Here is a 60,948-nt window from a genome sequence, read left to right on the forward strand (position 1 = left end):
TGAATTACACAATTACAGAGAAACAGCCTCAGGTTATCAGACAGCAAACATTAATCTACCCAGTAACTTTACAGGAACTGTCAAATGCTAAAGGGTGTGCATGAGCTAAGTCGACTCTAGTGGAAATATTAGATTTAAGGAGATTTAAAGAAGCTATAGCATCATATGGCATGCATTCTCCATTGTAAAGCAGATGTAAAATTCATGGTCAACTTGTATGTGGTGATATTTTATTTTGTAATAAAATGTTATTTGTATGTTAATAAATAAAGTTGCCCAGGGGTCAGAACTATTAGCAAGCCATAGGAAAGCTGGGCGGTAGTGGCGCACACCTTTAATCCCAGCACTTGGTAGGCAGAGCCAGGTAGATCTCTGTGTGTTCAGGGATACAGCCAGCATTGGAGACACATGCCTTTAATCTCAATACCAACCATAGAAGACCTGGAGGTCTGTACAGACAGGCAGTGATGAGGCGGTCATGTGGTTGGGTTTACAACCAATGAGAAGGCAGAACTGAAAGTCTTTATAAAGACTTTAACACAGGAAGTAGCTCTCTTTCAGACAGGTAGGACCACTGCAGGAGGAAGGGTAAGGTTTTAGCTCTTAGCTCTGACCTCTTGGCTTTCTTCTTTGCATTGGTTCTGTGTTTCTTATTTAATAAGACAGTTGGTTACATCTACACTTGTAATAGAATTATCCCTCAAGAATGGAAGGAATTAGTTACAGTGGTGCTAGAGGCTGGATCACAATTACAGTGGAGAACATGGGGGAAAGAGGAGGCTAAAACTATAGAACAACAATGTAGGACTGGGAGTGTGGAAATTTCCCAGGATCAGCTTCTTGGAGAAAGCAATTACACTGACATACAAAGACAATGTTTCTATGATAACCAAACCCTAATTCTATGCCACATGGCAGCCATGAATGCATGGGACAGAATTGAGGAAGGAGGGAAGAATGTTGAATCATTTACAAAAGCTATACAGGGACCCAAAGAATCCTTTATGGATTTCTTACAAAGGCTGTCTTCAGCAGTAAATAGAATGGTAAAAAATTCAGAAGCTAGACAGATAATAATTGAATCTTTGGCTTTTGAGAACATGAATGCAGCATGAAAGACAGTAATCAGGCCATTAAAGGCCAGATCAGCACCATTGGAGGATTGGATCAGGGACACAATTAATATTGAGTCTCATGACCATGATGATATGTGGATAGGAAAAGTGATTTCAAAGGCTTTAAGGAAAAATAATAATTTCAGATGCTTTAATTGTCGTAAACAAGGTCACTAGAAAGGGACCACAAACGGCATTCCTACAAACAATGTTTCTTCAAGGAACAACGGCAAGAGAATGCCCCTCCCTTCTGGATTATGCAGAAGATGTGGTAAAGGTAAACATTGGACTAATGAATGTAGATCAACAAGGGACAGACAAGGTAATCCTTTGCTGCTGCCATCAGAAAATTCCCTGAGGGGCCATACGCAGACCCTCACGGTAAATTCAGTTCAGTCCTTTCCTGCCATTGTAGAAGAAACCCCTTCTCAGAGCAATTAAATAAACAAATGCCTATTGGAATAAAACATACTGCTTGGGGTAATAGGACAGCTATAGCAGAGAGAACAGAAAATTAAGGAGAAACCATAAAGCACACTTTTTGGCAAACTTCTATAAATGAACAAAGACCAAAATTAAAAATATGAATAAATGCCTGTCTCTTGGAAGATCTTGTAGACACAGGTGCGGACATCATGATAATTGCACCAGAATTTTGGCATCCAAACTGGCCTCTTCAGGAGGTAAATGTTCAGCTGTTAGGGACTGTAACATTCTGTCAAGTGAAACAGAGTGCAAGATGGGTCGAATGTACAAGGCCAGAAAGACAGAGAGGAAAATTCATAGCTATGAATTTATGGGGCCATGATCTATTACAACATGAAATACCCAAATTAGCATTCCTCCAACCTCAGAAACAAACCATAAGCTAACACATGTTTCTGAGATAAATATTAGGAGGTATTATAAAGAGCAGTCACTGGTCATCCAGATTGTACAAGAACAGGGCACAACAACTGCTGATCTTTCAAAGACACCAACAGCTCTACCTTTAAAATGATTAACAGACTAACCTGTATGGGTTCAGCAATGGCCTTTAACAATAGAGAAACTGCAGGCTTTACAAGAGCTGGTAGAAGAGCAGTTAAATGCTCAGCACATTGAAGAATCAATCAGCCCTTGTAATTCTCCTGTATTTGTTATTAAAAAGACATCTGGTAAATGGAGAATGATAATAGACCTAAGGGCAATTAACAAGGTAATTCAGCCAACTGGTTCTCTACAATCTGGAATTCCTTTGCCTACTTTGTTACCTAAAGGATGGCCTCTTATAATTATCTATTTATAAGACTGTTTCTTCTCAATACCCTTACCAAAAAAGGATAGAGAAAGATTTGCCTTCACGGTATCTACTTATAATAATTCTCAGCCATTTAAGAGATATCAATGGAGGGTTCTCCCACAGGGAATGTTCAATAATTTTTTGTGACAATATTTTGTATGACAGCCCTTAGATGTAATACATAAAATATTCCCTAAATCTATAATTTATCAATACATGGATGATATTTTACTAGCCGATTCAAATGCAGATAACTTAGAAAGAATGTTTGAAGAAGTAAAGAAAATTTTACCTTGTTGGGGATAACAAATTGCTCCCAAAAAGATACAAATATGAGATTCTATTAATTATTTAGGATATAAGATAGGTCTACAAACATTAGGCCCCAAAAGGTGCAAATTAAGAGAGCTCAATTAAGAACTCTTAATGACTTTCAAAGATTATTCGGAATCATTTCCCATCTATGAACTGTTGTTGGGGTAAAAAATGATGAACTGAGTAATTTGTTCAAAACTTTAGACCTGAGATAAGCCCTGCACTTTTGCGTTATGCAGAGACTGGACAACAAATGATACAGCTACCTCTCCCAGGACTAGACAATTAACTAAAAAATTTTCTTTTCAGGATCCCCTAAAGATGCCTTGTGGTGATATTTTATTTGTATGTTAATAAATAAAGTTTGCCTGGAGATCAGAGGACATAGCCAGCCATAAATGGAAGTCAGGTGGTGGTAGCACATGCCCTTAATCTGATCACATAGCAGGCAGAGTCAATGTGTGTTCAAGGACACAGCCAACCATGGTGACACACACCTTTAATCCCAGTACCAAACATAAAAATCTGGAGGTCTATATAGACAGGCAGTGATGAAGAAGTGATGTGGCTGGGCTTAGAGCCAATGAGAATGGAGAACAGCAAGGCAATAAAGGCTCGGGTTAGAAAGGAAGAAGCTGGTTTGGTTCTCTCTTGGGAAGCAACAGTGGTGTGGTGAACTATGGTTAGTTGGAGGCTATCACTATTGCTCTGATCTCTACAGCTTGCACCCCTGTATTTGGCTCTGTATTTCTTATTTAATAAGGCTGTTTAGAAATTCATCCACAATGCCTTCTCTGCAAAACAGCAGGAAGTAATTTTAAGAACATGATACCTACATTCCCAAGAGATGGGGCAGGTGGTGTTTGGTCATTCTATGGGTTTTGGATAATTGTCATTGTTTAGGATGGCTGGTTACAAGTTGTTGTTGTTAATGGTCAGGGAAAGGCTAAAGAAAGGAGACTATATTTAAGGTTCTTGAAAAAAAAGAAAAAGAAAAAAGAGGATAGAGATAAGAGATAGATAATTGAATCTACTCTGGAAAAAAGATATGGAAATGATAGAATAAAAGGTAGGTTATTGAATCTACTCTGAAAAGAAAAAAAAGAAGATATAGATATGATACAGATGAAAAGGTAGATTATTGAATCTACTTTTAAAAGGTAACTACTATTTTTAAATATTTTACATTGAATTGAATTTTTGTATATTATATACAAATTATGTATATTGCTACAAATTTGAGATTAATTTATATAGATTGATAAGATAAAAGGGTAAATTACTGAATCTACTTTTAATTTAAAAAATACTAGTTTTGTGTATTTTACATTGGATTTGATTTTTGTATATTGTATACAAATTTTATATATTAAAACAAATTTGAGATTGATTTTGTTAGAAAATACTGTATGTATATTTCTAATCTTATTCAATGTTTTCTACCTATACAGTTTATTTATCAATATAACACAATATGCTAATCCTTGAAAGTTATTATTACCAACTATTAGGATATAAAGAAATGAAAGTTAGTAGTTATTACAATCAAATTTGTAGTCATATTCGGTATGTTTTCAAGGTCAAGCAGAGATACATTTTAGATAGACAGATCATCTTCAAACTCTTCAGAGATCTACAGAATATGGCATTTAAGATGTTTTAATAACATAGATTTTTTTCTTTATTTTTTTATGACTATGAGACATGTCTGCTCCTAGCAGCACCAATCTACTTTAGAGAAGATATGAGCATTGAAGAACCTCCACATGGAGTCTACTTTCATTGTGGCAAAAGTTAGTCACTGGGCAAGAAAGTGCCCTCACATCAACTGCTGACAGTATGCTGTCCAAAATGGACAAGCAAGACACATGCACATACACAAAAAAAGACTGCCAATCCTTTCCAAGACAAGTGTGGTTGCAGCTTTGACAACAAGCATCCTCTGAGGCCAGGGCAATATGGCACCATCAACTAAAGTGGCTTTGTAATCAGGAAAAGGTACAGTGCCTCTTCCTTCAAAGGCAACTGAACAGGTAGTGGGCCAATGGCTCCTGGTATGCAGTGGAACAGTAGCTGGAACAGTTATTCTTGGAGGAGTAACTAGGCTAATGGAGTCTGGCCTCTCAATGGTAGACTGGCATTTAATAAAGGAGATGAAGCCACCCACAAGCAGAGAAGAATGGGAAACAAATTCCAAAAATACCAGCAATTTCCAGAGTTCAAAATCCTGAATCATGACAGGACACTGGTAGAATTCAAGTTTATCTGATACATGGAATACTTGCACCGAATGTGGGGTTGAGCTGTAGGTCTTGCATACATCCTGCTTCACAAATGAGTCTGTCAGATATGCTAAGCCTGTAGGCCGAAGATGATGCCCCAACATTGCAGAGAAACCTTGGGTGACTGTACAGGCAGCTGGCTGTTTCTGTCATAACTCACATTTTTTGGAAGTTCCTTGTTTGCACTTCCTGTTTTACTAGGTAATATTATTTCCTTCTTGGGTCTCTGAGGCAGTTGAAGATTAGATAGTTGTAGTTACAGTTTTTCTTGTTGACAATTTCAGAAAAGAAACTCACTAAGAGGTGTAAAGTGTATAAATTTGAAAGACATCATGTGGTCGTATTGTGTTCCCCAAAATATTGTGTACCCTAATAAACTTATCTGGGGTCAGAGAACAGAAAAGTCACTAGATAGTTAGGATAGGCAGTGGTAGCACACACCTTTAATCCTAGCATTCCAGAGGCAGAAATCCATGTGTTCAAGGATACAGCCAAGCATGGTGACTCATGCCTTTAATCCCAGAAAGCGAGTCTTTAATCCCAGGGAGAGGTGGTAGAAAGCAGAAAGGTATATAAGGCATGAAGACCAGAAACTAGAAGCCTCAGGTTTGATTTTATTAATAAGACTTTCTAAGATTCCTGCTAAAACATCATAAGATAGTTTTCTGTTAATAATGTAAGTTAGGATAGGAAGTGAATTAGGTACATTTTAGACTCACCAAAATAGAGTAGATAATGAAGATTTTCTCTGAATTTGTCAAATGCAAATGGACTAGACATTGTTGATGTATTTATTGTTCATATATATTGTATATAGTTATTGCACTTATTGTATATAGTTTTTCTTATATTAGTTAAATTTTTTTATTTTAGACAAAAAAGGGGAAATGTGGTGATGTATTGTGTCCCCCAATATACTGTGTCCCCCCAATAAAATTTATCTGAGGATCAGAGGAAAAAGCCAGCCACTATATTTAACATCAAACTCAGGCAATGGAAGCACACACCATTAATCCTATCACTTGGGAGGCAGGGATCTGTCTGGATCTCTGTAAGTTCAAGGCCACACTGGTGACACATGCCTTTAATCCCAGCACTAACTGTAGAGGTCTGTAGGTCTGTACAGACAGACAGTAAGTTACAGAGCTGAGCTTGAAGAAGAAATGATATAGCTGGGCTGAGAGAGCCAATGAGAGATGAGAACAGAAAGGCATATATGTGTGGATATAAAGGAAGTAGCTCTCTTTGGAGACTGAAGTGTCAGTGAGGTGTGGTTAGCTTATGGCTTTTCCTATTTCCCTGATCTCTCAGGTTTTCACCCCTATATCAGGCTCTATGATTTTTTTTTTTTTTTTGGTTTTTTGAGACAGGGTTTCTCTGTGTAGTTTTGCGCCTTTCCTGGATCTCACTCTGTAGCCCAGGCTGGCCTTGAACTCACAGAGATCCGCCTGGCTCTGCCTCCCGAGTGCTGGGATTAAAGGCGTGCGCTACCACTGCCCGGCTTATGATTTTTATTTAGTAAGACCATTTAACAGTTCTTCTACAGGCTACAGATCTAAACAGGGAATTCTCAACAGAAGAATCTCAAATAGCTGAAAGACATTTCAGTAATTATTCAACATCCTTAGTCATCAGGAAAATGCAAATCAAAATGACTCTGAGAGACCATCTTACACCTGTCAGAATGGCTAAGATCAAAAACACTGAGGACAGCTTACATTGGAGAGGATGTAGAGTAAGGGGAACACTCCTCCACAGTTGGTGGAAGTGCAAACTTGTACAGCCACTTTGGAAATCAGTATGGTGACTTCTCAGAAAATTGGGAATCAATCTGCTTTAAGACCCAGCTATATCAATCTTAGGTATATACCCAAGGGATGCTCAGTCATACCACAAGGACATTTGCTCAACTGTCTTCACAGCAACATTATTTGTGAAAGTCAGAACCTGGAAACAACCTAAATGCCCCTCAACTGAAGAATGAATAAAGAAAATGTGGTACATTTACACAATGGAGTATTACTCAGCTATAAAAATGTGACATCATGAAACTTGCAGGCAAATGGATGGAACTAGAAAATATCATCCTGAGTTAGTGACTCAGATTCAGAAAGACAAACATGGTAGGTACTCACTCATAAGTGGATACTAGATGTAAAGCAAAGGATAACCAGACTACAACCCACAGCTCCAGAGAAGCTAAGAAACAAGGAGAACGTTAAGAGGGATGCATGGATCAACCTGGGAAGGGGAAATAGATGAGATCTCCTGGGTAAACTTGAGGGAGGTGGGTTATAGAGGGGAGGAGACAGGTAATGAGAACAGAAGAGAATGGGATGGTAAAGCTGGGGGAGAGATGGAGTGGGAGAGCAATGAAAGAGATATCTTGATAGAGCGAGCCATTATGGGGTTAGGGATGCTAGGGAAATTCCCAGGAATCTACAAGTTTATCCAGTAATTGATAGAAGTAGATGCAGAGATCCACAGCTAAGCACCCAGCTGAGCTCTCAGAGTCCAGCTGAAGAGAGGGAAAAGTGATTATATGAGCAAGGGGGTGGTCAAGATCATGATGGGGAAATCTACAGAAACAACTGAAACAAGTTCGTCTGTACTGACAGCTGTGGAGTCTGCATGGGACCAAACTAGGCTCTCTGCCTGTGGGAGACAGTTGTGTTGCTTGGTCTGTTTTAGGGGCCCCTGGCAGTGGGACCAGGATCTATCCCCAGTGTATGAGCTGGCTTTTTAGAGTCCACTACCTATGGTGGGATGCCTTGCTCAGCCTTGATGCAGGGGAGCGGGACTTGGTCCTTTCTCAACTGAATGTTCCAGGCTTTGTTGACTCCCCATGGGAGGCTTTACCCTTTTGGAGGAGTGGATGGCAGGGGACACAGGGGGGGGGAGTGATGGGAGGGGAACTGTGATTGGTATGTAAAATGAATAAAAATTTTTTAAAAATTTTTTTAAAATATTTTTTAAAAATATCTACATCTGGTAGGATCTGGATTCTCACAATCAACTCATTCTACACTCTGTACCACTCCATCTCCTCTGGGGATATATCAGGATTTTCCATTTACCCTGTAGATGTAACCAACCGTCTTATTAAATAAGAAACACAGAGCCGATTCAGAGAAGAAAGCCAAGAGGTCAGAACTAAGAGCCTTACCCTTCCTGCTTCAGCTATCCTGCTTCAGCCCAGAGAGCTCTCCGAAAAAGAGACCTACTTCCTGTGTGTATGTCTTTAAATAGTCTAGATGTTCTGCCTTCTCATTGGTTGTAAACTAAACACGTGACTGCCTTGTCATTGCCTGTATGTACCGCCTTCCAGGTCCTTAAAGGCGTGCGCCACCACCGCCACGCACTTGCTATGGCTCTATAACTCTGACCCCCAGGCAACTTTATTTATTAACATACAATTAAAATCACATTTCAGTACAAGTAAAATACCACCACATTTCCCCTTTTCTATTTTAATAAAAAGAAAAAAAAAGAAAAAGGTTATAACTAACAAAAGAAAAACTATATACAAAAGTACAATAACTATATACAATATATACAAATAATAAATGTCTAAACAATGTCTAGTCCATTTGTATTTGACAAATTCAGAGATGATAATTTCATTATCCTATTTTGTTAAGTCCAAAATGTATCTAATTCACTTTCTATCCTAATTAATCTTCAACTAACTAACCTTCAACTATAACTAACTAATCTTCAACTATAACTAACTAATCTTCAACTCCCTCAGAGACCCAAGAAGGAAATAATATTAGCTAACAAAAATAAAAACAGAAAGTGCATGCAAGCAACTTCCAAAAAATTTGTGAGTTGACAGAAACAGCCAACTGCCTGGACAGTCACCTGAGGTTTCTCCGCAATGCTGGGGCATCATCTTCAGCCTATATAGGCTTAGCATATCTGACAGACTCATTTGTGAAGTAGGATGTACACAAGGTCAACAGTTCAACCTCACATTGGGTGAGAGCAGTCCATGCACCAGAAACACCTGAATTCCACTAATGTCATGTCATGATTCAGGATTTTAAATTCTGGAAAATGTTGATGGTTTTTTAGTTCAGCTCTCCATTCTTCTTGGCTGTGTACATATGGCTTCATCTCAGCATTCTGTTCTTCTCCACATCTCTCTATCAAATGCCAGTCTACTATTGAGAGGCGTGAGCTTAGTTACTCTTCAAGAATAACTGTTTCAGCTGCTGTTCCATAGCATATCAGAAGCCATCGGCCCACTGCCTGTTCAGCTGCCTTCGAAGAAAAGGGCACTGTGCCTTTTCCGAGTTGCAAAGGCCACGTCAGGGATGGTGCCATATTGTCCTGGCCTCAGAAGATGCCTTTTGATAAAGCCATAACCACGCTTGTTTAGGCAAGAATCAGTAGTCCTTTGTTTCATGTCCTGTCTGTCCATTTTGTCATCAGTTGATTCGAGGATACTTTGTTGTCCAGTGGCTAACTTTTGCCACAATGAAAGCTAACTCCATACGCAGTTTCTTCAATGCCCATATTTTCTCTGAAGTAGATTGGTACTGCCAGGAGCCGACATGTCTCATAGTCATAACAAAAAAGAAAAATTTTCTAAGTTATTAAAACATTTTAAATGCCATATTCTGTAGATCTCTGAAGGGTTTGAAGATGACCTATCTAAAATATATCTGCTCAATTTTTAAAACATATCTAATATGACTACAAGTTCTATTGTAATGTCTAACTACTAACTACCATTTCTTTATATCCTAATGGTAATAATAACATTCAAGGATCAGAAAATTGCATTGTTAAATGAACGATATAAGTACAATTAGAAATATACATATAGCATTTTCTAACAATATCAATTTCAATATATATAATTTGTGTACAATATAAAACAATCCAATCCAATGTAAAGTATTTAAAACTAGTAATTGTCTTTTTCTTCTTCTTTCTTTCTCTCTTTTTTTTTAAATAAGAACCTTAAATCTAATCTGCTTAGTCTTTTTCCTAACCCTTGACAACAACTTGTAACCAACCCCCCTAAACAATGAAAATTATCCCAGACCTAAAACCCATTAAAAAGACCAAAAAACCACCCACCCCACACCACCTCTTTGGGAATGTGGGCGTCGTACTCTTAAAATTGCTTTCTGCTGGGTATGGGCGAAGTTATCTTTATCCTGAAAGAAAAATTTTAGGTTAATTATCAAATTCTAGGAAAGGTAACTATATCCTTCATTATCCATTCTGTGTATAATGCCAAAGTTCAGGGTTTATCTCAAGTCCTTATTCAAGTAGTCTTTGAGACTGGATCATCTCAGCTAGTCATCTCAAAATTGCTCTGAGCACCTTGTTCAAAGCTGATCTGTAGATGATGTTTATCAGCTTAGTGATGTTATTATTGTCCATGTGGAATTGTTGTTGTTGTGGGGCCCCAACTTCTTCCTGGAGACTTCAGTTGATGTTAGGCCTGGCCGTGAATTCCTGCAGAAAACTGATAAGAGACTCGAACACAAAGACATATATATGCAGCTAATTGAAGCCTTTTTTTTAGAATTAATCAGTACTCTATATGACCATTCATATCTTAGCAAAGTTTAAAATGTATATATATAGATATATCTATATATCTATATATATTAATCTTGTAAGTTTTGATATAAAATTTATACTTTAAGAAAAGTTTAAAGAATCAGAATAGAATCAAAGAGTTGAGATTAGTAATAGAATAGTCCCTTAATTAATTTGGCTTTTCTCCTGTCTCATAGCAGAAGATGGCTCTTTTATTCTGGCATGATACAGGGAGTTTGCATTTTCCTTTTAACAACATGCTTGAGTTTAAAGAAGGAGAGAGCCATTCTCCAACTCCAAAGTCAGCTTTAAATTTTAATTGGACTGGGACTATTAGAAGACCAATAGTGTTAAATCTTTAGAGAAAAGCAGAAACAAACATTTAGGAAGACAAAAAATTTTTTAGATAATATATACCCATACGCCATTTCACTCTGCTTCCTGGGATAGATGATTTGTCCCTTTTCTTCAGTTGTCTTATTTGTCCAGTGTTCTTCAGATTCCTTAACCTTCATTCTCCTAAAAGACAAAAACAAAAACCTTTCCCCAAGACTAATTTTGGGGATGTTCCTTTTTCGCAAGTTATTATCTGATTAAATGAAAAGACATGTGTTACTGGTATAAGTTAGTTTAAATTGGATGTTCATGTTGGTTGATGAGCTATCACCTCCTCTAATTAAGAGGTTTCTCTTGTTCAAATTGAACCTTTATCAATTTTGATGGTACCCACAACTTATCTTCTCCTGTAGAAACAAAAGCAAAACCTCGTCCCCAATGTAACACATACCCTGGTTTCCATTCTGAGGTCAGCACATCCTTAAAATATATAGGCTGATTTAATTCTGTAGTTTTTTCTATTATCCAATGTCTCTCTGCAGCTGTTGTTCCTTTCTCATTGGCATTAAGAAAATTCAAAGTTAATAGAGCATTATACAGTCTATTTCTGGGGGGTTTTGTTGCCCCTTTCTGTTTATTTAGCATATCCTTTAGAGTTCTGTTTGATCTTTCTATAACTGCTTGACCTGTAGGATTATGTGGTATGCCTGTAATATGCTTTATATTGTAATAAGCAAAAAACTGTTTCATTTTAACAGAGACATATGATGGAGCATTGTCAGTTTTGATTTGTGCAGGTATACCCATGATGGCCATAACTTCTAGCAAATGAGTGTTACAGAATCAGCTTTTTCAGAACTCAAAGCAGTTGCCCACTGAAATCCTGAATAAGTATCGATAGTGTGGTGTACATATTTCAGTTTTCCAAATTCTGCAAAGTGAAACACGTCCATCTGCCAGATTTCATTCCTTTGAGTACCCTTTGGGTTACATCCTGCTGGTAATGGCGTTTGATTGTAGAAGGAACAAGTAGGACATTTCTTTACTATTTCTTTGGCTTCTTGCCAGGTTATGGAAAAATCCTTTTTTAAACCTTTACTATTGACATGATGTTTTTTATGACATTCTGAGGCCTCCAGCACATTTCCTATTAATAACTTATCAATCTCATCATTGCCTTGTGCTAGAGGGCCTGGCAGACCAGTATGGGATCGAATGTGAGTTATATATAAAGGATGACTCCTTTTCCTGATTGTATCTTGTAATTGAATAAATAATGAAGTTAATTCTGAAGCATCAGGGATAAATTCTGCAGTCTCAATATGTAATACTACTCTTTCAGCATACTGAGAGTCAGTTACTATGTTGAGAGGTTCTGAAAAATCCATTAATACCAACAGAATAGCATATAATTCTGATTTTTGAACTGAATTATAAGGACTTTGAACCACTTTACTTAAATTTTCTGATTTGTAACCTGCCTTTCCTTGTTTGTTGGCATCTGTATAAAATGTACGAACTCCAGATATGGGCTTTACCCGTACAATTCGAGGCAAGATCCAATCAGCTCTCTTTATAAGATCAATTCTATCGCTTTTGGGATATTTGCTGTTAATTTCTCCCAAAAAATTACTGCAAGCTCTTTGCCAAGATTCACTTTCTGTCCATAATTTTTCAATGTCCTCCTTAGTTAAAGGTACGACAATTTCTGCTGGGTCTATTCCTGCTAATTGACGAAATCTCAATTTTCCTTTCCAAATCAAGTCAGAGATTTTTTCCACATAAGTTTTTAATTTTTTGTTTGGTTTATTTGGTAAAAATATCCATTCTAATATAATATCTTCCCTCTGCATTAATATTCCTGTAGGAGAATGCCTAGAAGGTAAAATAACCAAAATGCAATCCAGCTTTGGATCAACATAACTTGGAAACCTTTAATAGTTGGCCCTGTTTATGCCTTGTTCTTGTGTCCTTCTCCTTTAAGTTCCTGGGGTATTGGCACAGCTAATAGAAATAAGGGCACTATGGGTTTCTATGATTCTGCTTTGTTCCCTCTTTCTAGACTATTCCCATTAACTCTTGATATCATCTATTCATTAGCATTTCTCCAAGACTCCTGTGGTTAAAATCATTCTCTCCAGAACAGTTATGCAAATGTATAATATTAAGCTTTATGAGCTACTTTGACTCTTTCAGGTTAGTTACAGGGTGTGTTGGAAAGGCAACATCCTGTTCTTTAAAAGCCTGAATTCATGGTCACACTTGAAACATCAAAGGCTTTAGGGGCTGAATCAGGTCCACTGTGTATTTTAATGATATTCTCTCTGGTTCACTCAGAGGAGAATCATCAGGGAGAAATTTTCCTTTTGTAATAGCTTTTATCAGTGACCAAGAGAGTGAAAATAAAGGTAGCCAGCGATATGGATTGTATAGCAAAAGCAAGAAAAGCACGTAGCACACACACTCCTTGGGGTCACGCCCAGAATTATACACCAAACTGGCCACAGGTTTTGCCAAATGGGCTAGTCTCCAGGACCTTGGCACAAGGGGCGCTGTTCATACTATTCTCAGGCCTTGTTCCCCAAAAAAGTCACATGACTACCACCATCCATTCCTTTCCGTTAATTTGGGTCATCTCTTTCTTTGTTTTAGTTAGTCTGGCCAAGGATCTGTCGATCTTGTCTATCATCTCTAAGACCAGCTCTTAGTTGTTGCTTGTTTGCATTGTTTTCTCTCTTCATTCACAGCTGCTCTGATATTTATTATTTCTTACCATTGGGTTTGGTTTGTTCTTGTTTTTCCAACTTTTTGAGTTGCATCATTAAGCCATTTATTTGTGCTTCATGATAATTAATTGTAGGCACTTAGATCTATAAATTTTCCTCCTAGGGCTGTTTCAAAGGTGTCCCAGAGGTAGGGCATGGGGTGGGAAGAAAGGTCATTTAGCTCCAGGAAAATTGTTTCTTTCTTGATTTTTTTTGACTCATTAGTAATTCACTCAGTACTAAGTTGCTAAATAAAATTTTCCAGTAATAAGTTGTTAAATCCCCATGAGTTTGATAGTTCTAGAGATTTGTTTGCTGTCAATTGCATTATGGTCACAATAAGTGATTTCAATATTTTTTAATTTGTAAAGATTTATTTTATGTCATAGGATGTGGTCTACTTCAGACCTTCATATAATGTGTATTCTTTGGTAGTTGGATGAAATATTCTATAGATATCTGCTAAGTACATTTGATGTATGATGTATAATAATTTTGATGTTTCTCTGCTTAATGTTTTTTCCAGGTGACCTATCTGTTGGAGGATGTGGAATATTGAAATCACGTATTGTTAACAAATTTATGTTAACCTACATTTTTAAGTGCAGGAGTACATTTTTAATAAAATTGGTCACCCCAGAGTTTGGTGCATGTATATTTAGAACAGTAATATTTTCTTGTTTAACTATCCCCTTGATTAAAGCATCCCTCCTTATCAGTTCTGATTAGTTTAATTTTGTAGTCTATTTTGTCAGATATTAGGGTGGCAACCCCTGCTAGCTTGCTGATGTCATTTGACTAGAGTGCTTTTGTCCACCCTTTTACTCTCAGAGGCTGCCTATCTTTAAAGCTAAGACACATTACCTCTAGACAGCGGATATTCGGGTTCTGTTTGCTCATCTGTTTACTCTAGCTGTGTCATTTGAGTGGAAAATTGAGGCCAATGATACACGTTATTACTGAAATGGGTGTTAGTTGTGGTCATCATGTTGTTGATTTTTTTGGTGGTGTTTTGTTCTCAGTGATATTCTTATTTTTAATAACTATAGGGCTAGATCTGGATTTTAGAGAGACAGGGATGGAGAGGTGAGGGAGATTCACCTGACTGCCCCAGCAAGGGATGTTGGTGATCTGGTTGGTGGAGAGGTTGGATGCAGAGCAGATAGGGCCTGTGGGTGGTGGTAGAGAGAACAGGTCCTGCGGGAAATACTAGGGGTAAGTAACAGTGCCACAGGGAGTGGACAGACTATGTCAGGGACCGGATAGGGGCCTTGGGCTACATCTGGTGGGAGAGAAGGTATAGATGGAGAGGTCAGAGAGACTCAGTGAACTAGACCCTACAGATTGAAGAGGGAGAGAGGTCTGCTGTGAGAAGTGCTTATTTTGCATAATATCCCTAACTTGGCAACAAGTAACATTTTTCTCATGGTTAGACTTTGGTGCAAAAGTTCTGTTATGATTTGAATGTGCCATGCTTATCCCCCATGGATTTAAACACTTGGTCTCCAGTTGTTGAACCTTTAAGAAGTGGAGCCTTGCTGGAGGATGTGGGTCTCTGGGAGGCCCAACCTTGAGAGTTTATAACACAGATCGACTTCCCATCTGCTCTCTGCTCATGACTAGGGGTGCAACATGACCAGCTACCACCCTCTTCTGCCACCATGCTTTCCGCACCATGGTGGACAGTTACCACTTCAAATTCTAAACTAAAATAAATCCTTCCTTCCTTAAGTTGCTTTTTGTCACAGGAATGGGAAAATTAACCAATACAGTACATCTTCTGAAGCAGAATATTGTGTGTGTGTGTATGTGTGTGCCTGTGTATGTTTGTATGAGTGTGTGTGTGTGTGTGTGTGTGTGTGCGCGCGCGCATGTAGAGGCCAGATGTTGATGTCAGATAACTTCTTCGATCACTCCCTATTTTGTTTGTTTTGAGATGAGGCCTCTCATTGAAGCTGGAACTCCATGACTCAGCTAGGCCAGACAATCAATGATCTTCAATGGTCCACTTCTCTCTTCCCACTTTGGGAGCCAAGGTTTCAGAGGTGCACCCGTGGGTGATGGGGATCTGAACTCAGGTCCTCATGCTTACATAGCAGGCATTTTACCAAATGAGCTATCTCCCAGCCCTGAAAAATGCCATTCTGGTCACATTTTCTGATTCAAGGTAAACACAACAATGTGAACCTTGAGATGTGATGAAGGTAGAGTTACTCATGTTCTGTCATATGTATTCCACAAACACATTTCACCATCAAATCAACTCTGACACAAATCCACACGGTTCCCACACAAATAGCTTATAGTCACACAGCCATGTAAGTCATGTATTCTTCCATCCCTTTCCCACCACACCACAAATTGTAAACTAAAATAAATCTTTCTGCCCCTAAGTTGCCTCTTATATTTGGTCACAGGGAGGAGAAAAAGCAGAATAATGGTGGTTCAGATGCAGTTGATTGATCTAGGTTTCTGACCTCCAGAGCTGTAAGTGTTTATAAAGTACACAGTATTGAGTATTCTCTTACAGCATCTGAAAGTAAACTAACATAGAAAACTGGTACATGATGCCAGGTGAGGAGCTGCACATCTTTAAGCCTAGGAACACTCAGAAAGCAGAAGCAGGCACATCTATGTGAGTTTGAGGCCAACCTACATAGCGTGTTCCATGCCATCCATACTGAAACTCTGTCTCAAGAAAGTGGAGGTGGGGTTTGTACATGAAGGAGATAGAGTGTGGACCTCCTTTTCCTTGGGGGTCATTGGCCACCTGCCCATGAGGGCGAAGGGATCAGGGTTCAGACAGCCATGATAGGAAGAACTTCCGGGAGTCAGCTTCAGAGAAACAGTTCATTTTATCATTCCAGAGGTAAGGTACATAAAGGTTCTTACGGTTACAGGTTGGAAGGGCTGATTGGTCATAACACAACATCTAATTCTCATATGGGTGGGTGGGGGGAAGAGTGGTGCTGAGTCGTACAGCATTTGCCATATCATACTCCAAATAAGGTCAGGCACCTGAGCTTAGAGACACTCTCCAACTAAGGTTAGACAGAGAAGAGGAAGCCCCATTGAGAGAGGGAGTCCTCCATTTTGTGCTGAGCTCAGAGAGCTCTCTGGACATGGTGGCCTTCAACCTTAAGAGCAGGGTTCTCCAACAATAGAGTATTGCTATTTATAATTGACAATGGGGAAGCCACTTTGTAGCCAGTTTGTGGATAGAATTGCAAATGGTTTTGAAAGGAATACAAGAGGAACAGCCTAGAATGCTGTAAACTAAGTGTATTATAGTTACTTTTCTGGTGGCTACAACAAAATAATTAACAGAAGCAATTTAAGGAACAAGGAACTGGGTTCACAGTTTTAAGGTACAGTCCATCCAGGCAAAGTCATAGCAGCAAGAGCTTGAGGAAGCTGGTCAGGAAGCAGAGAGACACAAGCTAGGGCTTAACCAACTCTCATTTTCATTCAGTCAAGGATCCAACTCCACACAACATTGCCACCCCCATTCAGAATGGACCTTCTCATTTCAATTAACTCAGTCTAGAAACTCCACCACAGACATGCCCAGATCTTTGTCTCCTAGGTGATTCTAGACCCTGTGAAACTGATTATCAGTATTAACTATCACATTGAGAATCAATGATTCTAACTAAGACTCAACTGAAGACAAAATGACCAAGAAAACCTGGAACAAAGATACATAAGTGGCCATGACCACTGATAGAAACATGAACAGTAGTGTGTGAAAATGGCTCAGTGGCAGCGTGCTGCTGCATGTGTGAGCCCTGAGTTCATCCCTCAGCACCGCTGAAAAAAAACAAAAAGAAAGAATTATGGATGTTCCTGGTCAAAATGCATTGCACTGTAGGGCCCTGGTCTCCTCCCATATTGAGTAAAGCCGTTGCCTGCTTGCCGACCTTGACCAGATGTCCTTCCTATGATAATTCTCTGCCAGTATCCACCCTTCTGAATGCTTAAGGGAAGTTCCTTGTTTGTGTATCCTGCATATTGGGCATTAACAGCTTAGATGCAAGAATGTAGAATGTTCTGTAGCGAACTTCTGTCCTCTGGGGTTCTCCCATTGTGCTGTAAGACTGTATTTAAGGTTTCCTCCCTCTTTCAATAAACGGCATTCGGCATTCTGCTGAGGTGAATGATCCGCTGTCTTTTGTCTCTGTTTTTCGATCCACAGCCCCTCACTCCGACATGGTGAACGGGTGGTGGTAGTGCGGGCGTTATCGCTACATTGCACACATCAACTCACAGCAGCTGTGGTTACCCTAGTTGACGAGGCCATCAACATGCCAACATGGATGAAGCCATTGATAGTTAATGGTTGCTAGGGAGGAGGTGGCATTTTATTTCAGTGGCATAGCCACTAGTAAGCAACTCGCGTTGCCGTAAGTAACCCTACACACATGTCTGTTCAAGCAACCCTAATTAACTCACCAGTTTGTTTATTTTTAAAGGCATGAAAGTAGAAGGGGGACTTATTGGGAAGAAGAAGAGGTTCAGAGGGATGAAAGGGAGACAAAAGAGGGGAGTGAAGAGTCAATATGGCCAAAATACTATATGCAAGTATGAAATTGCCAATGAATAAATAGATAGGATCTGCACAGATTAGGCTCAATAATACCCTGCTCTGAAAGGAGGAAGGAATCATGAGGCCCCCAACTCTCCCTGAGAATCGATAGGCAATTAACAATTGTTGAAGGAGGGAGAGACATTTTCTTCATGGTGTGGCCACTGGTAAGGTGCCTGTGCCCCTGTAAACGGCCTCTCACCCGTGCTCCTATAGACAACCTCGTGTGAAACCCACTGAGACACCAGAAAAAGACATGAGTGTAAAAGGCGGGCTGACTGGGAGCAAGAAGGAAATCGACAGGAGTGAGAGGGAGACAACAGCAAGTAACCAGTGAATGTGATCAAAATCCAGTGTATACGTGGATGAAAACAGAATGAAACCCACTATCAGGTTCAGGTACTATATATGCTAATAAGACAACTTAAGGGGCTCACAGATGGCTTAGCAGTTAAGACTGTGTACTGATCTTGCAGAGGACCTGAGCTCAGTTCCCAGCACCCACACTGGACAGCCTTTACCTCCATCTCTAAGACATCTAACTCCCTCTCTGACCTCCAAAGGCACTGTACTCAATGAATGCATGCCCACACACAAACAGACATACACATAATTTTTCAAATAATTATAAATTATGGATAGTAAACACCATAGATGTAGTCTCAGATGGAAATGAGAAATATCTTACTAGAATCCTGAATAAATCCCAGCCTTGTTATATACATATATATAATAATTGTCTGTACTGTGTCCAGGCCCTAGGGCTTTGTGGTTGTCAGGACATAAGAGAAATGAGCTTAGAATGTCAAGGAGACAAATACCCCAGCATCAAGCATTCAAGCTGCTACATGGATGCTCTTAATCATGTGTGATGAGTTGAAAGAGCAATGTGATGACTTAATACAATGACTTAACGTAAAATTTGTCATCAGGAGAAAAGCAGCTAGGTGCATATAATCAAAATACATTGTTTAATGTATGAAATTGTCAGAGAAGAAATTTAAAATATCCAAAAATAATTTTTTTAGAAGAGCAGAGCCTAAAATTTAAAATATTCACATACTGATATATAATGAATTCAAAACTATACTAGAGTGTGCCAAGTAACCATTGCTTAAACACAGATAGAAGTGAACCCATGCTGTTTACAGGATGTCACATGTGTGTCCTAATGCCCCTAGGCTAGAGCTGCAAGCATGTCCTCCAGCTCAGAGCACAATCAGGAGGTGATGGACACTTTAGCAGGTAAGGCCAAGTTGAAGGAATGAGGTTATTGAGTATGTGTCCTTTCAGGGAATGCTCCTGAGAGAAAATCAAAATAAGCACATGTCTTCATTTGCTCTTAGCTGAATAGAAAACTTGACAAATTTTGGAAGTCCTGCATTTGCTTATGTCACTCTTCTCCCAAGAGCTTTGCTTCAGGTACAACCTCTGCTGTGTAAGGGACAATGACAGTCACTGTGTTATTATTCAGAAGTGGGTTGTTTATTTCTACTTTGCTAAACCAATTATGCTTAAATATTGTTATATTTGTGGTGATTTGAATAGGTATGGCCCCCATAGACTCATGTGTGTGAATGCTTGGCCCATAGCAAGTGGAACTATGAGGAAGTGTGGCCTCGTTGGAATAGGTGTGGCTTTGTTGGAGGAAATGTGTCACTATGGTGATGGGCTTTGAGGTCTCATATGCTAAAGCCACACTTAGTGTGACAGTTCACTTCCTTTGCCTTCAGATCAAGATGTAGAACTCTCAGCTCCTTCTCCTGCATCATGTCTGCCTGCATGCTGCCAAGTTCCCTGCTATAATAATAATGGACTAAACCTCTGAAATTTTAAGCCATCCCTAATTAAATGTTTTCCATTACAAGAGTTGCCATGGTCATGGTATCTCTTCACAGCAATAGAAACCCTAACTCTAACACTATTCATGATCTATGTTCTAATGTGTGCATTAAAAGTTGTGGGGTCTTTCTGTTGTGTGATAATGAAGTGAATGCTATTAACCATTAAGATAAACTATTGAGGCAGGTGTAGTGGGACACACCTTTGATCCCAATGGAAGGGTATGGAGATCTCTGTGAATTTGAGGCCAGCATGGTCACTATAGTGAGTTCAAGGCCAGTCTAGGTTACAAGTGAGATTCTATCTCAAAAAAAAAAAAAGCTATTAAGTCTGCACTTTATCCCTTTTTTATTTTAAAAAAAAGTTCTTTATAATTGAAAATTACATACTGATATACAACGAAGTATGACATATTTATACCTCAATTTCCCCTCCAACCTCTCCCATATTCCTCCAACAAATCTCTCTCCAAACTTCATTTTTTTAGGTAACCCACTATGTCCAGTTAGTGTTACCCATACGTGCATGGGTGTGAGGTTATCCATTGCATCATGGGAATCATGCCAGTGGCCACATCCTCAAAGAAGAGAGATTCTCCCTCCCCCAGCAACTACCCAAGGCCACAGCTCCCCAGTAAGAGTGAGCCTGGAGATGCTCCACCCAGCTCTTCTGGGATTCTGACTGATGCCCTTTTGCCAGGTCACCACAGGGCTGTGGGTTTATGGGTGTGACAGCGTGTCATGTCCAGAAGACAATGTTTCACAGCACTCCTCCCATTCTCCAGGTCTTATATCCTTTCTGTCTCCTCCTCCTCCACAATGTTCCCTGAGCCTTAGAGTTTCCCTTCTTTTTAATTTTAGGGAAGATCATTTTTGCTTCAAAGGTACACTTCAAATGAGTCTCTAAATTCTCCATCATTGCCCCACCCCAACAGGTGAGAACTTTGTTTCTATAGGCATCTGTGTAAAAGAATCTGGTGACCTGACATGTCTTCCACCCAAATAGACCAAGGAGATTTAAGCCAGTCTTGTGCTTGCCTGTCTTTTCTATGGTGTGGCACTGGGCAGACTTCTGAACAAAAATTCTCCTTCCTTTCTCAACATCACCTATTTTTTATTAATTAAATGCTGTGGAATAAAGCTTTTGTACACTGGTTTAATAAAATGCTGATTGGCCAGTAGCCAAGCTGGAAGTATAGGCGGGACAAGCAGAGAGGAGAATTCTGGGAAGTGGAAGGCTGAGTCAGGAGACACCAGCTGCTGTCCAGGGAGCAGCATGTAATGGCACACAGGTAAAGCCATGGAACATGTGGCAACATATAGATTAACAGAAATGGGCTGAGTTTAAGTGTAAGAGCTAGTCAGTGGTAGGCCTGAGCAAATGGCTGAGCAGTTTTAATTAATATAAGCCTCTGTGTGTTTACTTGGGGGATGCGAGTGGGAGAGATTTGTCCTGACCACCGCCAGGCCAGGACAAAGAAAAACTTTCAGCTACAAATGGTGCCAAAACATGGGAGTAAAACCTGAGAAAATGGAGCCAAAAATAGCTTCCTAGTTGTGTCTCTCATGCCAGCCATGAGCTGCAGTATGGCTGGTTCACAGTGGAGTGTGGGCTCGAGTGCAGCATGGTTTATTCCTGCTGCCACAGCACACAGAGGCGTCTCCAAGCTGTGTGCTATGTTGCATGGTGGATATAGCTTTTGCTAGTACAAGGGAAAAAAAGGTTTCTGGGCTACATGTTGCTTTGATAGAGGCAAAGATCCATTGCCTCCCAGAGTCAGTGGACAGCATGGCTCCCTGAGCTAGAGGTGAATTACCTCCACCATGCTGGGAAGCTGAAATGTGCAGAGTCAACAGCCAAGGCTTCTGCTTCAGTACTAGCTACTACAGTTTAAAGCAATAGATTCACAATAAGGCAGATTCAGATGGAACAAGACTTTAAATGGTTTACAGTGTGTATAAAAATGTATTTAGGCTTGGAAAAGAGAAGAAAATGAATATAGACAGTTATATAAAGAAATAGTTTTAAAAAATAAAGTCTTTAAAAAGACAGTAAAGAAGCCGGGCGGTGGTGGCGCACGCCTTTAATCCCAGCACTCGGGAGGCAGAGCCAGGCGGATCTCTGTGAGTTCGAGGCCAGCCTGGGCTACCAAGTGAGTCCCAGGAAAGGCGCAAAGCTACACAGAGAAACCCTGTCTCGAAAAACCAAAAAAAAAAAAAAAAAAAAGATAGTATAAAAAATAAGCCACATAAAGATGGATATTACACAGAGAATCTGGTTTATGTTGTCCTGGGATTTTTAACTGCAGAAAGATATGTGATTGTAAAGGCTGTTTAGTTAAACCAATATGTATATTTTAAAGGTATCTTGACTTCAAAATTTGGATCTAAGGATATGTTGCTTTGGAAAGGAGGCTCTGCTTTTGTTTCCACAAAAGCAAGAGGCTATGGATTTGTTCCAGGTTAAGATGGATCAGATTTGACCAGCCAAGACCCCTTGAAAGGTCTTCGATGACATCATGGCCCACATGATCCAACATCCAGAATGGTTTCAAGGCAACTGGCTCAGACAGTGCAGCCTCACAGACTATTCCAGTCAGGACTTGACCATAATTCTTAATTTTCTCAGGATCCCCATAAGAATACAGTGCCCTTTATCAGCAGGAAGCAACCTAGAAAACCACACCCACATTCCCAAAAAATGGATTATGAGTGTTTGTATTTGTTTAGGTTGTTGGTTGCAAATTGTTATTGGTCATAGTCAATATCTTTCTAAAAGAAGAAAGGGGGATATGATATGGAAATATAGGATATTATAGATATGATAAGATAAAAGTAGATTATTGAACCTATTTTTAAAGAGTAACAACTTGTTTAAAAATGTTTTACATTGCTATGGATTTTAGTTTATTGATGCAAATTTAAAGTTAATTTTGTTATACTGTATGTATATTTCTACTCTTGTTTAAGATATTATGTTTGTGCAGCTCATTTAAATTGTAATGGATAATTAAGAAATACAGATTAATAATAAAGTCTTCTATGATAGTCAAATTTATAGTCATGTTAAGTTTTCTTGATATACATAGATATATTTCAATTAAGTAGGTAATCTTCAAACACTTCAAAGACCTACAGAATATGTCATTCAAATTATTTTAAAAACTTATACTTTCTGGACAGTGAGACACATCTGCTCCTGGCAGCACCAATTTACTTCAAAGAGAAAGATGGGTGTCGAAGACACTTCATATGGAGTTCATCTTCTTCTTGGCAAAAATAGCCATTTGGGCAAGAAACTGTTCTTGCCTGTACTGCTTGAAAAAATGTGTCGACTGGACGTGCAAGACCCATGGGAAGGTTACCACTAAACTTTGCAAGACAAAATGGTCCTTCAGGTTCCAGCTTCACAGAAGAAACTGTCAGACATTCTACAGGACACAAAGAAAAAAATGACTGAGAGACTAGGTCTATGGGCTGAAGATGGATGCCCCAACACTACAGAGGAACTTTGGATGACTGTCCAGGCAGGCAGCTGTCTCTGTCATTCTAGATTTTTGGAAGTTGCTTACAATGCTCTTCCTGTTTACTTAGATAATATTATATCTTTCTGAGGTCTTTGATATAGTTGAAGACAGATAGTTATAATTTTCCTTGATTATAATAAAAGATGAATTAGATATGAAAACTTAGACTCACAAATATAGGATAAATCAAATATTTTCTTTGAATTTGCCAAATAGAAATAGACTAGATATTGCAATTGTAATTCTTGCTTGATAACTGTTTTGTTATATATAATTTTACTATGTTAAAGTTAAAATTTTCCTGTTTAATTAAACAGAAAAGGGGAAATGCTGTGGAATAATGCTTTTGTACACTGGTTTAATAAAACACTGATTGACCAGTAGCCAGGCAGGAAGTATAGGTGGGAAAAGCAGAGAGGAGAATTCTGGGAAGTGGAAGGCCAAGTAAGGAGACACCAACCCACCATCCAGGGAGCAGCATGTAAAGGCAGCAGCTAAAGCCACAGAACATGTGGCAACATATAGATCAACAGAAATAAGCTGATTTTTAAGTGTAAGAGCTAGGCAGTGGTAGACCTGAGCTAATGGTTGAGCAATTTTAATTAATATAAGCCTCTGTGTGTTTACTTGGGGGACACGAGTGGGAGAGATTTGTCCATATGACTGGCAGGCCGGGACACAGAAAAACATTCATTAAATTTGTTCTTTGACATGAAGTTTATGTGTATATAATGTATTTCAATTATTCTCACCCACACTCTTTCTTATCTCCCTCCCTCTCACCCCTGTATGAAGTCCATGTTCTGATGCCAGGAAAGGACAAGGTTAACAAGAGGCCAGGAAGTTGAAGAGGATGCAAGTCTTAGGCAGGTAAGATATACTTTATTCATTGGCACACAGGCTGCTAAGCAGACAGACACTGGTGGGTACCCAGGCACATGTTGACACATGTGAGCTACACCCAGGCCATAGACAGACACACACAGGCAGGCTGGCAAAAGCTCAGGAAGTGCACATGCCTCTAATCTCAAGACCATATTCATACAAAACATACACAAAAATGGCATTGTGCCATAAAGGGTTAAATAACAGATTATATTACTATTTATATTTGGGTTCCCTGAATATCCCACTTTAGCTATTTTTTGATGACTCATACCCAGGGCCGTGTGTCCAGCATTAGCTATCTGAGCCCATGACAGATATTCACATAAGTGCCACATTGTCAAAACATCAATTGGTCCCTGCACCCCTCTGTTTCCCACACCCGGTCAACACCCCTCCTCCCTGCAGGTCCCTTTGCCATGTTCATATTTTCTTGTTTGTTTTGTGACCACAGAGTTTAACCAGGGTTGTCTATGTGACTGTGGATTTGAAACTGTCCTTTGGAACTGGTAGATTCACCTGTGGTCCTGAAGACAATGACTTTCCGACCCCCAAATCCACAAGTAATCAATAGTTCAGCAGAGAGGAGTACGGCCTCCTGCGCCCCTCCCCAATTCATGGTTGACAGATACAGCCATGTCATGCCCAGAAGGTGGCATTTCTCAGCCCCTCCCCCTGACTTCTGACCATTGCATTCTTTCTGCTCACTCTCCTACTGTATTCCCTGTGGGAAATATATTCATCCCAGAGCTCCAGCTTGAGCATGTGGACTGAGCATGCAGAAACATGGATTGTGCAGATCTGTACAGCTCTCCACCTTGGTCAGAGAAGCTTCTTATTGCAGTGGGAGTGCTTAGTACAGAGACTCAGTACTGTTGAAAGTGCTGAGAATAAAGGATTCAGTCACAGATGGGATGTCGATATCAGCCTCCCCAACCCAAAGCTCAGAGAACGTCAAGGAGGCGATAGGATGTAAGAGTCAGAAGATGGAAAGCACAGCTGCATGATGCTGTCCCCGGGACCTGACATGGCTGTTATACTCACCAACTCACAGCAGCTGTAGTTACCTGCACAAGATCAAGCCAGTTAAAGATTCCAGTATGGAGGCAAAGGAGCTCCCAGGGCCTCATCTCCAGGCTGAAGAAAAAAACAGTCACTTTAATTTGAGGGAGTGGCCATTGGTATGTTCCCCTTGCCCCATTTGATTACCACACACCCATGGACATGTGAACAACACTAATCAGACTCAGTGGGATAAAAATTAATTTACTGATTAATTTTAAAGAGAAAGCATGGAGTCAAGAGAGAGAGAGAGATGTGATGCAGGAGTTGGAGGGATGGTGGGGACTAGACATGATCAAGACACGTCATTGTGCTGACATGTTTTCTTGTTTTTATCAGCTTGACAAAAGCCAGGGTCATCCAGGAACAGGGAACCACAATCAAGAAAAACACACTGGCCTATACGCAAGCCTGTGGGGCATTTTCTTGATCAACAGTTGACAAGAGAGGGCCCAGCCCACTGTGGGCGGCACCATCCCTAGGGAGGTGGGCCTGGATTGTGTAAGGAAGCTGGCTAAGTGTGAGCCTCTGATGGAGGCAGAGAGCAGGCCAGTGAACATGCAGGATCTTACACAGCTCCTGCTGGTCTTTCTCACTGTGGGTGAGTTTCTTGGTGGGAGGTAATGCTTCATGGAAGAGCAAGCCGACCTGCCTTCAAGTTTCTACCCTGACTTCCCTCAATTATGAGTTGTGACTGGGAAACAAAAATAAAATAACCCATTCTTCCTCTAAGTTGGTTTTGGTCAGTGTTTTATCACACCAATTGAATGAACCTAGGACTCAGAGATAACGGCAATACTGTCATGACACATACCAGCCTAGTTTAGATTATTCTCCCTCTCTCTCTCTCTCTCTCTCTCTCTCTCTCTCTCTCTCTCTCTCTGTGTGTGTGTGTGTGTGTGTGTGTGTGTGTGTGTGTCCATGTGCATGTGTTCATGCTCATGCATGTACATGTGGAGAGAAAAGCCAATGTCAGGTGTCTTCCTCAGCAGCTCTCCACCTTTGTGACAGGTCTGTCACTGAGGCTGAATTTTGCTGAACTTGCACCTCACTGATTCAGCTACTGGCAAGGGAGCCCCAGGGCCCACCTGTCTCCACCTGTCAGCATTGGAATTACAGATACACACCATCTTACCCAGCTTTTACATGGGTCCTGGGGATCTGAGCCTAGGTCCTCATACTTACTCTGCACTCTTCCCAGCCTCTATTTTAGATCACTTCTACATTGCAAATGTGTAAGTTTGATTGTTCTTTTTCTCTCTCCTTTGCCTGGAACTGTACATTCATTAAAAAAAAATACAAAATTTTTTTTTAAATACAAAAAAAAAAAACACTTTTGGATAACTGGCACAGTAACTGGACTATTACAGGAAAGGACTTGATAAGCACCAGTCCCAAGACCGTCTAATCAGTCATCTCTGTCTAGTAGTTCAGAACCCAAAACATCGGGCATCTTCAGATAACATCCAAGAGCAGGACAAGGACTTGCAAATTCTGTTCTTTAAGGAAGAATGTTGCAAGCCTTCCTGCCAGGGGTAGTTGGTACTGTGTGGCCTTGAGTAGGAAGCCTCACTTAAAGAACCGCCACCTAAGGGCCCTGGCCCCTGTTTTGGGTAACTGTTGCCTTGCTTGCTGACCTTGACCTTGATATCCTCCCTATGCTAATTCCCTGCCGGGTTCTACCCTCCTGAATGCTTAAGGGAAGTTCCTTGTCTGTGTATCCTGCATAATGGGCATTAACAGCTTAGATGCAAGATTGTAAAACATCAGTAGCGAACTTCTGCCCTCTGGGGTTCTCCCATTGTGCTGTAAGCCTGTATTTAAGACCTCTTCCCTCCTTCAATAAACAGCATTCGGCATTAAAAAAAAAAAAAAAGAAAGAAAGAAAGAAAGAAAGAAAGAAAGAAAGAAAGAAAGAAAGAAAGAAAGACAGCAGGCTGAGCAAGTCATGATGAGCAAGCTAATAAGCAGCTCTCTCCATGGTCTCTGCACCAGCTCCTGCCTCCAGGTTCCTGCCATGCTTGAGTTCCTGTTCTGACTTTCCCTAATGATGAAATATGATCTGGAAATATAAGCCAAATAAACCCTTTCCTCCCCCCCCCCAAAAAAAAAGAGACAGAAAATTAGTGGTTGTCTAAGCTGAGCATTTGGGGGAAATGGGAATGTCCTTTCGGGGGTGATGCAAATGCTCTAAATTGTGGCGATGGTGATACCACTCTGACTATATGAAAACTATCAAATTATACTTTATATGGGTGGATTGTATGGCATGTGAATTATATATCTCAATAAAACTGTTTAAAAAAACAAAAAAAGAACCACCACCTAAAGAATCCATCCCTTGACTGATGTGAGAAGCAGCCCAGAGGAAGAGTGTGTGCGGAGGGAAGAACAGCTGCTGTTGCTCCTCAGGCCTCCCCCTTGCATCAAGTTGATTGACCTGTAGCTGTTGCTGCTGGTTCCTTAGCAACAGAGTCAGCACCTCCCAGCTTTCATCAGGGAGCAGGGACCAACAGCACCTGGAACTTTGGAGGCATTCAGTACCAGATTGGGACTACTGAGGCACCCTACCTCGCAGACCTAGTTACCATGGGGTTCTCAACCTCTCAGTGTGATTTGGCTAATGTTACTATTTTAAAGATCGCTTAATAAATTCTGTTCTTTTTTGTTCATCCCCTTGGTTTTGTTCCTATAGAGATCCCGACAAAAACACTGTACCTGCCCCCTTCTCCTCCCAATAAAAATCTTCTCATTTACCTCAGTTTCCCTAAGATTTTCTCTGTGTGGGAGACATGGTTCTTGTATGGTGCTGGAGAAGTGGTTCACATATCCACTGTGCAATACAAGCACCTCAATTCTGATTCCCAATGTTAATACTCTGTCCCGCCCTTTGAAATCCCGACCCTTGGGGCCACCTTGCATCCTGACATAAAGGAAACCCCCTTCCCCTCTCTCTCTCTTCCGCTCTCTCTCTCTCTCCACTCCCACGAGGTATGCACCCCTTGACCCGCCCTCTCTCTTTCTCTCTCTTCTCTCCCTCTTTCCTATCTTCCCTTCATCTCTCTATTATAATAAACCATGTCAAAGCAGATACAGCATCTGGGTTGTGAATGTCCACCTGCCACTGACATGCCCACATGGCACAGGGTGCCTGCCAGCCTGCCGCTACATCTGCCCAGCATGCCAGTGTGTTTCCCTGCACATGCAGGATACCCTCAGGGTCCCCTCCCCTGAGTGCATAATTCATAACACCCAACACCTCCATGAGAAGCAGGGTGCAGCAGCACCTATAACCACTGGGCTGGGGAGGGCCTGGGACTTGCTGGTCAGACAGCCCAGCTGGAAGAGTGAACTCCAAGTTCATTCAGAGACCTGTCTCAAAAACTAAGGTAGACAACCATAGAAGAAAATGCTCCCTGTCAACCCCTGGCCTCCACATGCATACATGCAACATGTGCACATATGTGAGCATAGATACATGCATATACTTCCCACACACATAAAATCTCCAGAGTCTCACGATGGTGAGGGTGCTGATGTCTTAATCACTTAATCACTTGGCTTCTTGACTCTCAAACTTTTCTTCCTAAAACCCTTCAGTCAGAGACAACATCACCGAGGGGGAGGGGTGTTTCAGATACTTCTGCCTTGGCTTCCCACATGCTGAAATTTATATGCATGTGCCTCCAATTGGAAAGAATGACCACCTTTAAATTGAGCCCTTAGTATTTTAAAGTTGTACAGGCTGTAACTTCTGCCACATAACCATGAGGATGAGGGTTCAAGTCTCCAGCACCCACATAGCCAGGCAAGGCTCTATGTGTGCCTGTGAGCCCAGTGTGGAGGGGGCATGGAGACAAGAGGATCTCTGGGGGGTGCTGGCTACCAGCCTCACTCCAGTTTCAGTAAGACACCTTGCCTCACGAGAATGGATGGGGAGTGATAGAGTTGGACATCCTGTGTCCTTCTCAGAACTCTGTGCACATGTAAGAGTGCACACATCTGCACATACATGTGATAAATACACCACACATACACTTACACACGAAATCTGAGACTTTTGGGGGGTGTTTGGGGTTTTCTTGTTTCTTTGGTTGGTTGATTAGTTTTTTGAGACACAGTAGCCCTGGCTGTCCTGGAATTCCCTATGTAGATCATGCTGGCCTTCAACCCACAGAGACACACCTGCCTCTGTCTCCTGAGTGCTAGGATTAAAGGTGTGCACCTGGCAAGAATTCCTAAAGATAAATAAAATAAAGTTGTGAGCCTGAATCCTGCATCCACTGTATATGGGCTTACTCTCCCTCAAACCCTCCCAGTCCTCCTCCTTCTCCTTCCCTTCAAAACCCTACACAGTTCTACATCTGTTCTCATTTCATGTTTACACACATGATTTTATGTACCTTTGAAACAATTAGGAGATGCAAATGAGAGAGAATACACTATTTGTCCTTCTGAACTGGCTCCCTGTGATGGGATGGTCCCTGGTCACACCCACTTTCCCGAAAGATGCTCCACTCCTCTTTACAGCTGAGAAACTTCCACTGTGCAGACCAGTGACATTTCCTTTGTCTGTTCCTCTCTTGGACAACACCTGTTGGTTCCATAGCTCAGTTGCTGTGACCAGTGCTGCATCACACACTGGTGTGGGAGTGTCCCTGCAACCTGTGGGTGTGGAGTCCCTTGGGGAAAGACCCAGGAGCAGTGTAGCTAGATTATACAATGACTGTTTTTAAATTTTCTTTATTTTCAATTATGGAAATGTGTGTGTGTGTGTGTGTGTGTGTGTGTGTGTGTGTGTGTGTGTGTGTGTGTGTAGAGGATGTCAGATAGCCCAGAGTTAAAGTTACAGGCAGCAAGAACTCCTAACCTCTGAGGCACTGCTCCAGCCTCTGTTCCTAGGTTTTTGAGAAATGTCCACATGGACTTCCCACAGAGGCTGGACTAGTTTACCCCCCTTAGCAGTGTCTTAGTGCTCTCTTTTATCCACACCTTTGCCGCATCTGTTGTTATTTGTTTGTTGTTTTGGTTTGAGTTTGTTCTCATAATACAACCCTGGCTGTTCTGGAACTCTCACTATAGACCAGGCTGGTCTTGAGTTCACAGGAATCCTCCTGCCTCTGCCACCACACCCTGCATTATTTTTTTCTTCATGGTTGCTAAGGAATATCAAATTTTAAAAAGTACCCCAGGTTCTCAAACCACCTTTCCTGGGCAAGTGTCACCACCACCCCTCTTCAAAGAAGACTCTCTTGGCAGCAAATGGAGACATCATAGAGAACTCAAACAATGTAGAGATCAACGGATGTGGGGATCCGGTCTCAATGGATCCATTTACATCACAGCTCAGGGAACATCTACACCACAGCTCAGGGAACATCTACACCACAGCTCAGGAAACATCTACACCACAGCTCAGGGAACATCTACATCAGAGTGTTGTGGAGATTGTAAGATCCAGAATGCCAGGAAGTCTTCTAGAGGTGGCTTCATAAACAAGACCAGAACAACACCTATATCAGTGGACATGTTAACACTGAAGGGGGACATTCATAGGGTCCCAGCCCTAGACAAAGAACTACAGGCAAGTAATGACTGCTGGGAGAAGAAGAATTAGCCTCTTCTAGGGATGAGCCCCTTACTAGTTTTCCAATGAATATACAATGCACACACATAAATAACAAAAACAGACTCAACAGATGGGATGTGTGTGTGTGTGTGTGAGCATGGACATATATCCATATATATATATAATAATCAAAGAAAAAGAAGCTATCAATTTCAGAGTTCTGGGAAATGAGAGGGGTTAGAGGGAGGGGAGCTGGGGAGCTGGAGGGAGGAAAGAGAGAGGAGAGTAGTGTGTCTATTTCAATTTCAACTAAAAGCATAGTCAAAAAAGAAAAGGACTCCAAAGGACAATATCAAATCACAGATTCTCCTTCCCCAAAGTCAGCGGAACTTGTTCAAAGGTAATCCAGCAAAGAAGCCTAAAGTAGATCTAAAAGTCTCCATGAAAACTGAACTCAAGCTGGTGAGATGGCTCAGTGGGGAACAGAACTCACCACTGAGCCCGACATGAGTTCAGCCCTTGAATTTACCTGGTGGAAAGAGAGAAGAAAGTCCCAACAGTTAAATTAACCCATTACTATTCATCTATGTTCTGCCACACGGCTCGTAGCATTCACTTCTCCTCCTGCACATCCTGCTTGTTCTGTGTCTCCTCACATCTCCCCCTTTCTTCTTCCCAGAGTCCTCTCTGTCCCTGGAAGTCCCATCTAACCTTTTCCTGCCTAGCTATTGGCCATTCAGCTCTTTATTAAACCAATCAGAAGGAGCCTTGACAAAGACACATCTTCACAAATATTCAGCAACAAGTAAGAAGCACCCCTCTACGGCCTCTGCATCAGTTTCTGCCTTGAGGTTCCTGCCCTGACTGTCACTTGGAAGTGTAAGATAGATTGAACCATTTCCTCCCTACATTGCGTTTGATTGTGGTCTTTATCACAACAATAGAACCCCTAACTAAGACATGTGCTCAGGACAGAACTTCGGGAAATGTATGTAGTGAGAAAGGAATCAGGAATGAGTGGAGCTGGAGAGATGGCTCAGTATTTATGAGCAACTATTGCCCTTCAAGATGACCCCAGTTCTGTTTGTAGGAGATTTTACAGTGTCCTATAATGCCAGTTCTAGGGGATTCAGCTTCCTCTTCTGAACTCCACAGGACATGCAGCATATACTCATACACAAACATAACATTAAAACAAATCTCTTTGCTAAAAAATGGAATTTGGGCAGGGGAGATGGCTCAGTGGTTGCTCTTCCGGAAGACCCAGGTTCAATTCCCAGCACCAACATAGCAGCTCACAACTGTCTATAACTCTAGGTCCAGGGGATCACACACCCTCATACAGACAAACATGCAGGCAAAAACACCAATACACATGAAATAAAAATAAATAATTATTATTTGGGAATTTTTTTTTAATATTTGGGATCTTTACCTGGAAAAAAAAAAGCTTCATCAGCTGCTGCCATACCTCTAAACTGGTGATTTTTAAAACTCAATGTTAAAGCAAGTAACTGGGCTGGGGATGTAGCTCAGTTGGGGAAGTGCTCATGTGGCAGGCACAAAACCCTGGGTTCCATCCCCAGCACCCCATAAACTAGATGTGATGATGCACATTTTTAATCCCAAGACTCAGGGGGTAGAGACAGGAGAATCAGGAGTCCAAGGAATCCAATAGCCACATAGCCATTTCAGGGCCAACCAGAGCGACATGAGACCCTGTGGTGGCATGGGTTCAGTCGGCTGTATTCAGATTTCTCCCTCAGTTTCATAAGCAAATATCCTGAGGGACCAGATTAACTGTCCCTCTTGTGACCATGGGTCCATCACAATCAGGGAAAGTTCCTGGTAAGCAGAGGTGCCTTTGTTCTGTGTCTTCTATTTGAGAATGTTGTAACAGCAGAAACTGAACTAAAGCGTGATTAAAGGAGGCATCTTCAAAAGCCATGGCTCCTGGGGAGGATGAAAGGAAAAAGGAGAGAAGAGCTAGAAGGAAATAAACAGTCCCCTTCAAGACAAAACAAAAGCAACCTTAGCTGTGCCTACATCACAGCCCACTGCAAGGAGAAGGCCTCCTCCTAAGCTAGCCAATGCTGCTGCAATGACAGGTGGGGGAGCTTAGGGCCCAGGTACCCTGGGAACTCTGGGGTTTTGTTTGTTTTGGTTTCTTAAGAATCAACTAAAAAAAAATGGTAGGTACAGGATGTAGCTCAGGGGTAGAGTGATTGGCTAGCATGTACAAGGTTCATATTTCAATCCCCCAGCTTGTAAGTTAAAAAAAAAAATAGAGATTTGTGGGGAGTATGGAGGGTAGGTGGGGTGGCAGGAAGGTGGTGGGTGAGAGTGGTCAGCATGCCTAGAATATGTGTGAAATTGTAAATTAATTAATTCAAAATAAATGGCAGGGATGAAATTTCACACCAGGGCCAGGAACGTGGTTCCATGGTAGAGTGCTTAGCTGAAATTCATGAAGCACCTGAGACACACACACACACACACACACACACACACACACACACACACACACACACACACACACACATACACACACACCAGTAATGAAAGGAAGCAAGGAAGGAAGGAAAAATAACAAGACAGGCAGGAAGTCTGTCCATACGAATTATGGAGGCAGGGAGATCAGGAGTTCAAGGCCATCCTAAACTACATAGTAAGTACCAGGCCACATGAGGCTGATCAGAAAGAAAAGGCTCATAAGAACCCATTGCCACAACAGTAATCAAAAGTAAAACAGTTAAGTCAAGAATTAAAGATAGTCCAGTATATTAAAGGCTCATACCCAGGTGAGGCAAGAGAGGAATCCATGCAGGGAACCAGGGAGGTGGGAGGTGCACAGACCACCGGGCAAGTGCAGAGAGGGGCAGTGATCCCTGACCAGGGAGGTTGTTGTCCCAGGGACAGGCACTCTCTTTGGTCCTGAGGACAGTGAGGGAAGCCAGGCATCCCTGAGGTCAGAGGCAGCAGAGCAAACACAACAACGCTTTCCATGATGTCGGGCGCCACCCACAGGACGGAGGGAGAATTTTCCTCAGAGCTGCTAAAAGCTACCTTAGGTTTCAAGACACTAGGGGGCGCTGAGCCTTTGGCATCAGCAGGGAAAGGAGCCTTCCTGGCTGGGGTGACAGCAGGCTCTGGAGACAGTTTTCCTGAAGGACAGGGACTAATGAAAGAGACCATGCGACCATAAATGACTATGAATACACTCAGTGGGTGTATATTCCCAAACTCAAAAAAAACCTGATTCTTCCAGGTGTGGTGCTGCATACTTTTAACCCCAGTGCTCAGGAGGCAAAGGCAGGTAGATCTCTGTGAGTTCAAGGTTAGCCTGATCTACATTTTGAGTTCAAGGCCAGCCAGAGGTACATGAGACTCTTGTCACCAAAAATAAGAAAGAAAAGAAAAGGGCTTCACAACCAAAAGATAATGTAGACACTAATATCCTAGTTAATATCAGACATTTCAAAGCTTTATTAGTGAAGACAGTGTCCAGAAATAGACAATCTACTGAATGGAACACATCAGACCACATGTGAATTTTTGTTCATTCTTTCTTTTAGTGCTGAGGATGGAACTCAGAGACCCACTCATGATCAGCACACTGCATGTCATTGAGGTACAGCCCAGACACACGTGTGTGACTCTACTGAGGGGGTTCATGGGCAGAGAAGAGCAACTGAGATCATCCATAGAAGAAGAGGGAAGAGCTGCAGGGGAGGGTGTCTCAGGAACTCTCTGGATCCCTAAGGACTCAGAGCAGGGACACTGGGGATGAACAAGGTGGCTGGAACTAGAGCAGAGTGCCCCTGAGTTGCCTGCACGCCCAGGGGAAGCACAGACCGTCAGTGATGAGGGCAGGGAGTCGAGGGCTGCTCACACACCCAGAAGTTTTGCTCAGTGCATTTATTATCATTCCAGTCATCTGTGAACAGCTCCACACAGTCCTCATCCCCATCATTGTTGGGCTCCCCTTCTTTCCAAAAGCTGCAAACATCATCAGTCATCAGAGACAGCCATCACACACAGAACCCACCCCATAAACAGCAAAGAAGACCTGGACAGAGTCTTCCATGGTAAAAAACCATGAGCCAGGCAGTAAGAGTGCATGGAACAGCTTTAAGAAAATGTGGGCTCTAATCTCACCACCACCAGAATCAGCCCAGCAAAGCAAAAATGAGGAGTCTGGATTTTGGACTTAAGCTGGGGGGTGAGAATGCCGAGGTGACATGGGACTGTAGTTATTATGCTCTCTGAGTGTTTTCAACAGTGCAGGCTGTGTTTATAGTGAGGGTCATCTCCTTGTCAGCTACTCTCTGAGTCATGGATTCAGAGAGCTCACCTGAGCTGAAGAGGGGTGCCATCCACCCACTGCCAGGAACCTTCACGTCTAAGGTCACTGAGGCCAATCCAGGAGCGTTGGTTCTTCCTCACATTCCAGTATTTCATGAATCTCTGAATGGATGCAGCAGTCCAGAGAAAGGTCTGTGATGCCATCATCCATCCATAACCCACTCTTCCCTGCCTCCCATACAAGCTTTTCTGCTCCCAAGCCTAGTGCTGTTAGTCGAGTTGTGTGGACCGGCTGGGGAATGCATGCCATGGGTGCAGGTCAAAGTGCACACGTGTGGAATATGTTCACTTACATCTCAGCTCAGAGGTGTGTCCCAAGAGGATCACATGATGTTTCAAAGCTCCTCCGACTCCCTTCACACCTAACCCACCTCTCATGTGTTCCTCCCCTACAGGACCTCCCCATTCCATTGTGCCTCCTCCTACAGGAAGCCCCCTCTGACTGCATCTCCTCCATGTCCCACAGCCTCCCATCTGGAATCCAATGCCTAGGACAAAGTGGTAGGATTGATGTGGCCCCACTCACCTGCTCTTCAACACTGTTGATAATCACCAGGTGGGCTCCAAGATCCTGGCAGGAGGAGGCCGAGGCTTCCCAGCTGCCCAGAGTCCTGGAGAAGAGGTAGCAGCTTCCCCGGAAGAGCTCCCAGTCCCAGGGGCAGGGCCGGCACAGGCCAGCTGCAGAGTGAACAGTGCAGTGGGGACACATGAGCTCAGGGCCTGGGTTCTCTTCTCCCCTCTGCCTTGGCTCTCCTGGGCTTCTATTTCGGCTACCAAGCCAGTGCTCCCAAAACCCGGACCACAATCCCTGTGCTCTATCCTGCCTGCCTCGGTGGAAGCCCAGAAGGCAGATGCCAACCCCCTCTGATGACCCCTGAGCTCCCTCCTAACTCAGGCCCTGGAGCCTCACCCAGTGAGGCATTGATCTGAGTCAGCTGCTGCTGGATCTGCTCCAAGCTGGAGTGTGTCTGCTCAGGAGGAACAGCAACTACAAGAAGAGGTTTGCAACAATTAAGCACCAACTGTGTTCCTGGTGCAGAGCTGGACCCCAAGATCACTGTTGGTGGTCACAGTGACCCCAGGAGCCCATTTCACAGGCCAGGACACTGAGTCTCAGACCCTGTTAGTCCCAACACTGCCAGCACACAGGACCTGACACAGGTCCATGGCCTCCCATATCCTGCCACACCCCCAGCATGCCTGTGCCCATGCTTGCCCACTCACACAGCCCCAGAGTCCTCTCCCCCTCAGAGCCCCAGCTGCCCCTCACCCAAGCTGGAGCTCCCCTGCTGATCTGGGGTCTGTCCCTGTGGGCATGCATGAATCCTGGAAACTGCAAGAGAGAAGGAAGGGCACACCCACACCCTCTATGAGCACTGATGGCCCCATTTCAGAGAGGGACAGTCAGCTGTCCCTGCTCACGGGTGAAATGAGAACTGTGCGGCTTAGATGTCCCAGCTCTGATGAATTTGGGGGCTAGGCAAGGGTCATCCCAGAGGGAAAATCTAAAAGCTCAGTTAGTGTTCCATGCTGGAGTTCTTGTTTAACAATCGCAAAAAATAAAATAGTAAACAAAGTAAAAGAAGAAAAGACAACCCCCAAAAACAAACAAACAAACAAGCAAAACACAAAACCACCTGAAAGGATTCCACATTCCAGTCCCCCTTCCCCAGCCCTGCCCTGACTGACCTTGAACCAGGATGGCCAACATCAGCACAAAGAGGCCCAAAGACATGAGAAGCAGGAGAAGCCAGGGCACCCGGGTCAGACATTCTGAGGGATGGGCAGATGGGCAGAGCTGAGGTCCTGCCCTGCTGTCTTCGTTCTGCAGAGGACCCCGACACCTCTGCCCCTGAGTCACCCCAGTACCTGGCATGCTCTTGGATCTGCAAGTGAGACCCTCAGGGTTGTTCTCAGCAAACCCCTGGCCTCCAAATGTGACCTCCTCCTCTGAATGGGACAGAACACAGCAGCTGACCTCCAAAGCTCGGCCACCTCCCTCACCCCAAGCTGGAGGCCACGCACATATCACCCTGGATCCTGGCCCAGCCTCCTGACAGTACCCAGAGGTGCCCAGCCTCACCATGGTTCTTTGGCTGCTGGGTCTCTGGCTCTCCTGCCATCTTCTTCTTGTCTTGACTCCCCCTCTCCACCTCCTGTCTGCCCTGGGATTTATATAACCCCATGGCCTTCTGAAGCACCCCATGAAGTCCACTCTTCTCTGACTCAGGAGGAAAAAAAGGGAACAGGATGGGGACATCCTCACTCCGGAAAAGTGTGGGGAGAGAGGCATTGCTTGGCACAGCTAGAAGAGAAGGTGCTGGGGTGGGGCTGGAGCTGCGCTGTGTATTTCAGTAGCAAGAGCTTGAAGCAGTCAGTCACAGTGCACGCGCAGGCAGTAGAGAGCAATGCCAGTCGTCAGCTCACTGTCTCCTTTTCATACAGTCTGGGATCCCTCGCCTTGGGAATGGCACCACCCACACTGCTTTCCTACCTCAGCTAATTGAGATAATTCTCCCTATACTTGCCCAGTAGCCTGTCCCTCAGGTGATCCCAGCTTCTGTCAAGTTATTCCTCTACAATTCACCCCCAGTACAGGAACTTCCACCATCACCATACAGGAGTTTCTATTTCCTCCTTTGTGAAATAGAATAGTGTCTCTGTCTTCCATTTGAAGTTTACTGGCATGCAGAGGAACATGTGCAAATGATAGATGCCGGTGATGGAGCTTCAGACATCGTGTGACAACTCCGCTAGCTCAGCTCTGAGGGCAGAGTGGTCTCTGGTGTCCAGTTGCTCAGAGATGGTTTTTATCTTGTCAATGCTGAAAAGAACATTCCACCTTGGAGTAAAGCTTCTCATGACTCGGGATGCTCTTAAAAGAAGTGAAACATTACGTCCTTTAGAGAAGCCTTTTAAAACTCCACAATATATAACTCAAAAGCTTCAGGAAATCCCTGAAGCTCAGCAGCTATACCAGGCCCCTCCCCACATGTGCATAAGCAGGAAGGACTGCTGAGAGACACCTTCAGGCCAGCTGAGCTGCCTAGAAGAGGTTCAGACTAGTCGAGCTGGCTACAAAAGACGTTCTCTGACCTGGACTATGCAGTGTGCTTCTGGCTTCCAGTTGTCCAAACTTTAACTCGTGTTGGGGTGAGCTCACCAGAATGCAGCTGTCTGCATCATTTCCACTCCTGTGAGTAACCACTGATACACACTCCTATGAGTAACCACGGATACACGCTCCTATGAGTAACCACTGATACACACTCCTATGAGTAACCACGGATACACACGCCTGTGAGTAACCACTGATACACACTCCTATGAGTAACCACGGATACACGCTCCTATAAGTAACCACAATCAACTCATTGGCTCACCCAGGTAGACTGTGGTGGTGTCTTTACTTCAGTCTGTCATTAATTCCCTATCTCAGATACATAGGTGTCTGTTCACTTCTCCCCAGGAACAGTGCTGCATCACAGTAGATGCCACTCTGGCCTTTCTAAGATGACCTTTGACCTGTTATCTTCTCTGTCCCTCCCAGGTGACAAACACTGCTGAAACTCAGTGCTTCCAGTGGGGCTGTGGTCCTCGACAGTTTTGAGGGAAGTATTTCACAAGGTGTCAGTCCCAGATGAGGCTCCTCTATCATGACAATGGAACATGGCAGTAGTCACACCACCCTGAAAATGTGTGAGATCACGGAACACTTGTAACTCCAAGCACACACATAAAACCGAACATCCCCATATTCCAGGACTGGAACTGCAGCTGGCATCTGGTGGTGCTGTTTCATGGCACTCCAATTACTGCTTGTTACCATGTCTTCAATGGCTGGAAGGGGTCAGGGAGTTCTCCGGGGTCTCTCTTTTAAAAAAAAAAACAAACAAAAAAACAAAAACCCTCTCCAAAAAATAGAAGGCCCAAACATGACTGTTGTGGAATAATCTTTGTACACTGTGAAGATTTGTCACTCCAATTGGTTTAATAAAAAGCTAAATGGCCAATACCTAGTCAGGATTTTCGGGGCAGAGAGGACACTGGGAAGAAGAAAGGGGGAGTTACAGGGAGATACCATGAGATACAGAGTGAGCAGGATAGACATAGATGAGGTTGAACAAGCCCCAGGGAACCATGTAAATTAATAGAAATGGGTTCATTTAAGTTATAAGAGCTAGTTAGAAAGAAGCCTAATCTATCAGCCAAGCTTTTGTAATTAATGAGAAGTCTCTGTGTCGTTTACTTGGAAGCTGGCTGGTGGGACAGAGAAAGACTAGCTACACATGACTGCTCATAACTGCACTCATCCAATATTTGACAAAGAGGCCAATAACACAGTGGAACAAAGTCAGTATCTTCAATAAATGGTGCTGGGAAAACTGGATGCCCACATGCAGAAGAATCAAATTAGACCTGTATCTATGACCCCATAAAATAATGAGTTCCAAATGGATCAAAGACCTCAATTTGAAACCTGAAACACTAAAATTGCTAGAAGGAAACATAGGCAACCCTACAGGATATAGCTGTAGGAAAGAACTTTCTGAACAGGACTCCATTTGCCAAGGAATTAAGGCCAACAGTTGATAACTAGGGCCTCATAAAACTAAAAATTTTCTGCACAGCTAAGGGAAAAAATCAGTGGACTGATGAGGAAGTCCACAGAATGAGAGGTAATCTTTGCCAGCTGACAGAGAATTAATATCCCGAATGTACAAAGAACTAAAAAAAAAAAAAAAAAGAGTCAAGGAAACAAATGACCCAATTAAAAAACAGGCTAGGGATCTAAACAGTTCTCAACAGAAGAAATAAAAATGTCTGAAAAATAAGGCAAAAAGTGATTGGCTTCCTTAGAAATTGGGGAAATGCAAATTAAAACTATCTGAGATTTTCATCTTACCCTAGTGAGGATGACTAAGATCAGCAACCAACTGACATCGAATGCTGCTGAAGCTGTGAGGAAAAGGGACTCTCACCAATGTTGGTGGGAACACAAGCTGGTACAGCCACTACAGAAACCAGTTTGGAGAATCCTCAAAAAGCTAAAAAAAGCTAAAAAAGCTAAATATATATATATATAAAAATAAAATAAAGATATATATATATCTTATGACCCAGCTACACCACTCCTGAGAATATGCCCAAAGGACTCATCCTACTCCACAGATACGTGCTGAGCCATGCTCATTGCTACTCTATTCACAATAACTAGGAAATGAAAACAACTAAATGTCCTTCAACAGATGAATAGATAATGAAAATCTGTACATACATACAATGGAATACCATTCAATTATAAATAAAAAGATAAATCATAAAATTCACAGGCAAATTAATGGAACTAGAAAAAGTATATTGAGTGAGGCAACCCAGACCCAAAAGGCAAAGGACACATGGTCTCTTTCATCTTTGGTTCCCAGCTCCAATCCTCAGATATGAGTGTAGCTACCACCCCTCATCAAGAAAGCTTCTCTTTACAGCTTTACAGATCATCACAGGAAACCAGTAGGTTCATCTACATCACAGCTCCTGCATCTATGGCTCAGGGAACATTGCCAAAGAGGGGGTGGAAAGACTGTAAGATCCAGAATCCCCAGAAGTCTGCTGTGAAATAGTCTCTCCTAGAAATGACTGCATACACAAGTTGGAACAATGGCAATATCGATGGCATATTAATGTGTAAGGGGGAAATTTTCATGGGATCCCAACCCTAGACAAAGAACTACAGGCAAATTATGACTGCTAGGAGAATGGGAATTAGCCTCTCTGAGGGATGAGCTCCTTTATTGGTTGTCCACTGCAGAGTGGTCAGCCCTGAAAAAACACATACACACAAACAACAAAAAAATGACTCAGCAGGTCATATTTATATTTACACATACACATACATATATATGTAACAATAGTAAAGAAAAAGAAGCTATTAATTTGAGGAGGACATGGGAGGGATTAGATGGAGAAAAGGAGGAGAAATTTTTAATGTCATTATGTAACCAATCACTTTATATAACCATGCACTAATATTTTTAAAACAATGTTAATTTTCAATTAAATGTCCATGCTGGTAAAAAAAAAAAAGATTATTTTTAACTATGTACATATGTACGTGGACTTGTGATATGAGTTAAGTGCCTGCAGATGCCAGAAGAGGGAGTTAGAGTCTCTGGATCTGGAGTTACAGTCAGTTGTGAGCCACCTGATGTGGATGCTGGGAATTGAACGCAGATCTTCTGAAAGAGCAATATGGTTTTTGCTGAGGTCCCTGCAAGCATCATGGCAGGCAGGAAAATGAACCAAAAAGAGGTGAGAATGTAAACTCAGTTCAGCCCAACTTAGTCTGGATCAAACTTCTAGAGAGTCTGATGCCAGGTAGTGATTTATTGCCAGCATATTTAAACACAGTACAATTTGGGGGAAAAAAGTTTCCAGGCAACAATCAGTCCAATTCCAGGTGCACAATCAAGCTTAAGGAGTGAATATAGAAACTCCTTTGCAAGGTACATGTGACCATGAAGATGGGTTCTATAGCTTAAGGGCCTAGGATCTGGTGTGGTCTCTGACCAAAATAGCATAGAGGTCAGCAGGCTATAAAGGACATGTGACATCTCCCCTAAGGATGGCTTCTGTTAACTGGGAGCCAAAGATAAAGATCTAGGGAGGGAGAGTCTGGAATGAACATTCTGGGGGATTTGGTAAGGTCTGGCTCTGCAGATAGCAAAGATGACCAGGTCATTAACAACATCCACACCCAGATTTATTTCCTCCATTGATGATACACCCCTAAACATTTAACATTCCTGGTTCCACTGGTATTTATCTGTGACTACAGGGACCTCATCCCCTCTATTCTCTTAAATGTCGAGTCAGCTCCTCAGTCCCTGGAGTCTCTTTTTAAATTTTTTTTAAGACGGAGTTTCATGTAGCCCAGGCTGGCCAAGAGTTCTAGGATGACGTGCGCCACTGTGACCAACTCAGGGGTCTCTTTTATTGACTGATTTATTGATTTAGTGTGTGTGTGTGTGTGTGTGTGTGTGTGTGTGTGTGTGTGTGTGTGTAAGAGAGACAGAGAAAGAGAATATACTTGTGTGCACAGCAGGCAGGTGGAAGGCAGAAGACAACTTGCAGGAGTCAATTGTCTTTCTTCCATGTGGGCTCCATGGATGGGACTCAGGTTGTCAGGCTTGGTGGCAAGTGCCTTTACCATGGAGCCGTCTGGGCAGCTCTCTGGAGTCTCATTTATGAGGATCTACTATCATGAGCTGACCTTCTGTGATGGTTAATATTGATTATCAACTTGACAGGAACCAGAATCACCATGGAAACAAGCCTTGGGCACGTCTATGAGGCAGTTTCAGATTAGGTTAACTGACCAGAATGCCAAAGAGCTGGGCATTGCCGGCCTCCTGCCCACCAACCACGGTGGTTCTTTTTGAGAACAAGCGAAAGAGCAAAGGAAGTGCCAGGTTCCAGAAGCTTTAAGTGTGAGTTTGTGCTGTTTTAGTCCTCTAGTCTGAGAGCATCTCTTACAGCAGCTGTACAAAACAGATACACACACCTGGAATAAGTGCTTTTAAAATGTGTAGGACAGGGAACATGAGGGATCAGAAGAGCCAAGTTGGGGGACAGAGTGGAAGCACAATGAAACAGATAGCTTGTATAGGGGGAGCCATTATGGGGTTAGGGAGAAACCTGGTGCTAGGGAAATTCACAGGAATCCACAAGGATGACCCCAGCTTACACTCCTAGCAATAGCGGGAGAGGGTGCCTGAACTGGCGTTCCCCTGTAATCTTATTGACCCTAATTGACATCATAGACCCTTCATCCAATAACTGATGGAAGCGATGCAGAGATCCACAACTAAACACTGGGCTGAGCCACTGGAGTCCAGTCGAAGAGAGGGAGGAGGGATTGTATGAGCAGAGGTGGGGGGTGGAGGTAGGATGTCAAGATCATGATGGGGAAAACCACAGAGAAAGCTGACCCAAGCTAATGGGAGCTCACAGACTCTGGGCTGACAGCTGGGGAACCTGTAGGGAACAGAACTAGGCCCACTGGGTGTTATTGACAGTTGTGTGACTTGATCTGTTTGTGGGGCTCCTGGCAGTGAGACCAGGATTTATCCCTGGTGCATGAGCTGGCTTTGTTGGAGCCTGTTCCCTATGGTGGGATACCTTGCTCAGCCTTGATGCAGTGGGGAGGGGCTTGGCCCTGCCTAAATTTGGTACGCCAGACTTTATTGACTCCCCAAGGGGAGGCCTTACCCTCTCTGAGGAATGGATGGGGGGGGGGGGGGGAGGGGCGAGGAAGGGGGAACTGTAGTTGGTATGTAAAATGAAAAAAAAAAGGAAAAAATGTGTAGGACAAAAACCTAGAGGCATTTGAGGGTTAATAATAACTGTTCATGAGTGAATGAAGAGAATAATAAAGACAGATTGAACAGCGAGAAAGAGAATGTGAACACATTGAGAGGGTATATATTCCTAACGCTGTTTGAAACAGCAAACCAGCTTCAGCCAGGAATGTGGCACGCACCTTTAATCACAGCACTCAAGAGGTAGAGGCAAGTGGGTCTCTGTGAGTTCAAGGCCAGATTGGCCTACATATTCAATCCAGGGCTTCAAACAAACAGTGCATTCACAATCAAACCTGGGGAATGCACACTTGTAGAACAATAGATGTTGTAGACAGTAATGTGTTGTTTACTATCGAACATACTGTAGAGCCCCCTCCACCTCCTCAGGCACCTTTAACACGCCCTTTCCCTCCTTCACGCCCCCCATTCCTCCTCTCTCCCACTGAGTCCAGTCCAGTTATGATCGCCTACTGGAAGATTGGCTGATCTTCTTGACTTGACCCTGCACAGGTCCCATATAGGCATCCATGGCTGCAGTGAGTTTGTGCCTGCAATGACCTTGCCATGTCCAAAAGACATTTCACAGCGCCCTTTCCCATCTCTCAGCTTTTAAACTCTTTCTGTCCTTTCTTCTACAGTATTCCCTGAGTTTGGGGGTGGGGTACTGATCTAGATGGCTGATTTCTGGATGAGCACTTAATAGTCAGTTAACTCTCAGCACTCTGACCCATTAGAACTCAATGTATTAACTGCTGCCCACAGCAGAAAGAAGTCTTTCTGGTCAAGGTTGAGAGAAGCACTGATCTATGGGCAGAAGCATAAATATTTGTAAAGAAGTTTGACTATATTTAGCAATACAACGGTGACATGTTCTTTCCTAGGGTCTATGGCCTCCAGAGCCATGGGCTTTTGACCAAGTTTACAACATTGCACATGAATTGCCTCCTGTGGATCATGCCTCAAAACCAATCAGAAAGTGGCTGGTTGCTCCCCTAACCTTCATATAACACTAGCACATTGGCCTGGTAGGTCGGGATTATAGCATGCAGGGCTTGCCACTGGGTGAAACAGTTGTTGACTTTTCTTCCCCAGCAGTCTGTATAGCACCCTGCAGCTCTATGAAAGCTGGCAGAGAGGATGTCTTCAGGTCCGTTTCAACTTGACTTCTCTGTGTCCTGGAAAGCAACATATGCTGTATCCTCAGCAAAAGGATGTTATCATCTACTTCATTGTCAGGGTATTTTATCATGGCAACCAGGGGGAGAATAAGATGCGTGCTACAGCAAAATGTTATAGCCTGAGTGGCTCAGGGATGCAAACATATTTATCACAATTCTGGGCGTTGTGAAGTTGAAGGTCAAGACGCAAGCAGATGTGATGAATGCAGAAGGCTGCCTCCCAGTTCGTGACTTCTTACAGGTTGTCCTCACAGGTTGGTTGGAAGGGTGCAGCACCTGCACTACTACCATTCACCATGTCCGAGCGAGCTGAGGATTAAAACAGAGACAAGACAGAGCGGGTCATTCGTCTCAGCAGAATGCCCTTTATTGAAGGAGGGAGGAGGCCTTAAATACAGGCTTACAGCACAGTGGAAGAATCTGGGAGGGCAAAAGTTCGCTACAGATGTTCTACATTCTAGCATCTAAGCTGTTTACACCAATATGCAGGATATGCAAACAAGGAACCTCCAGTAAGCTGTTTAGGAGGAATGAAACCGGCAGGGAATTAGCATAGGGAGGACATCTGATCAAGGTCAGCAAACAAGGCAACAGTTCCCCAAGGAACAGGGGTCAGGGCCCAACAGAAGGGGTGTGAAAATTTTCTGTAATCACTTTTTTTTAAGATTAACTGATGTCCCTGGAACTAATAAAATTCATTAGGCCTTTCCATCTCCAAACATATATAAACAGTAAAAACTACTGAGACACTCTCAGACACAATGAACAGCCTTGAAAGAAACAGAGACCAGCCAAACAGTCCAGAAGAAACAAAGATCAGCTGAGCTACCTGGAAAGGGCTCAATCCATGAGCCTCTGCTCTAACCTGGTGAGCTTTCTGCAGGCTGTGCCATGTGATCCAGATTCCCAGATTTGTGAGCTGTCACCTATCTTGGGGTGGGATTTGGTGATGCAGCTGTCTTTGAGTCATTTATGATCCTGTAAGTAATGCCTCACCCATATTTCAAAGGGAATCCCAACAAAACTTACTGGTTCACTTGGGGACACTTTAGTGGTGTCCTTACTTTGGACTGTCATTGGTTTCCTATCTGGAGACATTTGTTCCCATCTTCCCCAGGAATAGTGTCACAAAAGAGCTCCACCACATGATTTGTGTGGTGCTAGGGCTGGAGCTCAGGGTTTGGCATGCTAGACAAACAGTCTACAAAACTGAACTACATCTTCAGCTGTCCCCAAACCTGCCAATTTCTAGTTTGTTTTTGAAACAGGGTCTCCTGCAGCTCAGTTTCAACTGAACTTGCATTTGTATGCCAGAATGACCTTGAACTCCTGATCCAAAATCCCCACCCCCGCCTCAATTTCTGAGTGCTGGGATTGCAGGCATGTGCCACCACAGCCAAAAAGTCTGCTCATTCTTAGCTGGTTGCCCGGCAGTGCCGTGATTGGTAAAGGAAAGTGATGGATTGACTGGTCCCATTAAAACTGACACGTCGACATCCTAACCCCTCAAAGTGATGTCATCAAGTGGGGAGTGCAAGGGGAGAATCCTCTCAAGGAGAATTAGTGCTCTCGTTAAAAGAACTGCAACCTTTTACCAAGATGGAACCCAAAGTGGAAGAGGAAGCTGCTGCCTCTCCCCAAACTGAAGCCAACACAAAACCCCTGAAAGTGAGAGCCAGCAATGGGGCTGGAGACATAGCTCAGTCAGTAAAGTGTTTGCCAGGCAAGCATGATGGCCTGAGTTCAAATCCAGGCACACCAGTCGAGTCTATAATCCCAGCACTGTAGAGTGGGAGGGTGGAGAGGAGGGCATCTGGGGTTTGCCAACCATCCAGTCTAGCTGCACTGATAAGCCTCTCAGGCTCTGTGAGAGACACTGTCTCAAAAAAATAAAAAAAACAAAAAGCGTGAGGGCCAGTGAGATGGCTCAGTGGGTAAAGGTGCTTACTGCCAAGCCTGACGACCTGAGTTTGGTCCTGGGCATTGAGCCCCTAGGAATTGAGCTCCAGCGTTCATCAAAGCTGACTATGGATAAAATGTGACCAGCTGCCCTAAGCTCCTGCCTTTCATGCCTTTCCTATCATGTTGGTCTGTACCCTCAAACTGTAAGCAAAAATATCTTTCTCTCTTAAGTTTCCTTTGCCAGGGTATTTTGTCACAGACACAGCGATGTAACTGAGACAAAGTGGCTCTCCTTGAATATGCAATTGGGGATATCTGAAGTCTATTAAGTCATCCAGGGACAGCTGCGGATTAGAATCATCTGAGATATATATCAGAGTCATCACTCTGGAGGCAGCCCACACAGCCTCAGGTAGCACCTCTGAGAGCAATAAGCTTGACCACTATGTCATCCTAAATAGACTGCAAACAGAATGATCAGCAAGCAGCAGATCCCACAGGCTTGGCCCAGGTGAACGCCTCATCTGCCCAGGCCAGATGGAGAACAGGAAGAGTGTGTTCAGCCTGTTCATTATCGTGATGCTCTGGAGATTGTCTGAAAGCAGAAGGACACAGCACCCCTTAATGCACCCAGGACAACACATAAACAATGTCTACACCTCCTCCTAAGATACACCAGTAACACCAGCGTTTCCTCTGGGGTATCAGTGAGTTTATTGGGCTTCCTTATGGAGCAGAGGTTACTTACAGGGGTGTGGGTGCTCTTCCCCCAACAGACCTCAAGTCAAAAGCCTTTACTCAACATGGATGATGGCTTCCCTCTTCCCTGGCCTATATACTCTAGCCTCTCCTCCAGGCCACCTGCAGTTGAGGCAGAGATGCACACAGCAAGTGGTAGGGACAGCTAGGAACTCAGGTCAGGGTCTGTGACCCTTCCTACCCCTCCATGGGGGGAGTATAAACAGTCAACAAACCCAGCTGGGATGATCCTTTTGAAAGAGGGCAACACTGGACTCTGCAGATGGCAGTCAGTTGTCTCAGAGGACAGTCACTCACATACGTATGAAGACCTTCCCAGAGGTTATCGTCATTATCAAAATAGAACTTTGGGGCTATGAGATGGCCAAGCAGGTAAACGCCAAGCCTGACAACCTGAGTCAGATTCTTGGGACCCAAGTGGTGGAAAGAAAGACCTGACTTTTCCTCTGTCTTCTACATGCATGCCATGGAACACAAATACATATATAAATGTAATTTTAAAATATTTCTGGGAATCCAGTTGAAGAGAGGGAGGAGGGACTATATGAGCAAGGGGGGTCAAGATCATGATAAGGAAACTCTCAGAGACAGCTGACTCAAACTTGTGGGAGCTCACACTCTAGACTGATGATAGATAACCAGGGAGCCTGCATGAGATAGAACTAGGCCCCCTGCATGTGGGTGACAGTTGTGTAGCTTGGTCTGTTTGTGGGGCCCCTAGCAGTGGGATCAGGATCTGTCCCTGGCATATGAGCTGGCTTTTTGGAACCTACCCCTATGGTGAGATGGTGCAGGGGGGAGGGGCTTAGTCCTGACACAACTTGATACGCCATGCTTTGTTGACTCCCATGGGAGGCCTTACCCTTTTTGAGGAGTGGATGGAGGGAATGGGAAGGAGGGGAGGGGAGAGAATGGGAGGAGAAGAGTGAGGGGGAAACTCTGGTTGATATGTAAAATAAAAAACTTTTAATAAATAAATCAATAATATTGTCATCAGGCAGTTGTGGTACATCCCTTAATCCCAGCACTCGGGAGCCGAAGGCAGGCAGATCTCTATGAGTTCAAGACCAACCTGGTCTGAAAAGTGAGTTCCAAGACAGTCAGAGCTACACAGAGAAAACTTGCCTTAAAAAAATTTTTTTTCATACTTTGTAACTATAATAAGCTGACTTCTCTTGAGAAGACATGGCGGTGAGAAAGCAGTGAATTAATCTATTTAATATGCTAAAAGAAAAAATGCCAGCCAGCAAAATTATATTTTCTATCATGGAAAGAAATAGCTTGGATAAACTTTGGTTTTGTGGGTGGCATGCACATGTTACATCCAATGTGTGGAAGTCAGAGGACAACTTGCAGGAGTGGGTTCTCTCCTTACAACTTGCAGGTCCTAGAGACTGAACTCCATCAGACTTGGCAGCAAGCACCTTTACTCTCTGAACTAATTTGATGGCAGCTTTTTGTACTTTTTATCTGAATTGAGTAAACCAAACTGTAAGACGAATTGCTAAATGGTCTTATTAATAAAAAAAAAAAAAACCCAGAGTCAGATATTGGGGTGAAAGCTGAAAGATCAGAGGGCAAGCCAGCCACGTCTTACATCTAGGAAATCCTCAGCCCAAGAGAGACCTACTTCCTATATACTCACTAGAATTAAATCCTGTATATACTAGGATTAAAGGTGTGTGCCACCACTCCTGGATCTGTTCCCAGTGTGGCTTCAGACTCACAGAGATCCGGGTGGATCTCTGCCTTCTGAATGCTAGGATTAAAGGTGTGTGCTACCATCCCCTGGCCACTATATTTAATATAGTGGCTGGCTTTTTCCTCTGACCCCCAGATAAGTTTTATTGGAGTGCACAAGTAAAATATCACCACAACAAACGGCAGTGGACTCATAACAGTTTCCTTGACAGGAACTGTCTAAAACACAGAAAGTGCCTTTACCTGATGAGCAATCTAGCCAGCCCCTAGATGAACTTTGTAAACATGAGATTCAATGAAAGAAGCCACGCACAAAAGATCACGTTCTGTAAAAAACCAAGACAGGCTAGAAGGGCACATTGTTTTTTCTGCTGCCTCCAGTTAGAAAGCAGGTGCCCAAAATCTGCTCTAGGGGCTGCTTCAACAGTGTAAATTAGACTATCTAACGCACAGCTCTCCCTGGATGACTTCAGAGAGCCGATTGAATCTTCAAGGAGAGCCTCCTTGACTTGGTTGACTAGTTGTCCCATTGATGGGACAAAATACCAGGTCCAAGGCAATGCAAGAGAAAAGGGGCAGGGAGAAGGAAGCATAGCAGCTAGATCACCTTGGACCCACGGCCAGGAAGCTGAGAGAACAATGCTGGCCCTTAACCTGCTTTCTCCTTTTGTTAAATTCAGGATCTCTGCTGCCCAGTTAAGACAGGCCTTCCCACCTGCATTAACCTAATCTAGACAACCCTTCACAGGTGTGCCCAGGGCTGTCTCCTAGGTGATTCTAGATCCCATCAAGCTGACAACATTAACTGTCACACATACTCCCCCACCCAGGGACACTGCACGTCAGTCCACCTTTCTTGTCCTGTTTGAGCAGCAGTGGCCCCATTCATCCAGGATGCCCTGCATCCCCTCATGCTGCTATAGAAGTCCAGACAGAGCCTCTCCCATGTAGTCATAGCTTTCTTCGTATTTGTGACTTCTATCTCTGGGAGAGCAGATGGAGCTGCTGGCAACCGCACATCCTGCTGGCCTCAGCTACTTGGAGAGCAGCAAGGAAAGCCGATAACTCTGAGAGCTTCCCACATCAAAGCTCAGAGCTGTGAACACAAAGGGAGCTATGGTTTACCTTCTTGCAATTTTTAAAATTATGTTTATTTATGAACTCTGTACATGTGCTACAGCAAGCACATGGAGGTCAGAGATAACCTGCGGTGTCCATTTTCCTTACGCCTTGTGTGACCTGGGAATCCTCAGGTCATCAGGTTTGGCAGCAAGCACCTTTACCCACAGAGCCATCTCCAGACTTCTGTTTGCACTTTTTATCTGAACTGAATAAAACAAACTTCAATAACATAATCCCCTTGGTGTAAATTGTCCGGAACAGGGAAATCGAGAGAGACAGAAAACAGGTTCCATTTTCTGGGCCCTGGGAGGAAGCAGTAATGAAGTGTGAGAGCTAAGTGGATTTGGGTTTTCTCTGGGGAAGATGACAAATATTCTGCAAATAGATAGTTGCTATTTGTGTGACGGCAGGAATGTTCCTGTGTCACTGGATTATATACTACCAATGATTAAAATGCCAAATGTCAGGATGCCAGCAAGATGGTTCAGTGGGAAAAGGTGCTTGCCACCAAGCATGACAATCTGAGCTGGATCTCCAGACCCACATGGTGAAAGGCAAGAACTGCCTTCCACAAGTTGTCCTCTGACCTCCACATGCTTAGTTTGAGCATACGTGCGCACACACACACACACACACACACACACACACACAATTATCTGTAAATTTAACAATTTTAGAGAGATGGCTCATTATAGCAATTGCTACTTTTCCAAAGGAAACAAGTTTGGTTCCCTGCACTCACATTGGGTGACTCACAATCACATGTAACTCCAGCTCCAAGGGATCTGATGCACTCTTCTGACCCTTACAGGTACACACACACACACACACACACACACACACACACACACTAAGTAAATAAATAAATATTTTTTTTTTTTTGGTTTTTTTTCGAGACAGGGTTTCTCTGTGTAGCTTTGCGCCTCTCCTGGAACTCACTTGGTAGCCCAGGCTGGCCTTGAACTCACAGAGATCCACCTGGCTCTGCCTCCCGAGTGCTGGGATAAAAGGCGTGCGCCACCACCGCCCGGCTAATAAAATATTTTTTAACTAAAAAAAGCACATCTATGGTGGGAAAAAAAATCTCAGTTTCTGGCTCATTTCCAGGAGGACATGTACACGTCAGTGCTGACGGAGCATCTTGACAGAAACATGTTAGGAAGGACATCGGATAGGATTTGAGATTTCATTTGGTACTTTGGAAGGGTTCTAGATGTCATTTGAAAGAGAGGTGATGTGTGCTGGATACCCTAATAAATCATATAGCTTGTCTTAGGGTCCAATTGCGGTGATAAAACACCATGACCAAAAGCAACTTGGGGAGGAAAGGGTTTATTTCAGCTTGCAGCTTGCAATCCGTTATTCAGGGAAGTCAGGGCAGGAATTAACAGGAAACTGAAGCAGAAGCTGTGAAGAAGCGCTGCTTACCAGCCTACTCCCCAGCCTGCCCAGGGGTGACACCACCCAAAACAGGCTGGGCCCTCCCACATCAGTCATCAATCAAGAAAATGCCCTACAGACTTGCCTACAGTTAATCCCATAAAGGCATTTTCTCGACTAAAATTCTGTCTTCCCAGAAGAACCTAGCTTGTATCAAGTTGACACAAAAACTAGCCAGCGCATAGCTGGAGGGAAGACTAGGCTGATGCTGCCACTGGGGTGTCATTCTGGTCTCCCCTCCACTCCACAGTCCATGTGATCTCTATCAAATGAATTCACAGGGCATGGCGCAAACAACAGTGGTTAATGAACTGCTCTCATGGGATGTGTTCCAGTTTGTTTTCTGTTGATATCATTAAAACTGTCACCAAAAGCATCTAGGAGAGGGAGGGGTTTATTTGGCTTACACCTTCTGGTCACAGTCCATCCATCATTGAGGGAAGTCAGGGTAGCAACTCAAGTGGGCACTTGAAGCAGAAACCATGAAGGAAACCTGCTTACATGCTCACTAACTCACATTCTGCTAACTTTCTTACATAGCCCAAGCTCAGCTTCCCAGGTATGGTGCTGGTAGCCCACAGTGGGATGGGCCTTCCCACAACAGTCATCAAACAAGACCATCTCCCACATGCCAATCTGATAGAGGAGGTTCTTCAGTTGAGGTTCCCACTCTCCAGGTGACTCTAGGTTATGTCAAGTTGACAATAACCAGCGTAGCCATGCCCATCTTCCCACAGCTGCTATAGAGGAAGTGGTACCAAGAGCCTGTCTGTGAATCTCTAACCCCATAACAGACTCCCCAGGTGGCAGGGTTCCAGGAGAATTCCAGATGCTATTTTCATTTCCCCAAAGGAGTTTACAGGCTTGGGTTGCCAGACTCCATGACATCAAGAAGCTATATCCCCTGGCTATATTTTGAGTACACCCCAGCTGAATGTACCCCTCTTCCCCTACATTCTCAGAGTAGCACATTCCTTCCCCAGAATTCCCTGGTTTTCCCAAGAGACAGCTTGACTATGCGAAACCTCTCTTCCTCTGAGAACTGGAGGAAGGGTTCCCACTCTGCCTCATGACCTTGCCATGCTGTCTTTCTATGGTGCTGGGGCCTATGCTCTCCAGAGCCCCTATGGTTCTGCTGTTTGCCACAGCACTAATAATTCTTCCAATACATCTCTTACCTAAAAATAAATATACCTTAGTGTCCCCCTTGAATCCCAAACCCGAGACCTTTTAATGAGAAAGAACAATGTCAAAGGGACCATCCTGCTGAGCTACATGTTTAGATATACCTCATAATATTTCTTTGGGGTGTTTTTGGTTTGGTTTTGGTTCAGTTTGCAGTGGTGCTGCCTGCAGGAACTGAACACAGGGCCTTGCTCACACTAGGCAAGCACTCTCCCACTGCACTACCCCCCAGCACGGTAACTGCTAGCCTTTAAGGGTGATTTAACACACCTTAGCATGGTCAGCACCATGTTCTAACAAGCTGAGCTGACTGACAGGATCACACTTTTTCCAAAGTTTCTGAAACAATTTTCTTCAAGTTGTTTTCCTGCCAAGGTGATTGGAGCAATCGTGGATGTAGCAGTTAGTGTTGGTTGTTAACCTAATAAAATCTAGAGTCACCTAGGAGACAGACTTGCCTGTGGGAGAGCATCTTGATTGTGTTCACTGACGTGGGAAGACCATCCTCACTGCGGGTGGCACCATGGCCTCAGTAGATTCTGGATTGCACAGAGAAAGGGAGCTGAGCATTGGCACACTTGCATTTGTGCCTCTGTGTCCTCGCTGGTGTGATGTGACCAGGCGCTTCAGGCTCCTGCTGCTTTGACGTCCCCACCATGAGGGACTGAACCTTGAACTCAGAGCCAGAATAAATCCTTAAATTGATTTTGTCAAGGTATTTTATCTCTGTAACAGGAAAAGGAACTGCTTTGTTCTTTACCAAAAAGCTTCCTGCTACATAGTTATTTCTTAGTATTTCTGGAGGTTCAAAGAGTCACGTTGTCACCCGGGGCCGAAGGTTAAATTCAGACCTTAGCCTCTTGACCAGGCCTCATAGTTTCAGTTCCTTGATTTTCAAACTGTGGCTTAAGGAAGAGGTCCATCTTCAATGACCGTCAAAGCTTTCCTTTCTTTCTTCTGATACAAGGTGTCATGTTAGAGAATGATCTTGAACTCCTGATCCCTCTGCCTCCACAATCTTGAGAGCTGGAACGACAGGTGTGTGCCACCACCACGTCTTTATGCAGTGCTGGGGACAAGTGCTGTACCAGCTGAGCCACACCCCCAGCCCTTCTGACACTTCTAACATGGCTGTGTCAGCATTCTTGGTGGGACGTCCCCTGTCTGTGGAGCTCTGTTACTTTATTATTATTGTTTCTTCTTTCTGTGCTTCAGACTGAATCTCCTCAATTAACCTACTGTGTTAGTTTCTCAGGTATTTGTCACAATGAAGTGTGACCAAACCTCTGGAACTGTAAGCTAGCCCCAATTAAGTATTTTCCTTTAAAAGAGTTACCATGGTCATGGTGTCTCTTTACAGCAATAGAAACCCTAACTAAGACACAATCCCAGCTGGGCGGTGGTGGTCTGCTCCTCTACCCTTGTGGCCTCCCCAACTCCCCCAAAAAAAGATTTAAAAAGTCCAATTTGTGTTGTTCATATAGCTACTGGAGCATGGTCAAACTCCCAGTGGCCAGCCCCTTAAAGAAAGTGAGTCCTTCTCCACCCCTACCCCCACCAGCAGCCCTCTATTGTGGACAGCTACACTTCAGCTTCCTTATCACAATTTTTAGGAGTTCTCTTCAATGGCTTCCTGTCTAGGTTGCTACTTTTTGGGAGGAGGAGAGATTGTCACAGAAGCCTTCTGTGTCTCTCTTTCTCAACTATGTGTCTTCAGTCATTGACACCACTGAAGAAGCTCCCTTGTCCTTTACAGTCAGCAGGAGCATGGACTTCCACATGCTATCTGGTGACAGCATAGACTATGGACATCCACCTGGCCTCCATCATCAGCACATGCCAGGGACCTCAGCATGGTCTCTGGTGGCAGTACAGGCCATAGACACCAACAGGGTCCACAACAGCAGCCCAGCCCGTAGACATCAACACAGATTTAGGCAGCAGCCCAGACAACAGACATCTGCATGGCTTTTGGTGGTAACATGGGCCACAGACATCAACTCAGCCCCCTGGCTGAAGCAGGACCATGAACCCCAACATGGCCCCTGGTGGCATCACAGACCGTGAACATCCATATAGCCTTCAGTGGTAACACGGTCTGGCCAGGTTTGATGCCAGCCTGACAATCATTATCAGGGACTCATATCCCTAGTTGTATCTTCTGATTAAAAATATGACTTTAAAAAAGACCGGCAGAGGTCTGATGGCATGAGATAAGATCTGATAAGAGTTTTGGACAGACTAAGATGGCAGAAAGCTGTATTAGTCTCGATCAGTGGTTCTCAACATATGGGTCACAGTCCCCGTAGGGGTCACATATCAGATGTTCTGAATATCACATATTTACATTATGATTCAAAACAGTAGCAAAATTATAGTTATGAAGTAGCAACAAAAATAGTTTTATGGGCTCACCATAACGTGAGGAGCTCTATTAAAGGGCTGAAGCATTAGGAAGGTTGAGAACCACTGCTCTAGATAAAGAATAACAGAGGCTCGAGAAACAGGGATAAGCTTTATTTAACCTTCTATATATGTTTTCAAGGTTAAGCCTAAAACAAGTAAAGTTTATTTAAAATCAAATATACTTAATAGATAGCCTTCAAACACTCTTCAGAGATCTGTTGAATACAGCATTTAAAAGTGTTTAGTGGAAAGGGCTTCCTGTGTTAGTATGGACTATTCCTCCACACTGTGTGAATATATGTCACTATGATTGGGTTAATAAAGAAGCTGACTGGCCAATAGCTGGACAGGATAAGGTTAGGTGGGAAAATCAGACTAAGGACACTGAAAAGAAGGGCAGAGTTGGAGGAGTCACCAGTGAGACATGGAGAGGAAACAGGAGGTGCAAGATGAAAGAGAGGTAACACCATGTGGCAGAATGTAGATGAATAGAAATGGGTTAAGTTGTAAGAGTTAGCTAGTAACAAGCCTGAGCTATTGCCCAAGCATTTATAATTAATATTGATTATTTGATTATTTGGGTGTTGGTTATTTGGGAACTGGAGGGTGAGAAAGAAAAGCCCACCCACATGTTAGATTTTTTTTAAAAAAAAATGCCAGCTCCTAGTAGCAGCCCTAAGGTCTCCACCAAAGAAGATGACTCCACCTGGATTGTGATAACACTAACCACTGGGAGAGACTGCTCCATTTCACCCACCTCCAGGACCCATCCCAGACTGTGGACAATCAGGACACTGGAGAATTGACTACCACACTTTGCCTCACCAAGGTAGATGGTGTCAGAACCTGGATACATCACTCCTAGGTCAGGCATGTCACAGGGGATGATGGCCTGGCTACAGAAAATGGACCATCACTAAAGTCAGAGAAGATCTGCTAAAGATAAGACTGACATGGGTTGTAGACTAGTAATGTTTTGTCTATGTTCCTGCTCGGTCATGGGATATGTGTCTAGATCCCCCTTTAAGAACAAACGCAAACTTGACATAAATGTCTCACAACTCCTGGCCACTGCTTCATCAGGTAGACATTTCTTCCTTCACCTCCTGGTTGAAAATGTTTAGTTTGCATGTGATGACAGAGTACATCCCTGCTTTGCTGTTTGGCATACGCATCAAACCCCAAAATTTTATATCTTAATATTCCTAGTTCCCTGCTCATGTATAATAGCCCAGCATGGAGAGAGCCCTGTATTCATGAATCTTTCCAGCTCCCTGGGGCAGAGAGAAATGTGCAGTTCCTCTCCTCATATCCCTCATAGCAAGCTTAGGACTGGGGACAGTTGGAGCCACTCTCCAGGCAACAGGCACAGCAATGGCTGATGTCAGCTACAAAACTTTAGGATGTCTAAGCTGGGTTGTGGTGTCACACGCCTTTAATCCCAGCACTTAGAAGAACAGCCTGATCTACAGAGAAAGTTCCAGAACAGCCAGGACTGCACTGAGAAACCCTGCCTCGGAAAAAAAAATATTAGAAGAACAGGATCAACTCATTAGCTGAGGTAGTCTTACAGCATAGTAGCGTTTGATCTGCTTTACACAGAACAAGGTTACTGTATGACCTTGGGGAAACTTGCTACTTATGTGCAAACCACTCAGGAATTATCAGGAATGATTTGGCGGAAATTCAAAAATGCCTCACAGAAAGGGAAGAGGCCCTACATGGAAGAAGTGAATGGCTCCCATTTTCTGTCTCGGGTTCTTCCTGGCTAGTAACACTACTGTCAGCCTTTGAAGGGCCCTTAGACCTCCTGCTCCTGCTATTGGCCCCTACATCATTAATGCTTTAACCAGAAATATAAATTCCCGCCTAGGAGCTATTAAGCTGATGGTAATTAAGTCCCAACATGAACAGGTACCCACCACAGAGTCAAGGATTTAACTCAGGCTATAACTCAAGGGGGAAATGTAATGGCTAAGGTTATGTTGATAGCTAACTTTATGTTAAAAAGTTTAAAATCTCTGTGCTTAGGAGAACTATAAATTAACTATAAATTACACTTACAAATGTTAAGAGCTGTTAAGGGTTATTTATTTTATTTTATTTTACTGCTCTTTCTGCTTCTGTAAACAAGCTTGGTTTTCATAAAGACAGTTTGCTTACTTGAGAACAAATTGTAACTTTGTATTCTTTGCCTTTATAAACTTGTGACTGAGGCAGCCAGCTGTGTTGGGGAATCCTAAGTCCCGTGTGTATAGACCTGTCACTAATATCTGAATTTATAAGAGGCTTTTAAGCCTCTTCTTTGTTAAAAATTTATTAATGGTCAGACTGTTGAATCTCTGAATGACTCCAGCCCCATAACACTGGTATTCCTAATCAAGGGCGTTCTAGGCAGAGTGGTGTCCCCTTGGGGGAGGTATCTAAGTAAAAGAACAAATAGCAAAAGATACAAATTACATCATCAAACTGGGTCCTCGCAAACAGAAATCAAGCCTCCCAGACTGGGGAAGTTGAGGCAGGCAACTGGAGTTCCCAATTGAGCTTTACCTCATGGCTGAACTTCTGGCTTCTCTCCCATGACAGGCTCTTTCATACCACAGGATAAGCAGTAATGACCTCTGCTTCCAGCTGTTCTCAAGGACAGTTAAGTTTTTTGTTTTTGTTTTTTTTTTGGTTTTTTTTTTTGTTTTTTTTTTTGGTTTTTTCGAGACAGGGTTTCTCTGTGTATCCTTGCGCCTTTCCTGGAACTCACTTGGTAGTCCAGGCTGGCCTCGAACTCACAGAGATCCGCCTGGCTCTGCCTCCCGAGTGCTGGGATTAAAGGCGTGCGCCACCACCGCCCAGTGACAGTTAAGTTTTTACTCAGGCTGTTTTGCTGTTCTTTTCTCTCTTTGTCACAGAGTTAGGGGATGTGCTGATTTGAATAAGTATGGCCCCCATAGACTCGGGTGGTTGAATGCTTGGACCATAGGGAGTGGCACTATTAGGAGGTGTGGCCTTGTTGGAGTGGCTGTGGCCTTGTTGGAGGAAGTGTGTCACTGTGAAGCAGGTTTTGAGATCTTATATGCTCAAGTTATGCCCAGTGTGGTACACTGTGTCTAGCTGCCTGTGGATTAAGATGTTGCTTTTCTAGCACCATGTGTGCTGCATGCTATCATATTTTCAGCCATGACAATAACCTCTAAACCTCTGACCTGTAAGCCACCCCATTAAATGTTTTCCTTTATAAGAGTTGCCATGTTCCACGATGTCTCTTCACAGCAATAAAAGCCTAAGACAGGAAGTAAGCTCATCCCCACACAAAGGGCCTTGAAGGACACTTGGCAAAAACTCACTTGAGTCTGAGCTGGGGTTAACCTCACTTGCAGAGCCAGCTTCTTGGTGAGCTCAAACAGCACATAAACAATTTAAGGTCTGAATGTAACATGTATTGTGCAGACCAAGAAGAGAGAGATGAGTGCAGAAGCTCCAACAGCTTGCTCCTCTCCACACTGTTTTCTTTCACGCCACAGGATGGGACCACCCACCCTGCAGGTAGAGCTTCTGTTCTCAGGAAATGCCCTCACAAGCGGCATGGACCAAATGACCATTGATGTTTGACAAAGTCCCAGCATTTCAACATTGCAGACCACACTTTTCCAGTTCCTTATAACTTTCATTTTTTGTGGGCCCTGGCCTTCCCATATCGAGTAAACTGTTGTCTGCTTAACGACCTTGACCAGATGTCCTCCCTATGCTGATTCCCTGCCGATTTCCTTCTTCCTGAATGATCACCAGAGGTCCTTTGTTCGTGTATCCTGCATTTGGTGTAAACAGCTTAGATGCAAGAATGTAGAACATTCAGTAGCAAACTTCTGCCCTCCGGGGTTCCTCCATTGTGCTGTAAGCCTGTATTTAAGGTTTCCTCCCTCTTTCAATAAAGGGCATTCAGCATTCACTGTTTCTTGTCTCTATTTTTTTAATCCACAGCCCCTCACTCGGACATAGTGAACGGGTGGCGGTAGCGTGGGCACTACTGCAACAAATGGAGGTCCCACCGAGATACTACCAAGATCCGAGAAAGAAGGGACAAGCTGATGGACATCCTTGGAAGGCTGGTCAGTAATTTAAAGAAAAAAAGAAAAGGTAAGAGTGAATTGTCATGGGTGCAAATAGGGAACCACTGCAGTTAAGAAAGGGCAGACAGCTAAAGATTTTAAATAAAAAAGGGAAGAAAAGGAAATTTCCTGTTAGAAAAGGGAAGAAAATTTTAATCAAGTAAAAAGGACTTTCCCGGTAAAAAGGGGAAAAATTTTGAAACTAGGCCTAAAGATTTTTAGGGCCCTGTAGAGGAAAGGTGAAGGGAAGAGAAAAGCCTCTTCCCAGTGGTATTGGAGGAAGAAGACTCTTTCCAATTGTAGAATTTTCAGGATAGCTGAAACTCTGAGCTCTTTCTTCCTGCCAGTGCAGAGCAGCAGCATTTGAATTACAAAGAATCAGCAGGTAGGCCTCATTGCTGCTGGCTGAATAGCAAGCAAGCCCAGAGGTTAGAAATTTTGGTGTCTATTTGCTTAATTTTGGTTTAAATGTTTTTTATTTTTCCCTCAGAGTGGGAATAATTCAATATTTAGGATCCCTTCATGGGAAATGTTTTTCTGTTTTTCCCTTATGATGGGAAATTATTAGGTAATCCCTTCATGGGAGTAAGAACTTTAAATGTGAGTTTGTGTGCATGGGGAGTGTGTGAGATAGCCTGGAGCAGTGGGCGAACAGGTACGCGCTGGTGGGAGGCGGAGCTGTGATGGAGCGCGGCCCCAGCAGGCCCCGGCACTAGAGCCTGAACACTGGGCGGAACCAAGCTGAAGCCATAGCCTCAGCTTGCGCCAAGAGAGCAGAGGCCTGGGGAGGGACAGGCGCTAAAAGTGTAAACGGGCCCAACTTCTGGTGTAAAATGGTTTCAGTCAGGACATGGAACGCTCAGTCAATGCTGTGTGAATAAAGGATGTTCTGTTCTTTTGATTGTCTTAATAAATGTTTGGATTTTCATGGTAGATAGACTAAAGGAACAGGATTCATAATTTTGAACTATATATTAGGAATGCTCTTGTCTGTTGATCATTACTGAAAATTTGGCTCTGCAAATTAAGTTGCTTTCTAGAAATTCTTGGTTGAATTCTATAGAAATATAACACCTGAAATGGATTGGGTTGTTAGCTTATTAAATAATGTTGCTAAGATAAACCCATAAATAATAATCTCTTACTGATAAAGAGGTTACAAAATTATTTTTCCAGTAAATAAAATACAGGTAAATTGTTTGGTCCACATTGTTAATAATTGGCTATTTGTGCTAATGTGTTACTTGGAATCTATAAAAAAAAAGGATCCTCTTTTTAAGATTTTATAAAAATACTCCAGAGTA

At 43.1% G+C, this 60,948-nt stretch overlaps 1 protein-coding gene across 1 annotated transcript; it reads right to left on the bottom strand.

Moving 5' to 3' along the window:
- Positions 1 to 34,588: 34,588 nt before the first annotated feature.
- On the bottom strand, positions 34,589 to 37,614 carry LOC131898424 (CD209 antigen-like protein E). The gene is made up of 8 exons (XM_059249579.1): positions 37,575 to 37,614; positions 37,361 to 37,441; positions 37,181 to 37,264; positions 36,762 to 36,824; positions 36,402 to 36,479; positions 36,018 to 36,169; positions 35,481 to 35,593; positions 34,589 to 35,125 (listed from the first exon to the last, which is right to left on the bottom strand). Exons 1-8 carry the CDS (start codon positions 37,612 to 37,614, stop codon positions 34,984 to 34,986), a joined length of 753 nt encoding a protein of 250 aa, XP_059105562.1. The 3' UTR covers positions 34,589 to 34,983.
- Positions 37,615 to 60,948: the final 23,334 nt, after the last annotated feature.

Source organism: Peromyscus eremicus, chromosome 23 (genome assembly GCF_949786415.1).
Source record: "Peromyscus eremicus chromosome 23, PerEre_H2_v1, whole genome shotgun sequence".
In the NCBI taxonomy this organism is placed as follows: domain Eukaryota; kingdom Metazoa; phylum Chordata; class Mammalia; order Rodentia; family Cricetidae; genus Peromyscus; species Peromyscus eremicus.

Excerpts from the sequence above, each read along its gene's own strand:
- LOC131898424 (XM_059249579.1), bottom strand. The coding sequence starts at position 37,614 with ATGGCAGGAGAGCCAGAGACCCAGCAGCCAAAGAACCATG. Across the intron at positions 37,265-37,360 it reads CAGATCCAAGAGCATGCCAG|AATGTCTGACCCGGGTGCCC; the intron begins GTACTGGGGTGA and ends CCCATCCCTCAG. Across the intron at positions 35,126-35,480 it reads GGCACCCCTCTTCAGCTCAG|CTTTTGGAAAGAAGGGGAGC; the intron begins GTGAGCTCTCTG and ends TGATGTTTGCAG.